The following is a 72,089-nucleotide window of genomic DNA, read 5'->3' on the forward strand; positions in this document are numbered from 1 at the left end:
TTGTTTCATTCATACGCATTACAGTATGTAACAGATATGTGTACTACCAAATACCTGTTTTTGGTAGGTACGCGCTTTTCTAAAAATAGATTTATAGATACAAAAGGATTTCATTACCAAGTTGGATGTGTTTTTTCATATGCGAAAATTTCCTAATGTATTTTGTTAACGTGAGTATGTCTTTATACGTTTTATTTAAGGATCCGGTTAATAAGAACTTCTTTTATTTCATCCATCCATTTCATGATATCTTATATACAGCTTTTTTATTATTTTATTTCTTCTATTTTATTATTTTATTTTTTTATCTGTGTACTACATATAATTCTGGATAGGAGGTTATCTCAAAATAAATATTTAAGTGCCAAAATAGATATTTTTTTGTTAAAATGGGTAGTAGTGTACAAAAAAGGGAAGAATGATTAATTTATCTAACATGAATTATACAACTTCACCAAGATTACATATTTCTGAATGTTTTATCTCCTATTTAGGGGTAATATGTAATCAATATAAGTGGAGTTAGTGTCAAATTTGCAATGATCTTTATAAGTAATAGCTTACTGACTGTACTTTACATGTTCAGTTCACATACATAAACCTTGTCCCTTCAGAAAAGAGCGATTTGAATATTAAAGTTTACTAAGAAAGTGTGATAAGTGTTGTACCACCCCACATGCACAAAAGTTAACCGGTGTTTGCAGGCCAGAGTCCTCCTGGAAGATTTAAGAAGATAACTACCATAAGAAAGTTCCTTTCCAGGGATCAGATGGCGAGGAGCGGCTTATTTTTGTTTGTATATCTTGCAGATGTGTTGATATAGCCATTTTTTCCTTGATTCTAGTCATAAAATGGGCTGATATTCGTGGAGTGGATGTTACGAATCTGGACTTTGTTTCTTTTGCTCTCTAGCTACTTATCTTCGGATATTAGGTGAATTGATAGCTACGATGTTGTAGAGCTTATATATGGATGTGAGTCTTAATATTTGCTGAATTTGGCTGACTAATTTATAACTAAATCTACGTGTTAAGTATGTGTTGGTGTCACTTATACTATCAAGGTATATTCGGCAGCAGAAGCATAGACTGCAAGCGTCTACGTTTTAAGGGTGAAAGGATGTGCTTCCCATTTTTAGCTGACAAGTTTGCAGAGAATATTATTTTTCTGGTTCTAGTTTGGCATTTGATTTTAAACAAAGTACTGTGAATGACAAAGTGTGATAGAAACTATCTTTAAGCTATTTATAGCAAGTCCAGAGTTTAAGGATTTTATGACACTATTGGTTCAGGTATATATTCAGATTTGTTAAAGTATCTCTGTTAGGGACTTTGAAGGAGCACACCTGACTTTTTTCGGGGTTTGGCTTAAAATTGATTCATAATCTATTTTTGTTGTATTTAAGGTATGATTTAGATTTTTTTCCACTTCACCAACAAAAATTTTTGGCTGAAATGTTATACAGAGTAGGTGCCATTACAGTACCCCAAAGGAGACCGTTATTCTACGTTTTTTATCTGCTATTCTTACCATTGAGTGATACGAAACATGTTCTGTTGTGTAGGCATACGCGGATAATACAAGTGAGTTTATTACCTAAGGGGATATTACATAGATTTTGGAGAAATACTCTATAATGTAAGGTGTCGTAAGCGGCATTAAGATTAACAAATACCACTCCTCATACCTGATATTTTTCGTACTTCTCTTTGCTGTGTTTAGCAAGATTTAGTATTTGTGACGTATATGATTTAACCTGTCAAATATAGCCACTTTTGTCTTTTAATTTGAGTTTTTCTTCTATTATCGGTTTATATTAAGGATCATGTGCAGAAGTATTTCGTATAGCGGACAAAATAAATAGATATATTGGCCGATAGCTTTTGTGGTCGTTGGAGTTTTTGCCAGGTTTAAGCAAGGCAACAACTTTGTCTTTGCTTTGCTTGTCTAAAGACTTTAGATATTAGCCATTGTTGTATTTTTGGTTCAAATTCTATAGTTAGTTTTGTGCTCAGATCCTCAGCCAAGAGCCGTAATATTGTTCATTATATACGACGATAGCAGATCCAAGCTCAACATCGTTGAAAGGTTCTCTCAGCTGACTGGTTTTGTTTTCTCTCATTACAAGGTTTTCGTTGATTCTTTCCCTGCATTTAATATGTAATTTTCAGCCATCAGCTTAATACCAAATACCATAGGATTGGCCATCTATGCGCTTGCTGCATTTTGTTAAGCGCATATGTAAAGTGGAGTGTCTTTATCTCTAGATATACTCTTAATATTTATACACGTAATTAGAATAGTTAGAGACGAAAAATATCCTGGCTTAAAAACTTAAGGGAATGGTTTGAATGCAGTAGTGCAGAACTTTTTAGAGCGGCAGTTAACAGAGTCCGTATAGCCATGGTGATTTCCAACCTTCGATAGAAGATGGAACTTAAAGAAGAAGGTGGAAAAAAGCATAAACTATCTTCGTAATAAATCCCATTAACCTGTTAGTAACGGATAACCAGATATATTTAAAAAGATTAAGTGCCTTTCTTTTTACTTTGGATTTTGAATTTTGCATAACTAGAGCAAGCGACGAATTTTTGTGTATTAGTTTTGCATCAGTAAACCAAGCGCCTCTTGCGAGCATTTTAATGATTCTACATCGAATATTTGGCAATATATGTACATAAACGTTATTAACAATGGTGACGTTGGCAACTTGTTGAGGCGTTTAGGTTAAGAAGTAGTGGCAGTTATTGCTTAAATTTTTCTATAATAGTCACATTACAGAAGAGCTAACACAGAAAGAGAATACCTAACAAAAGACACAACATTAAGTAAAATGTATGAATTGTATATTGAAGAAGCAGACAATGACCTTGTTAAATTTTCGTTTTACAAAAAAATGTTTTTAACACGATTTAATCTTCAAAGAAAAAAGTTACTTGTAGTAGATGTGATTGTTTCGAATTAGAAATTAAAAACTGCGCAGATAACGAACAATTAAGCAAGTTAAAAAAAGAAAAAATGTACACTTAGCTGAAAATGCACAATCTAGAAGAAAGCTAGACATGAAGATAAGCAACGATCAACCAGAAGTGGAAAGCTTTTGTTTTGATTTAAAGAATAACTCTTCACCTTCCGAGAATTCTAATAAATATTGTCTATTATAAGCGTCAATTATGTATTTACAACCTTGGTATCCATAGCGCCAAGGATAACAAAGGTCATTGTTATATTTGGATAGAAGGTGAAGCTGGTCGGGACGTAGGCATTTGTCTTAAGAAACATATTGAAGAAAATGTTACTTCTGCAAAACATGTAATTTTGTGGTCAGACTCTTGTAGCGGCCAAAACCGTAACATCAAAATAGTTTTGATTCTGAAAACGATTTTGGAAACTCATCCTACCATTGAAAAAATTACATTACGCTATTTCCTTCCTAATCATAGCTTTTACCAATGGTAGTGATTTTGGAGATTTTGAAAATGCCCTAAAATTTCAACAACGTTTATATATCGTTGATGATTAAATAAACGTGATGAAAAAATCCCGTAAAAAGAACCCACTAGTAGTTCACAGAATGAAAACAGAAGAATTCGTTGGAACAAAGAAGTTAGAAACTATGATTACAAACCGTAAGTAAGACATAGAAAACAGTAAGGCTGGTTTAAAACAACAGAAATTTAAATAAGAAAGGATATACCACTGATTATTTTTATGAAAACTTAACACTAGTGAAGTGGAAGTAAATCTTTACAAGGAATTTCAAAAAGAACGGCCTGTTGCAATGCAATCCGTAAGTAACCACTTGATTCCTCTTTGGCCCACAGGCAAGCCACTTTCTGTGCCTAAGCTTAACGACTTAAGATCTTTAACGCACCTAATATCAAATGATGCAAAACCTTTGTATTGCTCTCTTTTCAGAAACAATATAATAGAAGACGACATTAGAAGATTTTATATTTTTGATTAATTTCTTAAGTAGGTAATATAAAATATTCAAAAACAACGACTATTATTGTCATACTCAAAAAGAAATAATAGCTTGTGGCCTACCAATCATTCATTAAAAGTGATATTTTAGTTACTCATCACTAGACTAAACGACCTCCATGTCGCTTGGTCTATTAATGTATAACACAATTACACAATGTGGCGAAAATCGTAAGTCGACCAAAAGACTTTTTATTTTTTTTGTTTTATATTATATATTTACATTATATTTATCAACACATGCCTTTACAACCAACTGCTATCCAACCTACAATCAATACTTATCTGTTAGGAACTATCAAATCCATTACATGTAGTCAAACGAACTAGGCTTAAAAAAAGTTATCTTAGGAAAGGCACTTCAGAAATATTGACATATATTTTTAAAACGTTATTTACGTGGCTAAGTTTTTAATAGGAATGAGAAGACAAAAAGCAGAAAAGCTAATGGAACCTTGTTGCGTTCTGACTATACTATGACGATGCCTTTTAAAATATAAACAATACTTAAGACAACTGTTTGTCTCAATTTGGTCATTCAGAATTATGCTGTATTTTTTAATTTGCTAATTTCCATAGATTCTTATTTCCATAGAATCTAAAGATATCTTAAGGCCTTTATTTTAAATATACTTTTTTTAGTAATGAAAATACGTAAATAGAAACTGGAATATGCATGCAACCTTTAATCTCTGGGATAAATCGATCGGCGGGAACAATGGCGCCGATATATTTAGTTAAAATTCTGTGCACTTATTTTAACCGTTTATGTACTTATCATTCATATATGAGTTGTAACCGATATTACAAACTTATTTACTTTTCACAAAGAGACTCCATATTAACTATAGTTTTTACTATACAAATCTGATTCGAAATATCGTCGAAAAGTAACAGTATGTAAAATTATTTTTAATGAAAAGTTAATTAGCATTTCTTATGGGGTTCAAAAGAGAAGACTTTACGAAAATTTGAGTACAAATAAGACCACCGTAATCAGTTGTACCCTGGGTAATGAATAATTAATTAATCGGCTAATCAGAATCACCCGTTCAATATGATTTTTGTCAAATCGTTCCTTTTTAGGATCAATTATTCTAATTATGTCTATAAATATTAAGGGCATATCTAGAGATAAAGACACTTTACTTTACTTAACCTTATCAGATATATGCAATTAGCACAAATGTGACGTATTTCTAGTGCAGAAAATACATAGAGGGAAAAAATAGTGTATTTGGTATTAAGCTAATCGCTGAAAATCACATAATAAATGTAAAAGTGCTATCTCTGCCGGCAAAGAAGCAAAGAAAAACTTAAAATGGGAGAGGACAAAACCAGTTAGCTGAAGGAACCTTTTAACAATGTTGTGCTTGGATCCACTATCTACGTATATAATAAAGAATAGTACGGCACTGACTGAAGATCTGAGCACGAAGCTTATTACAAAATTTGGACCAAAAATACAACAGTTACTGATATCCAAAGTCTGCAGACAAACAAAGCAAAGACAAAGTTGTTGCCTTGCTTAAACCTGGCAAAAACTCCAACGACCACAAAAGCTATCGGTCAATATATTTATTTTGTCAGCTTTACAAAATACTTCTCAAGAGGTAAAACAGAAGAAAAACTCAAATTAAAAGATAAAAGTTGCTATAGACATGGAAGATCGTGTACGTCACAAATACTAAATCTTGACCAATACAGCAAAGATGGGTACGAAAGATATCAGGTATGAGGAGTGGCATTTGTCAATCTAAGCAGTAATTTGCAGCTTACGACACCTTAAATAAGAGGGCATTTTTTCAAAATCTATATGAAATCTCCTTAGGTAATAAACTTACTTGTTTTACTAGCGTATGCCTACACAACAGAAGATTTTTGGTATTTCTCAATGGTAAGAATAGCAGATGGAGAACGCAGAAGAACGGTCTCCTTTGGGGTAGCGTAATAGCACCTACACTGTATAACATGTACACAAACCATCAACCCATACCAGTAAATACTAGGACTTTTATTATGTATACGACACATCTATTATTGCACAACCAAAAACTTTTGTTGCTGAAGTGAAGAAAAATCTAAATCATGGCTTAAACACAATAAAAATAGACTATAAATCATTTTTAAGCCAAACCCCGGAAAAACTCAGGTGTGCTACTTTAATGTCCCCAATATCCTTATACTCTGGACTTGCTATAAATACCTTGAAGATAGTTTGTATTACACTTAGTCATTCACAGAACTTTGTTTAAAACTAAAAGGCACACTAAGGACCAGAAGTAATATTCTCCGCAAACTTGTCAGCTAAAAATGAGAAGCACATCCTTCCACCCTTAAAACGTAAACACTTGCATTCTATGCTTCTGTTGCCGAATATACCTTGCCAGTATGAATGACACCAACACATACTTAACACGTAGATTTAGCTATAAATTAGTCATCCAAATTCAGCGGATATTAAGACTCACATCCATACATAAGCTCTACAATATCGTAGCTACCAAGTCATCTAATATCCGAAGATAAGTAGCTAAAGAACGAAAGAAACAAAATCTAGATTGGCAACATGTACTCCACGAATACAAGCCCATTTTATGACTAAAATCGAGAAAAAACTGGCCAGATTAACACATGTGCAAGATCATCATCATCATTGGTGCTACAGCCCTATAAAAGAGCCTCGACCTTATTAAGTCTTTTACGCCAGTCAGTTCTATCCATTGCCAACTGTTGCCAGTTTGCTGCGCCTATTTGTCTACCATCCTCATCTACACCATCCCTCCATCTGAGTTTTGGTCTATCCCTTTTTCTACTTCCCACAGGTTGTGACATTAGGATTCTTCTAGGAGGGTTGTTCTGCTGTGATCTTGCCAGATGTCCTGCCCATCTTAGTCTTCCTATTTTTATAAAGGATACTACGTCTTTACCACCAAATATATGTTTATATCTGTGATATATCTCGTAGTTGTACCTCCTTCTCCAAACACCATTTTCACAGATGCCACCAAATATCCTTCTCAGGATCCTTCGTTCAAATATAAGCAGGAGATTTTCATCTGCCTTGGAAATGGTCCATGCCTCTGACCCATATGTCAACACTGGTTGTATAAGGGTTTTGTATATGGTTATTTTTGTTTTTTGGCTTAAGTTTCTACTTCAGATATGTCTACTCAGTCCAAAATAGCATTTGTTTGCTAGGATTATTCTTCGCTTGATTTCTTCCGTCATGACGTTCTCCTTGGTGATCAGGGAGCCTAAGTATGTGAATTTGTCCACCACTTCAAAGGTAGAAGTATCAACCGTGAGCTGGCTCTATTGTTGGGTGTTGATGCCATTATCTTAGTTTTATTTTCATTTACTTGCAGGCCCATATTTTTTGAGGCGTGTGACAAGGTGGTATATATTTCTTCTAGCTTGCGTGTTGTGCGGGCAACTAGATCAACATCATCTGCATATGCCAAAATTTTGGATGATTTATTAAAAATGTTTCCTCTGCTGTCTATTTGGGCATCCCTGACTGCCTTTTCCAAAGCTATGTTGAAAAGGAGACACGCCAGCGCATCTCCCTGTCGCAGCCCAACATGCGTTTCAAATGCCTGTGATTGTTCGCCCTGTATTTGGACTTTGCAAACAACTTTACGCATTGTAGCCTTAACCAATCTTATCAGTTTATCGGGGATGTGGAATTCATTCATGGCTTCATACAATTTATTTCTTAGGACACTATCATAGGCCGATTTAAAATCTACGAAAAGATGGTATGTATCGATATTAAATTCATTGGTTTTTTCCAGTATTTGCCTTAGCACAAAGATCTGGTCTGTTGTTGATCGACCAGGCCTAAAACCACTTTGATATTCGCCAAGAAGCTCCTCTGAATATTCACTCAGGCGACCATATAAAATACTCGAAAATATTTTGTATGCTGTATGTGTGTGTGTGTGTGTGTGTGTGTGTGTAGTTTCATTTTATGACTAGAGACATAATCTATTAGCCTATTATGTTTTGAGTTATTATTTAATTTTTTTTTTTAACAATAACTTGTTATAGAGAGACTTGTTCTCTCTATAACAATTGTTATAGAGAGAACCCGTAACAACAATAAAATCTTATCTTCTATTGACTTACATATAAGTACGTACCTACGTTAACTTTTTTTCTTTCTTTTTTTTTATTATTATATTTTTTTTATTTACGTTTTTTTTATTTTTTTTTTATTTTATTATTTTTTTATTTTTTTTTATTATTATTTTTTTTTCTTAATTTTTTTTTACTGGAAGAAAAAGGAAAATATATGGTTTTGCTTATTTATTACATACGTCTAGGGGTCTATCAAGGCGATTTGCACAACACAAAATTAGACCACGGATAGAAAGGTTAACAACTGGGTTAAAACAAAGGACTTATGACTGACTTTTTATGTTTGAAATATATACACTGTTACCATAATACATTTAGAAATTCAATTTCATTTCACGTATGTGGCGAAAAATTATTTCATATATATGCAAGTTATTGGTTTTTATTAAATCTGATAAATTAAAAGGTCTTTTAATACTAATTTTTTCCTTATTGATATATTCGTATATTTTTATTATAAATTGGTTTATACATCGTATATTTAATGAGCAATTTAATACTAAATGCTCAATTGAGCCTTCTTCGCCACATTCGCAAAATGGAGTTTCGGCTAAATTAATTCTAAATTTATGTAACGGAGACAGAGCATGGTTAAATCTTATTCTACATAGTATTCTAATCATATCTTTATTAAAATTTGAGTTTTTGAACCACGTTAAGGACTGTATTTTTGGTTTTATATCTTTATAATATAATCCTTTGTTGGACAAATTGTACATTGTTTGCCATGAATTTAACATTTTTTTCCTTAGATGAGAATTTAGATCTTCAATTACACATTTATATTCTGATTCTTTCGATGGTTCATTATATTTAGCAATTTTATCTACTATTTCATTATTTAATATTCCACAATGAGCTTTTATCCAACAAAACATTACATTAGATCCTCTTAATTTTATTGTACCCACCAGGTTTATAATTTCAGATAACACATAATTAAATCCAATATTGTTATATTTAGAAATATTTTCAATTTTTTATATTGAACTTTTACTATCAGAGAATATAACGTAATTAGATTTTGTTCTTGAGAAATTACTAATATATTTAAGTGCTTCTAATATCGCTATTAATTCAGCGGTATATATCGAGGTTTTAATATTTAGATCTACTACTGTACTAAATTTTCGATCTGGATCGTAAAAGGCAGATGTAACCTTTAAATCTGATTTAGATGCATCCGAAAAAATATATGAATAATTAGGGAACATAGACTTTATGTCAGCTTGGAACATGCTATTCCGGATATATTGTGGAAATTCTGAGTAGTCTCTAAGATATCCTACTTTTATGCTGTCCAAGTGTTCTAATTCTATTTTAAAACATGGTAATTCTCTTGAAGTCGAAATGTCCTTACTAAGTTGTATCCTTACGTATTTGTACGATTCAATAATAGGAATTGTAGGCTTTTTTTGCCAATATTCTTTGACTAGATCGTAAATGCTGAGCTCAAAGCATTTTTGGACTACTGGACTTTTCTTTGCATACATTTTTAATAAACACTTCTCCGTTAAGTAATCTCTTCTGAAATTTAGTGGAGGTTCATTGCATTCTACATTTAAATTTGAAATGGGTGTACTTTTAAGTGCACCTATACTTATTCTTAAGACTTTATTTACTAACCTATCTAATTTCTTCAGGTGAGTCTTCGCTGCTTGACTATAAAAAATTGACCCATAATCTAATATTGAACGAATATAAGCTTTGTAAAAGGTTAGCGTAACATTTGGATCAGCTCCCCAACTTGTATGACACACTGATCTTATTGTATTTAACCCTTTTTCTGTTTTTGTTATTAAGCGGTCTATGTGTTCGTTCCACAATAACTTCCTATCTATTACCATACCCAAATAGTTCATGGATGCTTGAACCTCAAAATTAACGTTATTGAATATTATAGATTGTGGTAATCTATGTTTTTTGGAGAATATACATGCTTGGGTTTTCTTTGTAGAGATGCTGAGTCCTATATTAAAATAATACTCTTTTATTGTCGAAAACATTTTACTCATTATATTGATACCTTGATCGATTTCAACTTTAGGTACATATATACACACATCATCAGCAAACTGTAGAACATTTCCTCTTGTATTAACTTTTTTGTGTAAGTCTGAGGTATAAATGAGATATAGTAAAGGACTAAGGATGCTTCCTTGCGGTAACCCAACATTAGAAATTCTTGGATCCAATAGTTCATTATTGATTTGAAGTTGTAATTTCCTATTTGAATACAGTTTTATTATTCTTTTACCAAAGTCACTGGGTATTTCTATCTTCTCCATTTGTTGATAGAGGATATTTAATTTGATATTATCATATGCACCTTCTACATCTATGAATAGAGATACCAGGGATTTACGTTCAGAAAAGGATATATTAATGTCTAGGATAAGGTTAGCTATATTTTCTGATGTCGATCTTAGTTTACGAAACCCATATTGTGTATCACTAATTTTGTTATTTTTCTCTAACCATAATTCAAGTCTTCTCTTTACCATCCGTTCGAATGTTTTTAAAATACACGATCCTAATGAAATTCCTCTATATGAATCCGCTGAGTCTATATCTTTATTTGGTTTTAAAATCGGTATAATTACATAATCCTTCCATGAATCCGGAAATTCAGCTTTCATCCATATTAAATTAATTATATTTAACAATTTTATTTTCTGACACATATAATGGCCATTGTCTAATCCAGGAGCAGTATTTTTATGACACTTTAAACTATATTCTAGTTCTTTTAGAGTAAATTCATATAACAAATAGTTTGAGTTATTACTATTCACTTTTTTAGGATGATTTACATTTAAATTTGGTGAAACCCAGGGTGGAGCTAACTTATTTAAAAATTCTTCAGTCCAATTATCTTTCTTTACTTGATTTTTTGGGACATTATAAGTATTTTTGATTTTTTAATTTCTTTCCAAATTTCTTGGACCGGAGTATTTTTATTTAATTTATTACAAAATTCTCGCCAAGAAGCTTTTTTACTTTTTAATATTGTTTTTTTCTTAATTACCTCTGCTTTCTGATATTTTATATAATTTTCATATGTACTATTTCGTTTAAATTCTAAAAAAGCTTCTTGCTGAAAGCTTGTGCACATTCTGGGTTTCACCATTTTTTATTAAATTTACTACTGATCGTCATTTTTTTCTTAGGTATTGATAATTCACAAGCATTATTAATTATATTGATAAATGTATTATATATGTTATTAATATTTTCATCAGTATTTATATCTTTGGTGTCAATAGTTTCAAGAATCGAAGAAAATAACGACCAATCTGCTCTGTTCACGTTCCATCGGGTTCTCTCATTAACTATTGTTATATTATCAACATCGCTTTCAATTATTATTGGAAAGTGATCAGAACCTGGAGCTACATTTTTAACGTTCCAATCAAAACAGGAAGATATGTCACTGGAATATATAGTTATGTCCACAGCTGATTTATTTCTAGTGTATAATCTAGGTATTATAGTTTCGGCCCCATTATTTAAAAAACATAACTCACAGTCTTCTATTGCTGTTAATAGACTAAGTCCAGCCCTATCATTCTGATCGCAACCCCATGCATTATGGTGACAATTAAAGTCCCCTGCCACCAAAAATGGTGTACTTAAACTATTAAAAAATTTTTTCATTCACTCTCTGATACATTTAAATTTGGTTTTGCATACACTGAATATATATAATAAGTACTTTATTTGATTTTAATTTGACTGTTATTGATATACTCATAACCTGATTGATTTTATGATGATTTGGATGACCTGTGAACTGAATGTATTTTTTAGTTAAAATAGCTAATCCTCCATAACCATCATCTCTATCTCTCCGAAATATATTATAACCACTGAAATTAATATTATTTTTTTCTTTTAACCACGTTTCACTAATTATAGCTATATCAATATTATTTTCAAAAATAAATTTCTCAAAATGACCTTTATTGTGTACAATGGACCTAGCGTTCCACTGTACAATTTTGAACTTATTCATTATCTGCGGGAATACGACTTAAATTATTTTTAAAATCGTCAAACATTTTTATATTGTCTAAAGTTATTGTGTTATGCTTTAATACATTTTTAAAAGTGCTTATAATCATATCACAGAGTTTATTTTACAGTTTTTATTTGAATTTGAGCTCATTGTTGATTGGGAATAGTTAGGGATATTTCTATAATTTTGATATACCGGTTGACTACTAGTAGATGGAGATGAAAGAATCTCCTTATGCTCGTCAGAATATCCTGAACGGGGATAATTAGGATAACTTTCTAAATTTCGTCTGCGTTTAACTGGTACTGAGTAATGAGTGCTTTTATTTACATTCTTTGTCACCGTTGCGTAACTATTATCATATTTTTTATTAGCCTCACTATAGGATAAATTTTCTGTGGCCATATATGTTTTAATTTGTTTCTGACGATGAAATTCTTCACAATTTTTCCTATCCGTTGCTTCATGATTTCCTTTGCATAAAATACATGATGTTAATTGCGAATTACAAGAATTTGTTTCATGTTCATTGCCGCATTTTCCACATCGAACTTTACCTCTACATTGTGCACTAACGTGACCGTACCTCATGCATTGTCTGCATTGGATTACTCGTGGAACATATATGTCTACATCGTAAATAATTTTTTCTATTACTACCTATTTAGGTATCATTTGCCCCTTAAAAGTAACAATAACTGCCATTGTAGGGAGTAACTCACCATTTACCTTTCGTTTTATTCTTCTTACTTCATAAACTTTGAAATTATTTCCATATTTAGGTTTAATTATGTTTAATAAATCATCGTCTTTGATATCCTTGTCAATACTTTTTATTACACCTTTTTTGTATGTAAAGAAAGTGGGTATATAAGCCTCGTAATTTTTTTCTTGAAATACTTTAGACTCGACTAATTTGTTGGCACTATTAAATGAATTTAATTCGACTTTAACTTTATTTCTACCAGCTACAGAAATATTTAAAATGTTATCCCTGATCTCCGGTTCTGCATTTAAAATTAATCTAGCAGTAGAAATTTTATGAAACTTACCTATGTTTCCTTCTTTACTTTGCACAAATACATAATATGAACCTTGGTCCGTTGAACTATATTTATTTTTTTGTTTTATTATTTTTTCAATACCACCTGTTTCGTCGCTTTTTCCATTTCCGCTAAATTCCATATTCACTTCATCTATAATTATACTTTTTCCCCTATCAGGAGGTTCATATCTTCCGTCCGAATCCCCGATCATTACAATCAAAAAACAAATAAACAAACACTTAATGAAGACTCGTTCACGCACTGATAAGAACTTTACCTGACCACTGCCAAAAACGAACTGAGTGTATGCTGTATTAAGGAGGGTTATTCCCCTATAGTTTTTACATTCTAATTCATCGCCCTTTTTGTGTAGCGGGCAAACGATCCCAATACACCACTCTTCTGGGATTTGTTCCTCATTCCAGACTCTCAGTATGATTTTATATATATGATTAGTCAGAGTAGCACCTCCACATTTAATAAGTTCCGCGGGTATACCATCACTTCCTGGAGATTTATTATTTTTTAGGTGTTTTATTGCATCCCGTACTTCCTGAATTGATGGAGGCTCCAATGGTGTATTGTTGTTTGCTCCTGGGGGTGGTTGATTTGGATCTTCTACTTCGATAGTAAGCAGTTCTTTATAGTGTTCCACCCACCTTTTCAATACTTCTTCTTTTGTATTGAGTATATGCCCCTCCTTATCCTTACATAGTCCGATCATTGGTTTAAATTCTTTTCTTGCTTTATTTAGATTTTTATAGAATTTTCTTGTTTGATTTTCCTTTTTTAATGCCTCAAGTTCTTCCAATATTCTATTTTCATAAGTTCGCTTTTTTCTCCGATGGATGTACTTCTCTTCTCTTCTGAGATCTTTATATTTTTGTTCTTTTTCTAGGGTTCTTCTTTGCTGCATCAGTTTATATGCATTGTTCTTTCTTCTTGTAATGTCCTCGCACTCAGCATCGAACCACTCATTGCGGGGCGGTGGTCTTTGCGGCCCTAGAATGTTATTTGCTGCGTCTTTAATGTAATTTTTACACATTTCCCATTGTTCACTAATTGTTAGATTCCCTTTAGTTATGTATTTATTTTCGATATAGTTTTAAAACCTTTCTACCGTTTGCGGGTTTTTGAGGAGTTCAATATTAAGGCGCCTTGTTTTGGTACTTCTCTCCTTCTTCGCATTTGAGATTCTAGCCCGAATTCTTGTGCCAACTAGAAAATTATCTGAATCAATATTGGCGCTTCGATAGGTGCGGACATCCATAAGGTTGGAGAAGTGTCTAGCATCTATGATCATATGATCAATTTGGTTGTTCGTTAATCCATCAGGTGAGGTCCAAGTCCCCATATGTATTTTTTTGTGTAGAAAACATGTGCTTCCTACGATCATGTTCTTTGAGGCTGCGAAGGTGACTGCTCGGTGTCCATTCGAATTAGTATTATTATGGAGACTATATTTACCAATGTGCGGTAGATATATTTCTTCCCTTCCGATTTTTGCGTTCAGATCACCGATTATTATTTTAATGTCATTTCTGGGACAATTGTCATATGTTCTTTCTAATTCATCATAGAAATTGTCTTTTTCTTCGTCTTGCTTGTCCTCTATTGGAGCATGTACATTAACAAGGCTAATATTAAAAAACTTGCCCCTGATCCTTAAGCAGTTTATTCGCGGATTTATCGGCTTAGAATCTATAACCAAGTGCTTGACTTTATTATTGACTATAAAGGCTGTCCCAAATTCATGTCTGGTTCTATGGCAACTATAGTATATATTGTAGTTTGCTTTTTGGATTATGCCATGACCTGTCCATCGTACTTCTTGTATTGCAGTAATATCAGCATTATATTGTGCTAATATGTCACACAGTTTGCGGATGTTTCCAGGTTCGTTAAGTGTGCGAACGTTCCAGGTAAATACTTTAAGATCATTATTTCCATTATTCAGGTCCTTATTTCGTTGCATAGGTCGTCGTCGAGATTTCCGTCCGGCATTTTTGACTTTTGATTTCGTAACTATAGGGTTTTACCGGGTTGGGTAGTTAACCCAACGCCAAACCCCCTTTTCGGAGGGCCATTTCACCCACTCTCGTCAGTTCCCGACCCAACTTTCCACCCGGGTTGGATACCAGATCTCCAGCTGGGTTGCTCGCTTAACAGGGGACACCAGCGTGAAGGTGAGAGTCGGATTTGAGTAGAAGAGGCTAGTTGGAGTAAACTGGAAGCAACTCCATGTATTCGCATTCTACCCCTTTATCCCCACACGTGCAAGATATACCAAAAAAATAAGCTAATCCTTGCCATCTGAACCCTCGGGAGGACTCTTGCCTGCAAACACCGGTTAACTTGTGTGAATGTGGGGTGGTAAAAGATTCTTCACACTTTCTTAGTTGACTTTGCCATTTAAATTGCTCTTTTCTGAAGGGACAAGGTTTAATTATTTAAACTGAACATGTAAAGTACAGTCAGTGAGCTATTGCTTATAAAGATCATTGCAAATTTGACACTAACTCCACTTATATTGATTACATATTACCCCTAAATTACCTTATCATTCAGAAGTATGTAATATTGGTAAAGTGATATATTATGGCTAGATAAATCAAGCATTCTTCCATTTTTTGAGGACTACTATTCATTTTTACACAAAATTATCTATTTTAGCACTTAAATATTTATTTTAAGATAACCCATCCAGAATTATTTGTAGTATACAAACAAAACCAGAAATAAAATAATAAAGATGCTACAAGATATCGTAAAATAAAACAAGTTCATATTAATCGGATTTTTAAATAAAACGTATAAAGACATACCAACGTTAACAAAATGCATTAGGAAATTTCCGCATATAAAAAAAACCTCCAAATTGGTAACGAAATCCTTTTGTATCTATAAAGCTATTTTTAGAAAAGCACGTACCTACCAAAAACAGGTATTTGGTAGTATACATATCTATTACATACTGTAAATGCGTATGAATGATAAAAAAAATAAGAAATAAGGAGTCCGTATGAAATGTTTAAAATATACGCTGAAAATATACGGCTTAATCGCATAGTTGCCAAACTATCAGAGCTTACTTAAACCGATATACTTATGGTTCCAATATACAGTGAAAAAGATCTGAACGACCCCTATAATATATACACGTGAACTAAGCTATATACATTTATGATACTTAAGGGGTACCTATGGACTCTACAAAATTTTAAAAAATTTTGAAACTATACATGTTAACGAATCGACACAGCCAATATTATGGAATGGTCAAGTGAGCTATATCGGTGTCCACTTCACCACGGAGCTCGCTTGAACCTTAATTTTAACATGGGCGGAGTTTACTTTATGCCGTATATATATATATATATATATATATATATATATATATATATATATATATATATATATATATATATATATATATATATAACAAAACATTACATTAGATCCTCTTAATTTTATTGTACCCACCAGGTTTATAATTTCAGATAACACATAATTAAATCCAATATTGTTATATTTAGAAATATTTTCAATTTTTTATATTGAACTTTTACTATCAGAGAATATAACGTAATTAGATTTTGTTCTTGAGAAATTACTAATATATTTAAGTGCTTCTAATATCGCTATTAATTCAGCGGTATATATCGAGGTTTTAATATTTAGATCTACTACTGTACTAAATTTTCGATCTGGATCGTAAAAGGCAGATGTAACCTTTAAATCTGATTTAGATGCATCCGAAAAAATATATGAATAATTAGGGAACATAGACTTTATGTCAGCTTGGAACATGCTATTCCGGATATATTGTGGAAATTCTGAGTAGTCTCTAAGATATCCTACTTTTATGCTGTCCAAGTGTTCTAATTCTATTTTAAAACATGGTAATTCTCTTGAAGTCGAAATGTCCTTACTAAGTTGTATCCTTACGTATTTGTACGATTCAATAATAGGAATTGTAGGTTTTTTTTGCCAATATTCTTTGACTAGATCGTAAATACTGAGCTCAAAGCATTTTTGGACTACTGGACTTTTCTTTGCATACATTTTTAATAAACACTTCTCCGTTAAGTAATCTCTTCTGAAATTTAGTGGAGGTTCATTGCATTCTACATTTAAATTTGAAATGGGTGTACTTTTAAGTGCACCTATACTTATTCTTAAGACTTTATTTACTAACCTATCTAATTTCTTCAGGTGAGTCTTCGCTGCTTGACTATAAAAAATTGACCCATAATCTAATATTGAACGAATATAAGCTTTGTAAAAGGTTAGCGTAACATTTGGATCAGCTCCCCAACTTGTATGACACACTGATCTTATTGTATTTAACCCTTTTTCTGTTTTTGTTATTAAGCGGTCTATGTGTTCGTTCCACAATAACTTCCTATCTATTACCATACCCAAATAGTTCATGGATGCTTGAACCTCAAAATTAACGTTATTGAATATTATAGATTGTGGTAATCTATGTTTTTTGGAGAATATACATGCTTGGGTTTTCTTTGTAGAGATGCTGAGTCCTATATTAAAATAATACTCTTTTATTGTCGAAAACATTTTACTCATTATATTGATACCTTGATCGATTTCAACTTTAGGTACATATATACACACATCATCAGCAAACTGTAGAACATTTCCTCTTGTATTAACTTTTTTGTGTAAGTCTGAGGTATAAATGAGATATAGTAAAGGACTAAGGATGCTTCCTTGCGGTAACCCAACATTAGAAATTCTTGGATCCAATAGTTCATTATTGATTTGAAGTTGTAATTTCCTATTTGAATACAGTTTTATTATTCTTTTACCAAAGTCACTGGGTATTTCTATCTTCTCCATTTGTTGATAGAGGATATTTAATTTGATATTATCATATGCACCTTCTACATCTATGAATAGAGATACCAGGGATTTACGTTCACAAAAGGATATATTAATGTCTAGGATAAGGTTAGCTATATTTTCTGATGTCGATCTTAGTTTACGAAACCCATATTGTGTATCACTAATTTTGTTATTTTTCTCTAACCATAATTCAAGTCTTCTCTTTACCATCCGTTCGAATGTTTTTAAAATACACGATTTAGAATACACGAGTAATAGAAGAAAACAAAAGCTTGAAAGTACTCAGACAGAGCATGTCCATTGGAAGAGAAAACGTCCACAAATTAAGAAATGAACAGGGGCAAATCATTGAGGATAGAATTCAAATTATGAATACGATAGAGAGTTTTTATAGACAACTATACAAAGAACAGCAATGTAACCGGAGTGGATCATTACCAAAGATAATCAATCAGGGATCTGAAATTTTACCGGACGTAACACCCAATGAAGTTCGAAGGTCAGTGCAAGAAATGAAAAACAATAAGTCCCCCGGAGGCGATGAAATAGTGGCAGATACCTTAAAGGTGGCTGGAAAAAGGTCCTTGCCAAACTATTCACTAGATGTTTGCAGGAAGCAATAACACCAACCCAGTGGTATAACGCAGAAATTATCACACTTCATAAAAAAGGGGATGCTACCGACCTCAGGAATTACACGCCCATAAGTCTACTTTCACATATTTATAAACTATTTACAAAAGTAATTACGAAACGACTAGAAAATAAATTGGAATTTTATCAGCCCATAGAACAGGCGGGTTTTAGAAAAGGCTATGGAACAAACGATCACCTACTGGTAATAAAAAATCTTATAGAAAAATGCACTGAATATAATAAACCACTAGCTTTAATATTTGTCGACTATGAAAAGGCATTCGACACCGTAAATCAACAAAAAATGTTGGAAGCCTTGACAGAATGCCGAATTGACTATCGGTATATAAATATAATTAAACATATATACCAAAACGCAACAGCCAGTGTTAGAGTGGGTGATCGTCAAACCCAGAAATTCCCGATACAACGTGGAGTACGCCAGGGGGACACCATATCGCCGAAACTGTTCACTACGCTTTTGGAATATATATGTAAAAGGGCAAAACTGACCGACAAGGGCATAAACATAAACGGAGAAAAGCTTAGCCATCTAAGGTTTGCAGATGATATTGTACTAATAGCTGATAGGATAGATGAGGCCAAAGAACTTTTAAATCAGCTCTACCTTTCCTCACTAGAAGGGGGATTGAAAATAAATATGTCTAAAACCCAGATGATGACAAATCTTGTAGTCAGCGAAGATATATGCGTAGGAACAAGATCCATAGACCAGGTAATGGCCTATAAATACCTAGGTCATGAGATTCGCATAGGAAAAGATAACCAAACCGTTGAGCTTCTCCGTCGTATAAGACTGACTTGGGCAGCCTTCGGCAAGCTGAACCATATTTTCAAATCGTCTGATATACCAATATGCCTTAAAAGAAAAACGTTTAATCAGTGTGTTTTGCCAGTGTTAACTTACGGTGCCGAAACGTTGACCATGACAAGGAGAACAGTTCAAAAGATCCGTATGTGTCAAAGGGCGATGGAGCGTGCTATGTTGGGCGTTTCACTACGAGACAAGATCCCAAATCGCCAGCTACGACAAAGAACAGGAGTGGCTGATGCAGTAGAGAGAGTAGCAACACTAAAATGGAACTGGGCAGGTCACGTGGCTCGAATGACAGACAATAGATGGACAAAGCGGATACTGGAATGGAGACCAAGAGATGATGCCTACCGAAGTAGAGGTCGTCCACCAACACGTTGGACTGACGATCTAAAACGTTGTCATAGGAGTTGGATGCACCGATGGATTGAAGTGGACACCGATATCTGGAGCTCACTTGACCATTCCATAATATTGGCTGTGTCGATTCGTTAACATGTATAGTTTCATAATTTTTAAAAATTTTGTAGAGTCCATAAGTACCCCTGTATCATAAATGTATATCGCTTAGTTCACGTGTATATATTATAGGGGTCGTTCAGGTCTTTTTCACTGTATATTGGAACCATCAGTATATCATTTTAAGTAAGCTCTGATAGTTTGGCAACTATGCGATTAAGCCATATATTTTCGGCGTATATTCTAAACGGTTCATACGGACTCCTTAGTCCTTATTTTTGTTATCATTCATACGCATTACAGTATGTAATAGATATGTCTACTACCAAATACCTGTTTTTGGTAGGTACGTGCTTTTCTAAAAATAGCTTTATAAATACAAAAGGATTTCGTTACCAAGTTGCATGTTTTTTTCATATGCGGAAATTTCCTAATGCATTTTGCTAACGTCAGTATGTCTTTATACGTTTTATTTAAGAATCCGATTAATAAAAACTTGATTTATTTCATCCATCTATTGTTTTACGATATCTTGTAACTTCTTATTTTATTTCTGGTTTTGTTTGTGTACTACATATAATTCTGGATAAATTATCTTAAAACACATATTTAAGTGCTAAAATAAATATTTTTGTGTCAAAATGGATAGTAGTCCGCAAAAAATGAAAGAATGCTTAATTTATCTAGCCAGAATATATCACTTTACCAATATTACATACTTCTGAATGGTAAGGTAATTTAGGGGTAATATGTAATCAATATAAGTGGAGTTAGTGTCCAATTTGCAATGATCTTTATAAGCAATAGCTTACTGAGTGTACTCTAGATTTTCAGTTTAAATAATTAAACCTTGTCCCTTCAGAAAAGAACAATTTAAATGGCAAAATCAACTAAGAAGGTGTGAAGAATCTTTTAATGCCCCACATTTACACAAGTTAACCGGTGTTTGCAGGCAAAAGTCCTCCCGAGGGTTCAGATGGCGAGGATTAGCTTTTTTTTTTTTTTGGTAAATCTTACACACGTGTTGATCTGGCCAGTTTTTTCTCGATTTTAGTCATAAAATGGGCTTGTATTCGTGGAGTACATGTTGCGAATCTAGATTTTGTTTCTTTCGTTCCTAAGCTAGATATCTTCAAATATTAGGTGTCTTGGTAGCTACGATATTGTGGAGCTTATGTATGGATGTGAGTCTTAATATCCGCTGAATTTGGATGACTAATTTATAGCTAAATCTACGTGTTAAGTATGTGTTGGTGTCATTCATACTGGCAAGGTATATTCGGCAGCAGAAGCATAGAATGCAAGCGTTTACGTTTTAATGGTGGAAGGATGTGCTTCTCATTTTTAGCTGACAAGTTTGCGGAGAATAATACTTCTAGTCCTCAGTGTGCCTTTTAGTTTTAAACAAAGTTCTGTGAATGACTAAGTGTAATACAAACTATCTTTAAGATATTTATAGCAAGTCCAGAGTATAAGGATTTCATGACACTATTGGATGTTCAGATTTGTGAAAACGTCTGTGTTGGGGACATTAAAGTAGCACACCTGAGTTTTTCCGGGGTTTGGCTTAAAAATGATTTATAGTCTATTTTTATTGTGTTTAAGGCATGGTTTAGATTTTTCTCCACTTCAGCAATAAAAGTTTTTGGTTGTGCAATAATAGATGTATCGTATACATAATAAGTCCTAGTATTTACTGGTATGGGCTGATGGTTTGTGTACATGTTATACAGTGTAGGTGCCATTACGCTACCCCAAAGAAGACCGTTCTTCTGCGTTCTCCATCTGCTATTCTTACCATTGAGAAATACCAAAAATCTTCTGTTGTGTAGGCATACGCTAGTAAAACAAGTAAGTTTATTACCTAAGGAGATATCATATAGATTTTAAAAAAATGCCCTCTTATTTAAGGTGTCGTAAGCTGCAAATTGCTACTTAGATTGACAAATACCACTCCTCATAACTGATATCTTTCGTACCCATCTTTGCTGTGTTGGGCAAGATTTAGTATTTGTGACGTACATGATCTTCCCTGTCTGTAGCAACTTTTGTCTTTTAATTTGAGTTTTTCTTCTGTTTTACTTCTTGAGGAGTATTTTGTTAAGCAAAATAAATATATTGACCGATAGCATTTGTGGTCGTTGGAATTTTTGCCAGGTTTAAGCAAGGCAACAACTTTGTCTTTGCTTTGTTTGTTTGCAGACTTTGGATATCAGTAACTGTTGTATTTTTGGTCCAAATTTTATAATAAGCTTTGTGCTCAGATCTTCAGTCAGTGCCGTATTATTCTATATTATATACGTAGATAGTGGATCCAAGCTCAACATCGTTAAAAGGTTCCTTCAGCTGACTGGTTTTGTCCTCTCTCATTTTAAGTTTTGTTTGGTTCTTTGCCAGCAGAGATAGCACTTTCACATTTATTATGTGATTTTCAGCGATCAGCTTAATAACAAATACACTATTTTTTGCCTTCTATGTATTTTCTGCACTAGAAATACGTCACATTTGTGCTAAGCGCATATGTCTGATAAGGTTAAGTAAAGTAAAGTGTCTTTATCTCTAAATATGCCATTAATATTTATAGACATAATTAGAATAATTGATCCTAAAAAGGACCGATTTGACAAAAATCATATTGAACGGATGATTCTGATTAGCAGATTAATTAATTATTTATTACCCAGGGTACAACTGATTACGGTGGTCTTATTTGTACTCAAATTTTTGTAAAGGCTTCTCTTTTAAACCCCATAAGAAATGGCTAATTAACTTTTCATTAAAAATAATTTTACATACTCGACGATATTTCGAATCAGATTTGTATAGTAATAACAACTATAGTTAATATGGAGTCTCTACGTGAAAAGTAAATGAGTTTGTAATATTGGTCACAACTCATATATGAATGATAAGGATATAAACGGTTAAAATAAGTGCACAGAATTTTAACTAAATATATCGGCGCCATTGTTCGGGAGATGGATTTATCCCAGAGATTAAAGGTTACATGTATATTCCAGGTTCTATTTACGTATTTGCATTACTAAAAAAGTATATTTAAAATAAAGGCCTTAAGATATCTTTAGATTCTATGGAAATTAGAATCTATGGAAATTAGCAAATTAAAAAATACAGACTTAATTCTGAATGACCAAATTGAGACAAACAGTTGTCTCAAGTATTGTTTATATTGTAAAGGTCATCGTCATAGTATAGTCAGAACGCACCAAGGTTCTATTGGCTTTTCTGCTTTTTGTCTCCTCATTCCTATTGAAAACTTAGCCACGTAAATAACGTTTTAAAAATATATGTCAATATTTCTGAAAGGCCTTTCCTAAGATAACTTTTATTAAGCCTAGTTCGTTTGACTATATGTAATGAATTTGATAGTTCCCAACAGATAAGTATTGATTGTAGGTTGGATAGCAGTTGGTAATACAGGTATGTGTTGATAAATATGATGGGTCGGTAGGTAGGCCCATTATTCCTAAATCTGACCATATGTTACCTCCCCTGTTGATTCGTGGACGTCCTAAGGGCATTTTTTCTCTCGGGGCATTCTCCCAGTTTAACTTGGCAATGCAGTTATTAGAAAGCCTTTGGATATAGCCAGCGTAACTTTGGCGTTGAGATTTAGTCTCTTGTATAACGTTGCTATCTTTATATATCTGTTAGACCTTGGCATTAGTTTCAGTTCGGTATTGGTTAGTATTCGGACCTTTGTAAGTTGGAAAATAATTCTGATAACTTTTCTAGTAATCCTGATCTAATTAATACCAAAGTTTTACTTACATTGTTTTGTCAGCGTTCTCGTCACATTTTCAGTCAATAACACTGGTTTAATCACTGTTTTATATATCCTGATTTTAGGGATTTGTATTAGACTTCTGGATTTAAAAGTGTTATGTGGATTATATTTACATCAGTTAGCTACCTGAATATTCCATTTTATTTCTTATGTGACAGCGTTATCTACGATACCTAAAACGCTGCAATCTTTCAAAATTATATGGGTTTATTGTTACGTTATGCCCTACTCTACGTCCTCTCTCTTGTATGTTAAAGAAAATTTATTTAGTTTTCTCATTACTTACTATCAGACCATTTTTTACTGCTAATAGCATTATTTTATAGCATTCTAATATTTAATCTATGGATTAAATCGGGATAGTAAATAGATATTTTTCACTTTCTCGGAGAAATAATATTCTAACATACAAAATCCTATTAAATTGCCAAAACCTTTCTTGCATATTATATTTACTTATGAGGAACAGCAGCAATATCAGTACCATAATAAGGCGTATAGTCCTGGACTGACTTGACAAGCAATTGTTCTGTGACAAAAATCTGAATACTGCGCTGAGACTGAGGTTTGTTGAATGTTACGTCTGGTCTCAACTATTGTACGGAGTAGAAATATGGACGGTAAAAGCGCAAATAGTTAAGAAGCTTCAAGCCTTTGAATTTTGGATATACCGGAGAATGTTGAGAATTCCATGGACTGCCAGGGTCACCAATGAGGAAGTGCTGAGAAGGATGGGTCGAGACAAAAAATTGTTGAGAACAATAAAAGTACGCAGAACTGCATACCAGGGACACATACTAAGGAATATAAAGTCTTCTGCAGGCCATCATGCAGGGTAGAGTCGATGGAAGAAGGGAATAGGTAGAAAGAGGAAGTCATGGCCGCGAAATATTCGTGACTGGACAAACATGACTGTAGACGAATTATTTCACGTTGCAAAAGACAGAGATACTTTTAGAAATGTGGTCGCCAACCTCCGTTAATGGGGACGGCATAGGAAGAAGAAGAATGATACGCTAAACAAAAAAAAAACAGAGATGAAGATAGGCGCCAAGAAACTCTGTGTTATAAAACAGTTGAATAAAATTCTCGATTCAAATATTCAAAAATTTAATAAACAGCATACTAGAATAGAACTAACGGTTATTTAAAATGCAATCCATTAATGACTCAAGGTACAAAGCAGTCCTAGCATCTGCTAATGATATTGATCTTATAAGAGACTCTCTCCCGTCCGCATACGACATCTCAAACAAAGTGAAGAGAGCACGAAAAATGTTTCACTTAAAATCAACAAAATAAAAACCATATACAACCAAATCAACAGAAGAAAGCAATTCAATACATCTAGATAAAACATTAAAGTCAAAAACTATAATTTCGAAAGTATGGAACACTTTAAATATCTTAGATTAATAATCACGGTTAATAATAATGTCACTAAAGAAATACAAAGCATAATTCACTTCAGACCTATTTTAATACATGAATGTTTTTTAAAACAATAAGACCGAACATATTATACTATGTAATAATTGTAATAGATATGTTGGCTAGAATCAAATTACCATAAAGTCGCCGAAATATTTTATCTGAGTAATGACTCACTACTGATTGCTACGTACGTTATACGATACATTTATAGTTAAAAGCGAAATTATTAGGTGTTATGCCTCCTTATTATTTTAGTATTTGTTACAAGTGTATCCATGTATAATATATGTGTATCTAAAGTATCATAGTAAGATATTGAATTTACTACATTTAAAAATCGAAATATTGAAATTAGACAGTAAAAAATTATAATTTTAAGATTGATTTATAAATTATTATAATTTAAATTTTACTACTTTATGAAACAAATATTGTACATCAAAAAACGTAGCAATCGAATCATCGAAACGTACATTTATATAATAAATTTTTCAGTGTCAATGCACTAAAAAAAATACTAATAAATAAAAATGGACACTTGCCTTTTCCAAGCTTATAACAGACATTAAATTAAGTTTAAAAATAATTAAAGCAAGCAATATAAACTATCAACATAAAATATTTAACTACATTAACCAAGTATTTGTGAAATTTCGGGATGACTAAATTGATTGATATTTAAATAAATTTCAAGTTCCAAAACGTACCTGCTGTAAAATTTAAAAATCTACGACTAATCAAATTATTGGCAACATCGGAGGAGTTTAGTTGTGTACGCAAAGAAATGTATACGGATCCCAAAAGTGTTTCAACCTATTTCGGAGTCCACTTAATCCGACGTGTTGGTCGGAGTCCACATAAAGCGCTACCCAGATAATAATATACACGGTGTATATTCGCCTGGAGTTAGTATAATACCGTTTTAGTACGGGGCCCACATTAACCGCTAGATCTATATATATATATATATATATATATATATATATATATATATATATATATATATATATATATATATATATATATATATATATCTACGGCATAAAGTGGAATCCGCCCATGTTAAAATTCAGGTTCAAGTGAGCTCCGTGGTCAAGTGGACACCAATATACGGAGCTCACTTGACCATTCCATAATATTGGCTCTGTCGATTCGTTAACATGTATAGTTTAATAATTTTTAAATATTTTGTGGAGCCCTTAAGTACCCCTGTATCATGAATGTATATTGCTTAGTTCACGTGTATATCTACCAAAATAGATTTTGGAGAAATGTCCTTTAATTTAAGGTGTCGTAAGCAGAATTTAGATTGACAAATACCACTCCTCTTGTCTGATATTTTTCATATCCGTCTTCGCTGTGTTGGGCAAGATTTAGTATGTGTGACGAACACCTACCCTGTCATATATAGCCACTTTTATCTTTAAATTTAAGTTTTTCTTCTATTATCGGTTTATATTAAGAATCATATGCAAGTATTTTGTATAGCTGAAAAAATAAGTAGATATATTGGCCGATAGCTTTTGTGGTCGTTGGGGTTTTTGTCAGGTTTAAGCAAGGCAACAACTTTGTCTTTGCTTTGCTTTTCTACAGACTTTGGATATTAGCCATTGTTGTATTTTTTTGTCCAAATTTTATAATTAGTTTTGTGTTTAGATCTTTAGTCAGGAGCGGTAATATTGTCCATAATATACGTGGATAGTGGATCCAAACTCAATTTCGTTGCAAGGTTTCCTCAGCTGACTGGTTTTGTCCTCTCTCATTTTAAGTTTTTCTTTGCTTTTTTGCCGGCATTTATTATGTTTATTTCGTTATTTCCAGCGATCAGCTTAATACCAAATACCCTACATATGGCCCTCTATTTGCTTCCTGCAGTAGAAATACGTCACATTTGTGTTAAGCGCATATGTCTGATAAGCTTAAGTAAAGTAGAGTGTCTTTATCTGTAGATATGTCCTTAATATTTATAGACATAATTAGAATAGTTGGTCCTAAAAAGGACCGATTTGACAAAAATAATATTGAACGGGTGATTGAAGAATTAACCGATTAAATAATTATTCATTACCCAGTGTACGTTTGATTACGGTGGTCTTATTGTTACTTCAAATTTCGTGAAGGTTTCTACTTTGAACTCCATAAAATGACTAATTTTTTACTTTTCAATAAAAATTTAAATTTTACATTCTGTTACTTTTAGACGATATTTCGAGTCAGATTTGTTTAGTAATAACTGTACTTAATATATAGTCTCTTTGTGAAAAGTAAATGAGCTTGTAATATCGGTTTACAACTCATATATGGATAATAAGGAAATAAATAGGTTAAAATGTGACAACAAATTGCTATGTAACAGTACGAGACAATATTCATATGCTGTGGCAAAATCATCATATTTGGGTAAGATTGATTTTTATGTGGCAATCAGCTGTAAAAGTCATTGACTTTTTGCCTGTCGTATCATATTTTAGCATATCATATTTTGAGTGAGCGTATTACTCAGGCATTATTCAGGCGTATTACCCAAAGAGTGGTTAACATCTATTTTTATTTGTCTCCCTAAAAAGAAAAACGCAAGAGAATGCAGCGATTACCGCACCATTAGCTTAATGTCTCATACGCTAAAAATACTACTTAAAGTCATCCATAACCGAATATATCACAAACTGGACATAGACGTTAATAATACACAATTTGGTTTTCGCAAAGGCCTAGGAACACGTGAAGCTCTTTTTTCACTTAATATACTAATACAAAGATGCCTGGACGTCAATCAAGATATATACGCATGTTTTATTGACTATAATAAAGCATTCGATCAAGTACGACATATACATTTAATGAATGTCCTGAAATCAAAGAAGATTGACTACAACGACCTCAGGATCATATCAAATTTATACTATAAACAGCGAGCAAAAGTACGTGTTGACGAACAGCTGTGAGAAGAAATTGAAATTAGATGTGGAGTAAGATAGGGATGCGTATTGTCGCCAATTCTTTTCAATGGCTACTCCGAAGAGGTCCTGAAAAAAGCTCTTGAGGGTGAAACAGCTGGAATAAAGGTAAATGGAGTTCCCATTAACAACATTAGATATGCGGACGACACTGTGATCTTAGCCGAAAACATTGAAGATCTTCAGAGACTGGTGACCAGAATAGCAGAGTATGGAAAAGAGTATGGTCTAAAAATGAATGTCAAGAAGACGAAATTTATGAGAATATCGAAAACTCAAAGAAATAACGAGAATCTTCTAATAAACGAAACCAACGTCGAACAAGTGGACAAATATGCTTACCTGGGAACAATGATTAACTCCACAAATGATTACAATCAGGAGATAAAAATAAGAATAGAAAAGGCTAGAGCAAATTTCAACAAAATGAGAAGAGTTCTATGTACCAGGGATTTAAAACTGGAACTAAGAGTTAGGTTGGCGAGGTGCTATGTTTTTTCGACTTTATTTTATGGAATGGAATCTTGGACCTTGAATGCGACAGCAATGAAAAAACTGGAATCATTTGAGCTGTGGGTGTACAGAAGAATTCTGAAAATATCATGGACAGAATACGTCACAAACAAAGAGGTTCTGGGAAGGATGAACAAAGAAATGGAAATTTTAAATTCAATAAAAATAAGAAAATTAGAATATCTCGGACATATTACACGTGGAGAGAAATACACCTTGCTCCAACTGATTATGCAGGGAAAGATCCAAGAAAAGAGAAGCATAGGGAGGCCTAGAATGTCATGGCTGCGCAACCTGAGAGAGTGGTACGGATGTACATCAAATGAACTTTTCAAAACAGCCGTCTCAAAAGTCCGAATAGCTATGATGATTGCCGACCTCCGCCGCGGAGATGGCACTTGAAGAAGAAGAAGATTTTGAGTGAAATTGATCCTAAATTCGTCTAATAACATTAAGTTTTTAAAACAGCTGTGTTTTTATGCTCATTCGTTCACCTTTTGTAAAGCAGTCTGTGTAAATATAAGGGATTTATATAATCTTTTCATTTCGTAACCTTTTCGTTTCATAATTATAGTTATATTGCTTTTATTTTCTATGGTAATACATATACATACTCTCCCTAAAAGGGAGAAAACTGCGAGTTATAAATTGAACATAAACATTATTCTCTCTTTCTCCCTATATGTTATATAAAGATCATCGTCATCGTATAGTCAAAGTCAGACAGCAACAAGATTCTATTGCCTTTTCTTCTTTTTGTCTCCTTATTCCTATTGAAAATACAGCCACGTAAATGACGTTTTTAAAATTTATGTCAATATTTCTGAAGTGCCTTTCCTATGATAATTTTTTTAAACCTAGTTCGTTTGATTACATGTAATTGATTTGATAGTCCACAACAGATAAGTATTGATTGTAGGTAGGATAGCAGGTGTTGATAAATATGATGGGTCGGCAGATAGTCTCATTATTCCTAAATCTGACCATATGTTACCTCCCCCTTCATTTCTGGAAGTGCATTTTTTCTCTTGGAGCATCCTCCAAATTTAACTTGGCAATGCAGTTATTATAGAGTCTTTGGATAAAACCAGCGCAACTTTAGCATTGCGATCTAGCAATCCTGGTCTAATTAATACTTTCCCGTCACGTATCCACACATTAGCACTGGTTTGATCACTATTTTATTTATCCTGATTTTAGAGATTCGAATTAGACTTCTGGATTTAAAAGAGGGTTATATATACATATACATCAGTTAGCTACCTGGATATTACCTTTTATTTTTTATGTAACAACATTACCTACGATATCTAAGACGCTGCAATCTTTCAAAATTATATGGCTTTATTGTTCCGTTATGCCCTACTCTAGATCCTTCCTTTTGTATGTTAAAGAACATTTTATTTGATTTTCTCATTAGTGACTATTAGACCGCTTTTTTTTGCTGCTACTAGCATTATTTTATAGCATATTATTATTTAATTTATGGATTAAATCCGTATAGCAAATAGATATTTTTCACTTTCTCGGAGAAATAATATTCTAACCCACAAAATGCTATTAAATTGTCAAAAACTTCCTTGCATATTCTATTCACTTATGAGGAGCAGCAGCAATATCAGTACCATAATAAGGCGTATAGTTCTGGACTGGCTATTTTTTGGATAATGAGAAGCATGAGTGTAGCAGTTTTAATGTTTTCGGGACTGCTACCTGGTATCGGGGAGCAGAATTATCATTACCGAGTTAATGCATATAGGAATTGTTGCTTGAACTTTATTATTATTAAACAACACTATATTTCCTAGTAAAATAATCATGAATTTGCAGTAAGAAAAATTTTTGAACGTTGGTTATCCACTGGGTTCACTATGTCGATATCCAGCAAAATCCTTGTAATAATGATACGGGAAACCAAAGATGAAAGTATGCTCCAAGAAACTCTGTGTTACAAAACAGTCGAATAAAATACAGATTCTCGATTCAAATAGTCAAAAAATAATGAACAGCTTACTAAAATAGAAATAACGCCTATTTAAAATGTAATCCATTAACGGCCCAAGGGACAAAACTCTAATAAGAAACTCTCCCGTCCGCAAACAACATCTTCAACAAAGTGAAGAGAGCACGAAAAATGTTTCACTTAAAATCATCGAAATGAAAACCAAATACAAGCGAATCAACAGAAGAGACCAATTCAATAAATCTAGATAAAATATTAAACAACTACAATTTAGAAACTATGGAACACTTAAAATATCTTAGATAAATAATCGTGGTAAATAATAATGCCACTAAAGAATCAGAGAGCATAATTCAAACTTTAGACCTATTTTAATATCTGGATGCGAATCATGGACAAAATTGGGAAGAATTACGAATATATAAAAGAAAATAATAAGAAAAATGTTTTAACCTCATTATGATATCGCTTACCAATCCGTATAAAATAAGAACATATACTGAATAAAGAAAGCTCTTATAACGATATTGTTCAGGAAAATAAATCGCTTAAGGTAGATCGGACACATGCATAGACGTCAAACGAGAGACATAGGGAGACCTTACTTAAATTTAACAAATGAGACTGGGATTAAATTCTCTGGTAATATAAAAAATCTGCATCATAGAGTATGCATAAATAGTTTAAAGCATAAATTAAGATTAGTGAATAATATTAATGATATTAAAGATTATATTAGAATGACATTAAATGACAATGCAGCAACTTGGTTTGCTAGTATTGAAAATGCTAGCCAAATTTAGAGAAATTCTATATTTTGGAAAGTATAATCACAATTTAAGATGAAATATGGTAGATTATGCATTAAAACTGATAACGGTTGCAAAATATTTAGAACCACCACTTAAAGAGGATGAAACAGTCTTAAATGTATCTAGACATTTTGATGCTGATGATGTGCAAACAGTAACTGTACAAAATATTCAAACAATAGAAAGTTTTATTAATTTTATTTAAAGAATACAAAGAGGTAATATGACAAGTAATAATGACAACAATGATATTAGAATGAATAATAGTAATAACAGAAAAAAACAAAAATTACTTTCAATATAATAAGAATAATTATCAACAATATAGACAATCATATAGTAATTATAGATATGGTAATAATTTACAAAATTTTAATAATAATAACAGTAACCAAAATAGACAGAATCTTAATAACAATACTAGTTATAATAGACAAAATTTTAATAACAATACTAATTATAATAGACAAGATTTTAACAATAGAAGAAATACAGAGCGACCTAACTATATCAGACAGGTAAATTGTGAACGAAGAAATAGAAGCTGCGAAGATAGTGAACGAAATAGTACAACGCAAGAAAATATGAGTAGAAGTCGTAGTAGGGAAAGACATAGGACATCAGATCCAAGTGGCCAGATACAATCTGACAATTCTAATAATCAAAATTTTGTTCAGTAAACTTTCTGAATTACAAGTTAGGCCATTGCTATTATGAAAAACCTTCTGAATTTATTTCTTTAGATGAAGATAAAATTATTGAATCTATTAATTTAATTTATATAAATGATTTGGCCAAAAATAAAATGATTAAAATTATAATAGATACTGGTTCAGAAAGTACGTTAGTCTCGGAGAATTTTATTTTTAATACATTAAAACTATCAGATATAATAAAGATTCAAAAAATTAAAATTGTTGGTGCAAATGATAAGAAGTTGGGTGAAATTGATAAACTAGCCAATTTTAAAATTAATATTCTTAATAAAGAAATTAATATGCAAGGATTTATTGTCAAGGATTTATGTGTTGATATATTAATGGGAAATAATGAATTGAAAAAGAAGAAAGTAAAGATAGATTTTAAAGAAAAAATGGTAACTTTGGAAGGGCAAATAATTAAATTTATGCAGAAAGATGAGGCGGAAGAAGGAATAAGAGTTGATAGGATATTATTAAAAGAAAATAATGATGTTTATGAAGAAGAAATGTATTTTGATGATAGGGAAATGTCCCAAAAGGATGTAAAGAATAATTGTAGTGAATATTTAAGGAATGGAAATTTTAAGCAGATGGGTGCCTACGAGGTGGAGTGCGTAAAATTGGAAGCAAGGAATAATGAGTACATAATGAAGAATAATTTTATTTGTAAAGAAGAAGATATGACAAAAGTTTTAAATTGCCCTGAAGATTATAAATCAATAGTCGTTTCCATATTGTAGCAACACAAGGGACTTGTCAATAAAGAAAATAGAATTGCACAAAATTATATCCATAGTATAAAAGTTAAAGAAGAAAAAGATTTTAAAACAAAATCATACCCAATACCATATAAATACAGAGAAGAAGTAAACAGAACGATTAATAATATGTTAGAAGATGGAATCATTGAGAAGGCAGATACACGTTTTATAAACCCTATAATAGTAGTACGTAAAAGATCAGGTGAAATCAGGTTATGTTTGAATGCAAGGAATATTAACAAGATCACTGAAAAGCAATTTGAAGCACCAATGAGTATAGATGGAATACTAGGAAGAATTACAGGAATGTAATTTTTCACTAAAATCGATTTACAATATAGCTTTTGGTTAATACCTCTAGAAAGAAAAAGTAGACAGTATACAGGATTTCAGATAGATGGAGTAGTATATCAATTCAAAGAAGTATCATTTGGACTTCAATCATCTTGTAGTGCTCTATGTAGATGTCTTCATGATATTCTGAATCAATATGAACATTTTGTAATTCACTACATTGATGATATATTAATTTTTTCTAAAACGGCTGAAGATCATGAGAAACACCTAAAAATTATAATCAACAGATTAGACAATGTTGGACTAAAAATAAATCAAGAAAAATGTACATTTTTTCAAAAAGAAGTAATATATCTATGTTATAAACTTAACACTAAGGGAATCGAAATGGCTCCAGAACGGACACAGGTCATTCAGGAATATAAAACACCACACAATTTAAAAACTTTAAGAGGATTTATTGAAATAATTAATTATTAGAAAAGGATGATACCAGATCTAAGTAGAAAAGAAATTCCATTACTTGAACTGCTGAGGAAAGGTGTAAAATGGAAATGGGATCGGAGAAGAGAACTAGCATTCCAAGAAATCAAAAAAATTTTTCTGTCAAATTTAAAAATATACCATATTGAATACACAAAACCATTTATATTAAGAACAGATGAATCAATAGAGAGATTTTCAGGAGTATTATTACAAATACATGATGGGGTCGAATACCCAATACAATTCATTTCAAGAATTACAAAGCCACATGAAAAGGGTTACTCAGTTTCAGAATTAGAACTAGCAAGTATACTGTGGACATACACTGTGTCACAAAATTAGGATTTTATTTGTTGGGCAATGAATTTACCATAGAAACAGATCACCAAGCTTTAACATCTATATTAAATAACAAATATGGAAACAGTAGAATACATCGGTGGAGTCTAATACTTAGTGAATACTGCTTTGAAATCAAATACATTTCTGGAAAATCCAACATAGTGGCAGATGCTTTATCAAGGTTAGAAAATACACCACAAAAAGGGCAGCGAACAATAAAAATTGGATTAAATCAGTTAGTAGAAAGCACTGGACTATATTCTAAAGAAGAAATTATAAGAGATCAGATCAATTTGAGTGAAAAACAAAAAGTCCTTAAGAAAGATTGAGTGTATTATAAAAATCATAATTTGGGGTTAGATACAGAATTGATTCTATAAATGTTTTTCTAAAAATAATATGAAAAGTGTAAAACTTACCATATTGATGAAAGCATTTTGAACGGAAAAATTAACCTAGATATAAATAAACAGACCACAATAATAGACGATTAGGTTATATTTTTATTTTCTGATATAGCCTCCATTGCTCTATTTGACATGACAGTTTGATATAGACAGCGAACAGGGATGTATTTAATAGAACACATTTTAAATAAAAAAATTGTATTATTTAATTTATTATATTTACTAAGGTATGTGGATAAGAAAATTAATATTTAAAAAAATAATAAATGAATTATTTATTTTAAAATTAATTTTGGGGTATTGAAATGATATTGACATAGGAGAAAGAAAGATGGTGTTTAAAGAAAATAATTTATAAGTTATATACTAGATAATATTAGATATAAAAAGTATTTGGTTATTTTAATAAGTTATATACTAGAGAATTTTATAAAAATTATTTATATGAGGGTATTCTTAAGAAATTAGCATATAATAAGTGTAAAAAGTTTTATTTTAATAATTATAATATTGTAAATATATTTAAGTGAGCCATGTAAATAGGCAACCAAATATACCTACTCGGAATAAGTGACAGTTACAGAAATTAATAATTGCGAATGTACAATAGGGTTATATGTTAGTTTAACATGTTTAGTTTATATATAGTTACTGATTTAAGTTTATATTCTGATCTGAAAAGCCTAAATGTAGATAAAATTCTCGATAGAAAAGTAAAGAATTCTCTAGATCACAGAAGATGGCCTGTTTGCGAAATGGACTATTCCAGAAAATTCAGATATGTAGGAAATAGAGCAAATCGAATATGATTTCTTGCCAGATGGTTCTGGAACATTGAAAAGGTATAAATACTCGGTGATTTGGATTCAAAGGCGAGTCCAGTTAGTAAGAAAGTTAGTTAGAGTTAGTAAGAAAGTTAGTTACAGTAAGTTTCAAGATAGTCAGTCAGAAGGTACAGATGTTCAATATAGTGAGTTAAATAAAGATTAAGAAACAGTATAAAGAAAATATTATTGAAGATTAAAAATTATGTTATGTATAAATGGTGATTGGATAATGGAAGAAGTATTAATTGAAAATTAAAATTATATAATATATTTGGTGATTGGATATTGGTATATTGAAAAGAAGAATAAATATAAATGCTATTAAGAAGAAAAATATTTTAAATTGGTGGAAGCTGATAATAGGAAAAAGGAATTTCACAAAAACAAGGATAACCGGATAACCGATAGAGGGCACTATAGTTGACGATATTGAGAGAAAACAGCTCATATGGTATGGGCATGTGAGCCGAATGGGGGACGAAAGATTGCCTAAAAAAACGATGATGTGGCAACCCCCAGAGAAGAGGAAACGAGGAAAACCACCACAGAGCTGGGACCTGGGAGTTAGGCAAGCGATTAGCGCTCGAAATCTGGACGAAGACCTAACTTAAGACAGAATACAGTGGCGTTTCGAAGTCGGACAACGTCGTAAGACATTATAAAAAACCGAATATATATACAAGGATAACCGAGGCTGAGAACGAAGACATTGAGTGGTGATTAAAATCTATATAGTGGAAAACAATTCATTTAGGCATTCAGTGAGAGAAAGGTACAAAATTTTGTTAATATAATTTAGTGAGTGTCATAATTATTTCAATTTTAAAAAAAGTTTGTTTAAATTTTACATTGTCTATATAATTTAATTAGTTTCATAAGAATTTCAATTTAAAGATAGTTTATTTGAAATTTTGCTTTGGTTATGTTAGATATATATGTGTGTTTCATAATAGATACAATAAAGGTAATTCCAAAAAGTGCTTACAAACTACTTCTTTGAGAACCGCGATAAAAACCCTATATATATATCTATATTATTAAAAAACACTCATTACTCATCATTCACAAATAATACATCATCACAGTATATATATACATATTATATATATATATATATATATATATATATATATATATATATATATATATATATATATATATATACATATATATATATATATACGGCATAAAGTAGACTCCGCTCATGTTAAAATTAAGGTTCTACTGAGCTCCTTGGTGAAGTGGACACCGATTTACGGAGCTCACTTGACCATTCCATAATATTGGCTCTGTCGATTCGTTAAGATGTATAGATTCATAATTTTTAAAAAATTTGTAGAGTCCATAAGTACCCCTGTATCATATCGCTTAGTTCACGTGTATATATTATAGGGGTCGTTCAGATCTTTTTCACTGTATATTGGAACCTAAGTATATTGATTTAAGTAAGCTCTGGTAGTTTGGCAACTATGCGATTAAGCCGTATATTTTCAGCGTATATTCTAAACGGTTCATACGGACTCCTTAGTCCTTATTTTTATTATCATTCATACGTATTACAGTATGTAATAGATATGTATACTACCAAATACCTGTTTTTGGTAGGTACGTGCTTTTCTAAAAATAGCTTTATAGATACAAAAGTATTTCGTTACCAAGTTGGATGTTTTTTTCATATGCAGAAGTTTCCTAATGCATTTTGTTAACGGTAGTATGTCTTTATACGTTATATTTAAGAATCCGATTAATATGAACTTGTTTTATTTCATCCACTTAATTTAATATTTAATCCTTATAAGCAATAGTTTACTGACTGTATTTTACATGTTCAGTTTAAATAATTAAACCTTGTCCCTTCAGAAAAGAGAAATTTAAATGGCATATCAACTAAGAAGGTGAAAAGAATGTTCTACCACCCCACATTCACACAAGTTAACCGGTGTTTGCAGGCAAGAGTCCTCTCGAGGGTTCAGATGGGAAAGAAGAGCTTATTTTTTTGGTAAATCTTGCACATGTGTTGATCTGGCCAGTTTTTACTCGATTTTAGTCATAAAATGGGCTTGTATTCGTGGAGTACATGTTGCAAATCTAGATTTTGTTTCTTTATTTCTTTAGCTACTTATCTTCGGATATTAGGTGTCTTGGTAGCTACGATATTGTAGAGCTTATGTATGGATGTGAGTCTTAATATCCGCTGAATTTGGATGACTAATTTATAGCTAAATCTACGTGTTAAGTATGTGTTGGTGTCATTCATACTGGCAAGGTATATTCGGCAGCAGAAGCATAGAATGCAAGCGTTAACGTTTTAAGGGTGGAAGAATGTGCTTCTCATTTTTAGCTGACAAGTTTGCGGAGAATATTATTTCTAGTCCTCAGTGTTCCTTTTAGTTTTAAACAAAGTTCTGTGAATGACTAAGTGTAATACAAACTATCTTCAAGGTATTTATAGCAAGTCCAGAGTATAAGGATTTCTTGACACTATTGGATGTTCAGATTGGTGAAAACGTCTCTGTTGGGGATATTAAAGTAGCACACCTGAGTTTTTTCGGGGTTTGGCTTAAAATTGATTTATAGTCTATTTTTATTGTGTTTAACGCATGATTTAGATTTTTCTCCACTTCAGCAATAAAAGTTTTTGGTTGTGCAATAATAGATGTATCGTATACATAATAAGTCCGTATTTACTGGTATGGGTTGATGGTTTGTGTACATGTTATACAGTGTAGGTGCCATTACGCTACCCCAAACTCCAACGTTCTCCATCTGCTATTCTTACCATTGAGAAATACCAAAAATATTCTGTTGTGTAGGCATACGTTAGTAAAACAAGTAAGTTTATTACCTAAGGAGATATCATATAGATTTTGAAAAAGTGCCCTCTTATTTAAGGTGTCGTAAGCTGCAAATTACTGCTTAGATTGACAAATACCACTCCTTATACCTGATATCTTTCGTACCCATCTTTGCTGTGTTGGGCAAGATTTAGTATTTGTGACGTACATGATCTTCCCTATCTATAGCAACTTCTGTCTTTTAATTTGAGTTTTTCTTCTGTTTTACCTCTTGAGAAGTATTTTGTAAAGCTGACAAAATAAATATATTGACCGATAGCTTTTGCAGTCGTTGGAGTTTTTGCCAGGTTTAAGCAAGGCAACAACTTTGTCTTTGCTTTGTTTGTCTGCAGACTTTGGATATCAGTAGTTGTTGTATTTTTGGTCCAAATTTTATAATAAACTTTATGATTAGAGCTTCAGTCAGTACCGTACTATTCTTTATTATATACGTAGATAGTGGATCCAAGCTCAACATCGTTAAAAGGTTCCTTCAGCTGACTGGTTTTGTCCTCTCTCATTTTAAGTTTTTCTTTGCTTCTTTGCCGGCAGAGATAACACTTTCACATTTATTATGTGATTTTCAGCGATCAGCTTAATACCATATACCCTAGGTTTTGCCCTCTATGTATTTTCTGTACTAGAAATACGTCACGTTTGTGCTAAGCGAATATTTCTGATAAGGTTAAGTAAAGTAAAGTGTCTTTATCTCTAGATATGCCCTTAATATTTATAGACATAATTAGAATAATTGATCCTATAAAGGACCGATTTGACAAAAATCATATTGAACGGGTGATTCTGATTAGCCTATTAATTAATTATTCATTACCCACGGTACGACTGATTACGGTGGTCTTATTTGTACTCAAATTTTCGTAAAGGCTTCTCTTTTGAATCCCATAAGAAATGGCTAATAACTTTTCATTAAAAATAATTTTACATACTGTTACTTTTCGACGATATTTCGAATCAGATTTGTATAGTTATAACTATAGTTAATATGGAGCCTCTTTGTGAAAAGTAAATGAATTTGTAATATCGGTTACAACTCATATATAAATGATAAGGATATAAACGGTTAAAATAAGTGCACAGAATTTTAACTAAATATATCGGCGCCATTGTTCCCGCCGATCGATTTATCCCAGAGATTAAAGGTTACATGTATATTCCAGGTTCTTTTTACGTATTTTCGTTACTAAAAAAGTATATTTAAAATAAAGGCCTTAAGATATCTTTAGATTCTATGGAAATTAGAATCTATGAAAATTAGCCAATTTAAAAAATACAGACATAATTCCGAATGACCAACTTGAGACAAACAGTTGTCTCAAGTATTCTATATATTTTAAAGGTCATCGTCATAGTATAGTCAGAACGCAACAAAGTTCTATTGGCTTTTCTGCTTTTTGTCTCCTTATTTCTATTGAAAACTTAGCCACGTAAATAAAGTTTTAAAAATATATGTTAATATTTCTGAAGTGCCTTTCCTAAGATAACTTTTTTTAAGACTAGTTCGTTTGACTACATGTAATGGATTTGATAGTTCCCAACAGATAAGTATTGATTGTAGGTTGGATAGCAGTTGGTTGTACAGGCATGTATTGATAAATATGATGGGTCGGTAGGTAGTCCCATTATTCCTAAATCTGACCATATGTTACCTCCCCCGTTGATTCGTGGACGTCCTAAGGGCATTTTTTCTCTCGGAGCATTCTCCCAGTTAAACTTGGTAATGCAGTTATTAGAAAGCCTTTGGATATAGCCAGCGTAACTTTGGCGTTGAGATTTAATTTCTTGTATGACGTTGCTATCTTTATATATCTGTTTGACCCTGGCATTAGTTTCGGTTCGGTATTGGTTAGTATTCGGACCTTTGTAAGTTGGAAAATAATTCTGATGACTTTTCTAGTAATCCTGATCTAATTAATACCAAAGTTTTACTTATATTGTTTTGTCACCGTTCTCGTCACATTTTCAGTCAATAGCACTGGTTTAATCACTGTTTTATATATCCTGATTTTAGCGATTTGTATTAGACTTCTGGATTTAAAAGTGTTATGTGGGTTATATTTACATCAGTTAGCTACCTGAATATTCCATTTTATTTCTTATGTGACATCGTTATCTACGATACCTAAAACGCTGCAATCTTTCAAAATTATAAGGGTTTATTGGTACGTTATGCCCTACTCTACGTCCTCTCTCTTGTATGTTAAAAAAAATTTATTTATTTTTCCCATTACTTACTTACCGTTTTTTGCTGCTAATAGCATTATTTTTATAGCATTCTAATATTTAATCTATGGATTAAATCCGGGTAGTAAATAGATATTTTTTACTTTCTCGGAGAAATTATATTCTAACATACAAAATCCTATTAAATTGCCAAAACCTTTCTTGAATATTATATTTACTTATGAGGGACAGCAACAATATCAGTACCATAATAAGGCGTATAGTCCTGGACTGGATAATCGTTGGATAATTGGAAGCATGAGTGTAGCAGTTTTAATGTTTTCGGGACTGCTACCTGGTATCGGGGAGCAGAGATATCAGTACCAAGTTAGTGCCTATAGGAATTGTTGCTTAAACTTTATTATTATTAAACAGCACTATATTTTCTAGTAAAATCGTCATGACTTTACAGTAAGACAAATTTTCGAACGTTGGTTATGGAAACATCATATTATACTTAACACCGGATTCCCTAGGTCGACATTCAGCAAAATCCTTTTAATAATGATACGGGAGTAAAAATATAAATATCTGGGAGCTTACATCAACAAAGAATTAGATACAGACTAATAAATCATGGTTCGAATAGAAATGGCAAGAGCAGGGTTCTTAAAATTCAAGCAAGTGTTCTGTGACAAAAATCTGAATACTTCGCTGAGACTGAGGTTTGTTGAATGTTACGTCTGGTCTCAACTATTGTACAGAGTAGAAATATGGACGGTAAAAGCGCAAATAGTTAAGAAGTTTCAAGCCTTTGAATTTTGGATATACCGGAGAATGTTGAGAATTCCATGGACTGCCAAAGTCACCAATGAGGAAGTGCTGAGAAGGATGGGTCGAGACAAAAAATTGTTGAGAATAATAAAAGTACGCAGGACTGCATACCTGGGACACATACTAAGGAATATAAAGTCTTCTGCAGGCCATCATGCAGGGTAGAGTCGATGGCAAAAAGGGAATAGGTAGAAAGAGGAAGTCATGGCTGCAAAATATTGGACTGGACAAACATGACTGTAGACGAATTATTCCACGTTGCAAAAGACAGAGATACTTTTAGAAATGTGGTCGCCAACCTCCGTTAATGGGGACGGCATTTGAAAAAGAAGAATGATACGTTAAACAAAAAAAAACAGAGATAAAGATAGGCACCAAGAAACTCTGTGTTATAAAACAGTTGAATAAAATACAGATTCTCGATTCAAATATTCAAAAATTTAATGAACAGCTTACTAAAATAGAAATAACGTCTATTTAAAATGCAATCCATTAATGGTTCAAGGTACAAAGCAGTCCTAGCATCTGCTAATGATATTGATCTTATAAGAAACTCTCTCCCGTCCGCAAACAACATCTTCAACAAAGTGAAGAGAGCACGAAAAATGTTTTACTTAAAATCAACAAAATAAATACCAAATACAAGCGAATCAACAGAAGAAAGCAATTCAATACATCTAGATAAAATATTAAAGTCAACTATAATTTCGAAAGTATGGAACACTTTAAATATCTTAGATTAATAATCACGGTTAATAATAATGTCACTAAAAAAATACAGAGCATAACTCACTTCAGACCTATTTTAATACATGGATGCGAATCATGGACAATGACTAAAACAAATAAGGAAGAACTCCGAATATTTGAAAGAAAAATAATAAGAAAACTTTTTTAACCTCATTATCATATTGCTACAAATCCGTATAGAATAAGAACACATATTAAATAAAGAAAGCTCTTATAACTATATTGTTTAGGAAAATAAATCGCGTAAGGTAGATCAGACACATGCATAGACGCCAAGATGTCAAACTTGGTTAACAAACGTAAACTAATTTTTGAAACCAAATTGAGTATTTTCCTTTAATCTGTGCCTTCTAAGAATTGCAAGGAAAAACAGACGTTGATAAAGATGTTATTAGAGACATGGGGAATCTAAAAATTGCATTCCACAACATATCTCCTCAACTAAGCAAAAATCCTTAACGAATAGGTTTCTAGTACTTATACAGAGTATATCGGAATAAAAGGAAAAAGACAGTTAAGTAAGAAGAAGAGTGCAAGCATTTACGTTTTAAGGGTGAAAGAATGTGCCCCCCATTTTTACCTGACTATTTCTGGTCCTTAGTTTGCCTTTTAGTTTTAAAAAAGATTCTGTGATTGACAACGTGCGACATAAACTATCTACAAGGTATTTATAGGAAATTCAGAGTTCAAGGATTTCATCACACTATTGGATGTTGAGTTTTGTGAAAGTGCCTGTGTTGGGAAAATTAAAGGAGCGCTCCTAAGATTTTTGGGGTTTGGCTTAAAATTAAATCGTAGTTTATTTTTATTATATTTAAGGCATCTATTAGATTTTTTTCCACTGCAGCAACAAAAGTTTTTGGTTGTGCAATGTATCGTCTACATGAAAATCCTAGTATCTACTGGTATCTGTTGATCATTTGTGTAAATGTAAATAAAGTGTATTTGCCATCACGCTACCCCAAGCGAGACCGTTTGTCTGCGTTCTCCATCTTACCATTGAATGATACGAAAAATCTTCTGTTCTGTAGATATACGCGGATAAAACGATGTTTACAGTTTGTCATACAGTTTTTGAAGAAATGTCCTCTAATTTAATGTGTCGTAGGCGGCATTTAGATTGACAAATACCACCCCCGATACCTGATATCTTTCGTACCCGTTGTTGCTTTTTGCAACAACGGGTACGTTATAAGTATTACGAATAAAAATAAATAAGCAAGAAGAATATAAGTGAACCATATTTAAAATAAGTGACAGAAAAAAGAATATTATATATACATTTACTTCTAAATTAAAAATAAAATACTCGTATGCCTGACAACGAAAGATACAAAAACAAAATAAATATTTAAAGTTGAAAATAATAATAGCTTGTACAAGCGACAAAATATTTTTTAAAACAATAAGACCGAACATATTATATGTAATAATTGTAATAGATATGTTGGCTAAAATCAAATTACCATAAAGTCACCGAAATATTTTATCTGAGTAATGTTCACTACTGATTGGATATGATTACATAATATGGAATGTTTTACTTCTCGTAGTTTGGATGTTGATTGATTCCACTTGGTCTGCCAATTATTGATTATTAAGTTCTTGATTACAGGTTTTATATCTAGATGTGGAATGCTTCTGATTTCTACAGCTTCCGGACTCGAGATTACTAGTTTTGCCAAGGAATTGCTAGTTTTCTTCGTTACCAGCAATTCCAATATGGAAAGGAATCCATACAAAGTTGACATTTATGTTCATAGTTTGCAGTTGGCTTAATGCTGATTTAGTAAGTAGTAGACTTGGATGACTAGGATATAAGTTATTTAGGGCAATTACAGAACTTAGGGAATCCGTAATAATGACAGGGTTTTTGATACTATTTTCTACCACTAAATTTATTGCATTGAGAATAGCGGTTAATTCGGCTGTGTAAATGGATGTTAATTTAGGGAGTTTATCTGCTTTTTTATATATGGAGAGTTTGGTATTGATAGATGGGATGGGAACAGTCCAAGGGGGAACAGTGTTAGTATCGGGTATACAATAGGTATCTTGAAATGTGAATTCAAGTTCATTGAGGTATCTATTTACCCTTTCATAAAAAGGAAGGTCAAGCCTAGCATGAGTTTTAAAGATAATCCTAAAACGGTTTGAATTTACATAGTGGTTAACAGGATTTATAGGATTGCCTGTATTGATGCCGCATATGTTAGTGAAAGTTGTTTTCTTCGGAATTCCAGGAGGACTTCTCCAGCTTCACGGTGTAAACTTTCAGTAGGGCTAGTATAAAAAGCACCTAGTATAGTTAGCAAAGCACTATTTTGTATTCGATCGAGTTTTTTTATGGTATATGGTTTTGCTGAATCATAAATAATACAAGCGTAGTCGAGTTTGGACCTGATCAATGACTTGTACATAAGGGTCAGTGTTTTACTATCTGCTCCCCACGTGTTGTGTGCAACAGTTTTTATAATGTTAAGTGCAGATTGACAAGTACTTTTTAGATCATGAATGTGGTGGTTCCAGGATAATCTGTTGTCAAATGTCATGCCTAGACATTTAATTTTCTCAACATATTTTATTTCTTTATTAAATAGTGTTAATTCTGGAGTGATATAACTTCTTTTTTTTTTAAATAGCCTTTGATTTCGTTGTTGATAATTGAAGACCTGTGGAATTTGTCCATAATTCGAGATTCCATAGCACTTTTTGTAGATGGGTCTGAAGGGTTTTATCATTTATTCCCTTAACAAAAATGATTAAGTCATATGCAAAGAGTCTAGCTTTTATTGGTAAGTCACAAGTGGAGATAATATTATTTATTGCAATTAGAAATAGGGAGACACTTAAATTAGATCCTTGGGGAATTCCGTTTTTTTGAATTTTTGTATTAGATAAAGTACCGTTAACTCGTACATTAAAAGTTCGATGAGATAGGAAATTTTTTATGAATTGTGCTATATTACCTTTTATTCCCCGTCGACTAAGTGTTTGAATAATACCATGTCGCCAAACTGTATCGTATGCTCTTGTTATGTCAAAAAATACAGCGATACATTTTTGTCCACATGCCATTGCTTCATGGATCTCAGACTCTAAACTAATAAGATTATCCAGTGTTGAACGACTTTTTCGGAATCCGCTTTGTTCCGGGGCAAGTAATTTATTATTTTCCAAAAACCACATTAATCTGTTTGATATGATTTTCTCGAGAACTTTACACATTACACAAGTTAGAGAAATAGGTCTATATGAATGTGACAGAGATTTTGGTTGATTTTGTTTATAAATAGGGATGACAATAGATGAACTCCAGATTTTTGGAAACTTGCTATGTCTCCATATATTATAGATATTCAGCAAGTGTTTCTTTGCAGATGAAGAAAGTTTTTGAAGAAATATTGCAGGGATGTTATCAGGACCGGGAGAAGAGTTTTTCGTATTATTGAGTGAGTATTCTAATTCATCCATGGTTATGAGATAATTTAAAGGAGAAAGGTCATCAGGCGGTATATCAATACCTTTGGATTTTTCTTTCTCTTTTTTGGTCAAAAAATCTGGAGGAAGAACATCATCACTTGAGAATCTTTCAAAACTATTAGCTAGAATATTGGCTAGGTATGTCTAGAGGAGAAGTGTATATTTTTTGTTTTTCTTCTAAAAAGTTGATGTGGTTTGGAGTATTTTTCCCGGATGTCTTTCGTACCATTTTCCATACTTTATTAATTGGTGTAGATGAATTTAATTCTGAAACAAACTTTTTCCATGATTCACGTTTACTTCTTTTAATTATAAATCCAGCTCGTGCTTTTAGTCGTTTGAATTCTAATTTATTTTCAAGTGTATTATATTTCCTGAATCGATTTAATACTGTTTTTGAAAGTTTAATAGCTTCTTGACATTCAGAGTTCCACCAAGGGACTGACGAATTTAATTGTTTAGAATTCATTTTACCAACGGCTTTTTCGTCGGCATTCAATAATACATTGGAAAACTCTTGAATTTGACTATCAATATTATTATTTGATTGTAAAATTTCATGTAATGCATTCATTTCATTTAAAACTAAATTATAATACTCTTGCCAATTTGCATTTTTGATATTCCATCTTTCAACATTACAAGAGTATTGTATACTGTCAGGATTTGTTATTACAATCGGAAAATGGTCACTATTATTTAAATCAGAAAGTACATCCCAAGATAAGGTAGCTGATAATGCTGGATCACATATTGAAAGGTCTATGGCAGAGGATTTACCAGTAGAAATGTCAAAATGAGTATTTCTTCCATCATTTAGTAGGTTTAACTGAAAATTGTCCAACATTATTTCGATTCTACGACCTAATGGAGTAATTGTTTTTGATCCCGATATGTAATTATGTGCATTAAAATTTCTAACTATTAGACGAGATGAAGGTATTTGTTTAATCAAGTCTGAGATTTCATTATTGCTTGGGTTTTGTGTAGGTGGAATGTATATATTACATATGTTCATTTTTACAGGCCCTTTGATAGTAATTGCGACCGCTTCAAGTTGTGTATTGATTTGAAGAATGTCTACATCGATGGATGAATGAGTGTAAATTGCTACGCCACCACTAGCATGGTCTACATTTTCTCTATTTTTATATGTGCATGTGTAGTGTTTTAAATTATGAACTTTAGTATTTTTAAAATGAGTTTCCTGTAAACAAAGTATGGATGGAGTAAGTTTTTTAATCATTTGTTGTAAAATCTCAAGGCGAGTGTAATATCCTCGTAGGTTCCACTGGATAATTGAGAAAGCCATTATAATATATCTTTTAAAATTTCGATATCGGATTCGGTGTTAGTTTCTGATTGTATGGATTTAGTCTAGTGCATCTATTTTTTGATTTCCTATTTGATAAATTCTCATGTAGTTGATTTAAAAGTTTCAATAGGTTTTCTAGATCATTTGTATACGTTTTTATTAAGATTACTGGGTCAGGGGTACCATGAGCATTTTCCAGTATATCTACTAAAGATTCATAAGATATTGAATGGTTTACTGAAGTATCTTCATATATTCGTCTAGCTGAATTTTTTATATCGTCAGTTACTTTAATGGTTCCTATATCTGTGATTGAAGACTTTGGCTTTTTTAATTTAGGGTCTGGAAAGGGGTTATTTACTGGAGTATCATTTGGTGGAGGGGTTATAATTTCAGAGCGATTTCGTTTGTTTGAGGGAGAATCGTGGGACATTTGTTGAAAATCAGTGCTTTCTTTAACATGAGTAGATGGTAAAATATGGATATCCGGTTTAGTCGATAGTATAGGAGCCGAGGAAGATATGTTTCGCGTTAGGGGAATGTATTCATTGTCTATTGGATCAGTTGAAGTAGTTGGAGCAGCATTTTGTGTTTGAGATGTTTGAGTTTCCTTAGTAGTTGGGCAATTTCCAGCCGAATGTCCCGCTTGCCTGCAATTAGTACATAGATCATTCTCCATTACAAGAAATATACGATATGATGTCATTTCGTAATTCACAATTATTCAGTCGGGTATTGATGAGGCTGGGGGAGAAATAAAAGTATGCCTTCTGAAACTGAAAATATGTTTTGTAATTAGGATTTGATGAACCAATCTTTAAAAAATTTATTGGAGTTACCAAAGTTAATCCCAAATTAGAAAGTGCATTTTCAATAATTGAATGTGGGATTGAATTACAAACATTTGATATCAATAATCTTTCATTTGGTGACATTAATTTACGAGCCTGAATTTTTTGATGGTTTACAGTTATTATCCCTGTTAATTTGTAGAAAATTGTTAACTAAAGTTTTGCTTGTTAGATAAATGCAAATTCGACCATTTGACATTCTAGAGAAGAGAATATTTTTTGGATGCATTAAATCACCAACTGCAAATAGATAGTCTTCCAACTTTGTATTTTCCAGCGCAGAAAAAACTATTGCTTGTGTTTTGGATGGAAATTAAGGTACATTTTGATTTGTGACAGTTGCAAAAGATTGTTTTATATTTGTGTTTGATGATCTTTGCTCCAGTTCTTGTTCAGGGGCCCCAAGAGGCGGAAAATTATCCATTTTTAATTATTATCATCGATAATTCTTAAAAACCTAGTCCGGTCCTGTCCCCTCGATATCAGAACTGATAAACGGTAGCAGTAAAAAGTTGTTGCTTTATAACCAAAATTGATTCTTGTTTACGTGGATTTAACTTAAATTTTAATTATTTAGATTAAATAAATATTTTTACTCACAGATTTTATACTTTTGGTGAGAAAAATCACTTTTTAAGTAAAACTGTAATTAGTTTGATGCTTTTTAACACCTAAAAACTGGATTTATGTGGAGCTTGTTTTAAACCTCGTTTGACTTCAGAGGTCGATATCAGAATCAATTTTAAGATTAATTTATAAATTATTATAATTTAAATTTTACTACTTTATGAAACAAATAGTGTACATCATAAACTGTAACAATCGAAACATCGGAACGTACATTTATATAATAAATTTTTCAGTGTCAATGCATTAAAAAAATACTAATAAATAAAAATGGACACTTGCCTTTTCCAAGCTTATAACAGACAGTAACTTAAGTTTAAAAATAATTAAAGCAGGTAATATAAATAACCACCATAAAATATTTAACTACATTAACCAAGTATTTGTGAAATTTCGGCATGACGAAATTGATTGATATTTAAATAAATTTTAAGTTCCAAAACGTACCTGCTAAAATTTAAAAATCTACGACTAATCAAATTATTGGCAACATCGGAAGAGTTTAGTTGTGTACGCGAAAAAATATATACAGATCCCAAAAGTGTTTTAACCTATTACGGAGTCCATTTAATCCTACGTATTGGTCGGAGTCTACATAAAGCGCTACCCAGATAATAATATACACGGTGTATATTCTCCTGGAGTTAGTATAATACCGTTTTAGTACGGGGCCCACATTAGCCGCTAGATCTATATATATATATATATATATATATATATATATATATATATATATATATATATATATATATATATATATATATATATAAGAAATATATATATATATATATATATATATATATATATATATATATATATATATATATATAGATCTAGCGGTTAATGTCGGCTCCGTACTAAAACGGTGTTATACGAACTCTAGGAGAATATACACCGAGTATATTATTATCTAAGTAGCGCTTTATGTAGACTCCGACCAACGCATAGGATCAAGTAGGCTCCGTAATACGTTAAAACATTTTTGGGATCCGTATACACCTTGTCTGGTACAAAACTAAGCTCCTGCAATGTTGCCAATAATTTTATTAGTCGTAGATTTTGAAATTTTACAGCAGGTATATTGTGGGACTTGAAATTTATATTAATATTCATCAATTTAGGCATCGAGGAATTTCATAGATACTTGGCTAACGTAGTTAAAATTTTTATAATATAATTTTTAACCGACATATAAATTTATATTACTTTTATGTTTAATAGGCAAGGTAGTAATTTATATTACTTGCTTTAATTATTTTTAAACTTAAGTAAGCGTCTATTATAAACTTGGAAAGTTTCCATTTTTATGCATTAGTATTTTTTTTTAATGCATCGGACTGAAACATTTATCATATAAATGTACGTATATCCAGTGGAGTTTCCGTGTAACAGTTTAAGAAAGTAGTAGTACTCTAATATTTGTTACCACATAAAATTATAGAAAACTCTGTACAGCAGGGAGATCTTAGTAACTTTCTGATTGCTACAGTTTATGACGTGCAATATTTGTTTCATAAATTAATAAAATTTAAATTACAATAATTTATAAATCACTTTTTAAATTGGTCACTTATGTTAATAGAGGTCATCGTGAGTGCAAAAAGTAACAATGAGTACGAAAGATATCAGGCATCAGGGGTGGTATTTGTAAATCTAAATACCGCTTACGACACCTTAAATTAAAGGGAATTTCTCTAAAAACTATATGACATCCCCTTAGATAATAAACTCACTCATTTTAATATATTAAAACTGCTGTATATAGAGATTCGCGGATAGCGGGTAGGAACTACTTTTTGGACAGTCCTATCAGGGAAAGTGAATCAATCCCTGCCTTCCGCAGATTTCAGGTGTTTCCTGGCCCGGGAAACTAATACCTGTTAAGGGTCCCTTCTCCAGGGTTATGGATGAAGACCACAACGGCATCCAGGGCGGAGAAGAAGGTCTTTACAACGGTCTGGAGGGCGGAGGTGGCAGCCCAATGGTTTTAGGGTTTATATAAAATCAAACCTGGAAAGCGGTAGCTGGTCTTTCAGTATTTGTATTAAGCGAAAGTCATGTAGGCCAGAACGGTCAAAACATAACAGTACCCGGTGCGGTGCTAACCACTTAAAAAGCATGTACAGCGGTTTAGAAATCCAAGGGAACTACACTATTTTTCCCAGGTTTATCAATATAGCTGAGGAATTAAACGATCGCCCCGAGTACGGACCTCTTAAATAAGGTAGGGGTGCGAAGAATGGGTCCGGCTTGGCCAAATTTGATATCGAAAAAAGATGTAGAATAGGCACATGGAATGTGCGGAGTTTATATGAACCCTGAAAAACACAGAATGCCATAAATGAGATGAGAAGACTGCAAATAACAATTCTGGGTATTAGTGAAATGCGATGGCCCCGATCTGGCCAATGCCATGTGGATGATCATGAAGTGTATTATGCAGGAGAAGACAGTAATTATCATCGTAATGGTGTAGGATTTATAGTCACAAAGGATGTTAGCAAATGTGACAGGGCGATATGCCAGGTATCTGAACGGGTCATAATGATTCAGTTGAACGCGAAACCCAGAAATATAAATTTAATACAAGTGTATGCACCGACAGCGGAAAGTGAACTGGAAGAACTTGAAAAGTTCTACGCCGATGTAAAGACCGTCACTGACCAACTCAAGACTAGAGATCTTACTATTCTGATGGGTGACGTTAATGCTAAGATAGGAAAAGGCAGACAAAGTAACATTATTGGATGTTATGGACTGGGCGATAGAAATGAAAGAGGAGATTATTTCTCATATTTTGCAAAGAACATCATCATTATCATCAATCAGCCCTGAGTTGTCCATTGTTGAACATAGGCCTCCTCTAGACTTTTCCATCTGCTTCTGTTCTGCACCTCTGCTATCCAATTGGTCACGATTCTTTTGAGGTCGTCTGTCCATCGCGTTGGGGGTCTTCCTCGGCTTCGCTTGTCAGTCCGTGGTCTTCACTCAAGCAATTTTTTTGTCCAACTGTCGTCTTTCATTCTTGCAACATGTCCTGCAAATCTCCATTTTTGCCTTGTAATATGTTCGATAATGTCTTCCACTCCGGTTCGTCTACGAACTTCCTCGTTTCTTATTCTATTTCTTAAGCTTATTCCAAGCATTAATCTCTCCATCTTTCGTTGTGTCCTTCTCAATTTTTCGGCTGATATTTTTGTGAGAGTTAAGGTTTCTGCTCCGTATGTGAGGACTGGTAGAACGCACTGGTTAAAAGCTTTTCTTTTTAAATGGATCGGTATATTTGTTTTAAATACATCTCTCATTTTTCCGAGTGCAGCCCAACCCAGACTTATTCTTCTAAGTAGCTCGCATGTTTGGTTATCTCGCGTTAACCTTATTTCGTGACCCAAATACACATATTTTTCCACAAGTTCTATGGGCGACTTTTCGATTTCTATTAACTTATTGGGGACGAGATTGGTCATCATTTTTGTTTTTCCATAGTTTATTTTTAAATCGACTTTCTGGGTTAGTTGCTGTAGTTATTGTAGCATAACTCTGGCTTCTCCTAAGTTGTCTGTTCTGAGAACAATATCATCGGCATATCTGAGATGATTGAATATCTTTCCATCGATGCTAATACCCTTTGATTCCCACTCTAGCCGTTTAAATGCGTACTCCACAACTGCTATAAATAGTTTTGGCGACAAGGTATCTCCCTACCGTACCCCTCTGCCAATTTTTATCTTCTCAGTTATGCAGTGGAGGTTAACGGTTGTTGTCGCCTTTTCGTATATATTTCGAATAATATTTGCATACCTGTGATCTATTCTGAATTCTGATAGTGCTTTTAAGATAGCAACTATTTCGACTGTGTCAAATCCTTTGTGGAAGTCGACAAAGATAAGAGCAAGGGGTCTGTTATATTCGATAGACTTTTCAACTAGAGTTTTAAGGCATTGGAAATGGTCGTTTGTTCCGTGTCCCGCTCGAAATCCTGCCTGTTTTATAGAAATCGAGTTTTGCTTCTAATCTGTTTGTCAGTGTTCGAGTGAAGAGCTTGTATAGGTGGTTAAGCAAATTAATTGGTCTATAGTTTTTGAGATCTGATTTATCCCCTTTTTGTGGAGGAGGATTGTAACCAAATTCTTCCATGTACTTGGAATGTTTTCACTATGCAGACATAGATTAAAAAGTGTTTGGATTCGGGACATCAAAAGTGGACCTCCTAGTTTAATTGTCTCAATGACTACACCATCTTCCCCCGGAGCTCTATTATTTTTCATATTTTTGAGGGCATGTTGAATTTCTTCTCGTGATATATCTGGTATATCCTCCGATCCTACATTATGTACCTTTTGTATTGGTTGTTCGATGAGCTCTGGAATAACTTGACTTTTATATAATGTTTCATAGAAACTTTCTACTATATGTAATATGCTTGGTCTATCTGAGATAATATTTCAATTTTTGTCTTTAAGTTGGAAGATTTCTTTTTACTACCATTTTCCATTTTTCTCCTCAATGCTTTCATGCTTTTGTTGTCTACTATAGTTTTTATAATTTTCTTGTTGTTGTATTTTCTAATATTCCGTCTGATGGCTTTAGAGATTTCTTTATGGATGCTGTTTATATCTTGTGAGTCAACATTTCCTTGACTTCTGAGCATTCTACGGTCTTCCATTTTTTGTTTCGTTTCTTTACTAATTTTTTGTTCTTTTCCATGTTTAGGGCCAGGTTTTTTGCCTAAGCTTGTGTTAATGTATCTACTATTTCTTCGTTTAGGTTATTTACGTCTTCTCTTGTTGTATTGAGAAATCTCTAAATTGATTTAAGATTGTAACATCTTTGACTATATGTTTTTTGTCAGTGATGATGAAGTCGATCTCATTTTTTGTCTTACCATCGGGGCTCTTCCAAGTTCATCTTCTATGGATTTCCTTATAGAAGAAGCTATTCATTAAATATAGATTGTTTTCTAATAGGAAATTTAAGAGTATTTTGCCCCTTTCGTTTCTATCTGGTGTGCCAAAATTTTCGAGGGCATTTTCAGCTGGATCTGTGCTTATTCCTATTTTGGCATTAAAGTCGCCACATATTACCGTAAAATGTTCTTGGTCTTCTGAAACAGCTGTGTACAAGTTATCATAGAACTGTTCTATTTCTTCGTCAGCGTGACTCGATGTTGGTGCATAGACTTGAATGATCTTTATGGAGTAACGGGTGTTTAGTTGTAATTTTGCAAGTATAACTCTTGTGGAAACTGCTTTTACTGATATGATATTCTCAGCTAGTTTTTTATTAATAAACAGCCCAATACCTCCATTCCCATCGTTTTCTCCGACATGATAGAAAATGTGACACGATTTTAAAGTGGTTAGGCTTTCTCCTTTCCTTCTGACCTCAGCGACTCCAACAATGTACCAATTGATTTTATTAAGTTCAGATTCCATTTCTATGAATTTTTCTTCTGATAGCAGGGTTCTTGCATTGAAAGTTGCAATTTTTAGAAATATATATCTGTTAGATGGTTTTCTAAAATATGTCAGAATTTTGTCCCCCCCAGAATCCGTGGGACTGACTGATAGTGTGAGATTCTGAATTTTTATTTCTACTCACCTGGGGTAAATCCGTTTTTGTATTTGTATCTGACATAATAAAGGGGTAATAGCAATTAAAACGTCACGCTTGCTTTGCGTGTTGACGAGTTTTTAGTTCAGCCGCACATTATGGGTACAGACGCTATTGACAACCGCCCAATATGGGTCAGACGCTATCGGTTTGATTTTATACCATCCCTAAAATACAGTGATGCCACTTCCGCCATCCACGTCGCACCGAAGATCTTCTTCTCCGCCATGCCTACCGTTGTGGTCTTCACCTGTATCCCTAGGTAGGGGTCAGTGTTATACCCCACAGAACTGATTCCCGATCTGGACTTGGCCATGTATTCACTCCGGCCTACTGAAATGATAGATGCCAATCCCCGCGACATGGACGCGCCAGATTGGAGTTACCCACGTGAGCGACAGAGAAGGTGGCTTTGTGCTCCGCAAAGAACATAACCTATGTATAAAGAACACCTTTTTCAAATTACTCATACGGAGATTATTTACATGGAAATCTCCAGCAAACACTCCCCGTAATATCGTCAGAAATCAAATTGACTACATAACTATCAGTGAGCGTTACAGAAATGCAGTAAAGTCTGTAAAAACTCTTCCTGGTTCCGATGTTCCATCTGATCACAATCTGTTCAACAATCTGCAACAACGATCCTATAACAAACTGTATATGGATTTTATTAGAAACAATAGCCAGATGATTGCAAACAATTTAGAGAGCAATTTTGATAATTATGAACAACAAGAATCCATCGAGGATCATTGGAACCAAATCAAAACGATTATAAGCAACTCAACTCCAAACTTAAAAGAGAGCAGTCAAAAAAAGCAACGGTGGATAAACGATGAGATTTTGAATTTGATCAAAAAAAGACGCAATTTTAAGAACCAAAACGTAGAAATGTATAAAGTAATTAATAAAGAGATAAGGACTAAAATAAAATCTGCAAAACAAACATACTTCGAAAACAAATGTTTAGAAATTGAAGAATTACAGGGAAAACATGATTAATTTAATATGTATAAAAAAATAAAACAACTGACAGGTCAGAACAAAAAGCAGGCAAATAACAACGTTGATAGAGACGGAAAACTGACTATCACTAATTCGCATAAAATAGACAGATGGAAAGAGTATATTGAGAAACTGTTTAGTGATGAAAGGCCCGAGCTTAAAATTAACGAAGTAGTTACAGGACCTGACATAACTATGGACGAAATTAAACAAGCAATACGATTAGCAAAGACCCGAAAAGCGACGGGACCAGATGAAATACCGAGTGAAATAATAAAGTGCTTCCAAAGTTCAGGTAAAATATCTCTCCTTCATCTGTTTAATAAAATTTATGAAACTGGCTATATACCAACGGATTGGCGGCTGTCGATTTTTGTGACGATACCTAAAAAAGCAAATGAAAAAAGATGTAGCGACTACCGAACCATCAGTTTGATGAGTCTCAAATCTCAAAAATCCCTCTTTTATACCACTTAAAAGAACATAGTGAAGAATGACGGTACGCTGATCTATATCAGGTGTTGAATCAATAATTAGAGAGTAAAATTTCGCTTTCTGTAATTTGTTCACTCTTATGAGTTGCAGATATTTCAATACAATAGAATTAAATTCACATATTGTATGGATATATTGGATAAATAATTTATTATACCAATCTTGCAGTTAGATTGAACTCAATAAATATTCCATAGCACCTATTTAATTACCATTATTTTCACACAAAATCATTTTTACCACGAAACGTTAAAGTGTAAGAAATAAATTTGATTGTCGCTACCATAGGTAAAAGTACTTCCCTTCAATATATTTTTTTCAAATATTATTTTTAAACACGTGCATAGTAAATAGGAATGGGAACAATATATCCTCCATACATTAAATATATCAATATCGCTCAAAAGTATTAGTACAGCATATTGGCACGTATGTAATATGATCCAGAATATATTACATACTAAAAAATACTATGTCTAAGTAGCCATTGTCAAGATCAATAGCGCCGATATAGGTAGTTAAAATTTTGAACACTTATTTTAATTGTTTATTATCCATATAAACGACTTGTGACTGAAATTACTAACTTATTTACTCTGCATAAAGAGATTCTTTATTACCTACAGTTATTAGTACACAAATATGATTCGAAATATCGTCGAATAGTAATAGTCTGTATATAAAAATTAAATTTTTCATGAAAAGTAAATGATAAGCCATTACTTAAGGGGTCAAAAGAAGGAGGCTTCACGAAGATTAAAGTACTAAAGAGACCATTGCAATCGGACGTACCCTAGAGAATGATTAACTAATTAATTGGCTAATTATTCAATCACTTGTGCAATATGATTTTGTCAAATCGAACCTTTTAGGACAACCTATTCTAATTATATTTATAAAAATTGAGGGCATATCTAGAGATCAAGAAACTTTACTTCACTAAAACTCATAGGTAAGACATGTGTCTAACATAAATGTGACGTATTTCTAGTGCAGATAAAACCATGTGATAAATAGAAAAGTGTTATCTTTGCCGGCAAAGAAGCAAAGAAAAACTCAAAGTGAGAGAGGAAAAAACCAGTCAGCTGAGAGAAATTTTCAACGATGTTGAGCTTGGATCCACCATCTACATCTCTCTCTCTCCAATAGCGCTACAGCCCAAATCGGGCCTTGGTCTCCTCCAAACTATGCCTCCAACCTTGTCGGTCTCGCGCCGATCTTCTCCAGGTTCTCACGTCTAGCAAATTTTGCGCGTCCGCTGCCACTTCATCCTCCCATCTTCTCCGTGGCCTTCCTTTTGGTCTTGCGCCCTGCATTTTACTATCAAGGGCTCTTTTCGGCAATCTTTCTGTCTCCATTCTTACTATATGACCAGCCCAGGGAAGTCTCTGAAGTTTAACGAATTCTGAGATCGGTGTCTCTTTGAATCGTTGGTAGAGTTCATGGTTATACCTGGATCTTCATATTCCGTTTTCGTTAATAGGTCCAAATATCTTTCTTAGGACTTTTCTTTCGAAGACTTCCAGTTTTCTTTTTGTCTCTTCTGTCATCACCCATGTCTCGCATCCATAACATACTATTGGTCTGATAATAGTTTTGTAGACCCTGATTTTCGATTTCCAGTGTGTGTTGTTGGAGCGAAACACATGATCGAGTGAAAAATAAGCTTTGTTTCCCTTTACTATTCTTCTTTGGATTTCTGGCTCTTCTGTTCCATCCGTGTTTAATGTAACTCCTAAATATATGAAACTTTCTACCGTTTCAATATCGTCCTCTAATTCAACTGTGCGTCTGTTTCCCCTAGCTCTTGCCTGTGTTAATTTTTTTGTCTTTTGAATATTTATTTCTAGTCCGGTCTCTTTTGCCTTTGATTTTAATTGTGAATTTATTTCTGCCGCCTCTTCTGTTTTGCAAGACATGATACTGATATCATCGGCATAGGGCAATCTGTATTGATTTATTTGTTAGGAGATTACCTCTTCCAATAATTAGCTGTCTTATCACATATTCCAAGGTCAGGTTGAATAGTGTCGGTGCAAGCCCGTCTCCTTGCTTTAATCCTTGGGCTATCGTAAAATTTTCAGTGAGCTAATTTTGGACTCTGACAGTTGCTATTGGCGAATCCATTGTTGCTTTTACCAGTCGGATGTATTTTTGGGGGATATTAAAGCTCTGCAATATTTGATATAACTTGTTCCTATTAATTAAGTAGTAGGCTTGTTTGAAATCTATGAATATGTTGTGGACGTCAATGTCGTATTCCAACGATTTGTTTAAGATTTGTTTCACTGTGAATAGTTGGTCAGTTGTAGATCTTCCTTCTCGGAAACCGGTCGTTTGTTTAGTATGTAAGTAAAAATTTTGTACGCCGTGCACAAGAGGGTTATGCCGCGATAATTTTCGCATTTTAGTTTATCCCCTTTTTTATAAATTGGGCATATAATCCCGGTTTTCCAATCATTAGGGATCTTTTCATCATTCCAAATCTTGTTCATGAGCACATGCATTTGTCCTACTAGGTGATCGCCACCTAATTTATATAGCTCAGGTGGGACGTTGTCAATACCTGGAGCCTTATTGATCTTTCGTGCTCGTATTGCCTGTTTTATCTCTTCCATCGTTGGGGGTTCTATATTTTCGGTGTCTCCCTCATTGTGATCCATGTCAATATGATCTTCATTTTCTTGTGTCCCTAAAAGAGTTTGGAAATAGGTTTTCCAGACTGATTTTATTTCTTTTGGACCACTGGTTATTTGCCCTTCTTGATTTCTGCATAGATTTGTTCGGGGTTTATATCCTTCTCTTAAATTGCGTAGATATCTGTACGCCTGTCTTATATTGTTGCTCTGAACATTTTCTTCCATTTTCTGTATATTCCGTTTTCGTATTTTCTTTTCTTTGTTCGGCATATTTTATCTGCCCTCCGTCTTGAATCTTGGTAACTTGCCCTTCTTTCTCTGGTTCTTCTTTCCATATATTTCTTGTGTTCTTCATTTTTTTCTGTATGGCCTTATTACACTAGTCATTAAACCATTCCCTTTTTTTATTTTTCTTATTCTTGCCTATGATTTTTCTTGCTGCGTCAATAACTTTTGTTTTGATTTCTTCCCAATGTTCTTCGGTACCTAGTGCTGTCAGTGTTTGTGTTATTTCTCTTTCATAGTTCTGTGTGATATCTTGTTGTTTAAATTTTTGTATATCTAGCTGTTCTGTTCTTTGTTCCTGTCTTTCTTTCCTGTTTCTCTGAATTCTGCATTTGTATTTTATCTGTACTAGGAGATGGTCAGATCCGCAGCATGCTCCTCTTCGGCTTTTCACATCTTGTATGCTTGTTGCGGCCCGTTTGTCTATCAAGACATGATCAATTTGGTTAGCGGTTGTTCCTCCAGGCATAATCCATGTCGCTATGTGTAAATAGGTGACGATAAAAGAAAAGCTTTCTATGATCAGTTAGGTGGTAGACTTAGAAATATTCCAACTAAGAAATGACTCATAATAGAAGGTAAATTCAACGCTAATATAGGCTAATTAGACAGAGGAAATGAACATATAGATGGAGGATACGGCATTGGAACTAGAAATAACGCAGCAGATAATATACTGGAATTAGCAGTAGCACTAGGTATGGCCACTGTTAGTAAATGCTTTTAGAAGAGAGAAAGCTAACTTACCAACCAATAGAAATATTAGAAAATCAGTTTAAATTCACGCAAGGCAAATCAACAACGGATGCAATTTTTATCATAAGGCAAGTAATGGAAAACTAATGTTAGAACAGGTGAGGGTAAGACTGATAAATTTCATTTAAGAATAGTGTTGCATCAGGGGTCAGTGCTAATCCCTTATCTCTTCTAATTAATGTTGGAAAAATTAACGAAAACATGTCAAGGAGATATTCTATGGTGCCTGATGCTAACGATGTGGTGTTAGTAAGAGATAAGGAGAGAGAATTCAATTAATGATTGAGACAATGAAGATGGGCGCTTGAGCAAAAAGGTACTAAGGAAGACAAAAACAGAGTATCTAAAGTGTGCATTTAAAAATTAACTTCAACTAGATGGAGATATAGTAGACTCAAATAAGGATGGATAAAATGGAAAGAAGCAAGTGATGTCTTGTGTGATAGAAAGGTTCTTACGAAACTGAAAGGTAAATTCCATAAAACGGATATAAAACCGTAATTGGACAGTTAAAAAAATAAGAACAATGAATGCATTTGAACGAAATGACAATGCTTAGATGGATGGGTGGCTTAAAAAGAAAATATTAAATTAAAAATTAAAATATTAGCAGAAGTCTAGGCGCAGCACCTCATCTATGCAAAAATGAAGAAGCATAGGTTACGATAATTAGGGCATGTTGATCGTCGACACGAGAGTCATGCAATACGTAGGATTCTGTTTTTCCAGGTCCCAGAAAGTAGTAGGAGAGAAAGACCGAAAAAGAGATGACGGGAAACGAATAGGAGAAATATGTGTATGAAAGAAATTCATCTTGATATGGCGAAAGATAGAAAGATATCTCTGTATTTAAGGATAAGGCGTAAAGGGATAAATGAGTCCAAATTAATGAACGTCAAGTTTATACATCTGAAAATCTAAAACATTAATTTTACAAAAAACGATGTCTAAATACCTTATGCATCTTTCACAAAATACATGGGAACTGTACTTGAGACTTCTATAGTATATGTTAAAAAAAGGGAGGAACTCAGAAAAGTTATCAGAAAATGTATCCGCAACTCCTATAGACATTAACTTGGTACTGATATCTCTGCTCCCCGATTTTAGCAAGCAGTCACCAAACCATTAAAACTGCTACATTCATACTTCCTATTATCCAACGGTTAGCCAGTCCAGGAATATATGCATTATTATGGTACTGATATTGCTGCTGCCCCTCATAAGTAAGTAGAATATGCAAGGAAGTTTTTGGCAATTTAATAGGGTTTTGTGTGTTACAATATAATTTCTCCGAGAAAGTAAAGAATATCTATCCGCTATCCTGATTTATTCCATAGATTAAATATTAGAATACTATAGAATAATGCTATTACCAGCAAAAAACGGTATAATAGTAACGAGAAAACCAAATAAATGTTCATTAACAGACAAAAGAGACGATGTGAAAGAGGGCATATAACGTAACAATAGACCCATATAATTTTAAAAAATTTGAGCGTTTTAGATATCGCAGATAACGTTGTCACATAAGAGACAAAAGGGAAAATTCAGGTAGCAAACTGATATATGTATAACCTCATAACATTTTTAAATCCAGAAGTGTAATACATACTACTAAAATCAGGATATATACATATATAAGATAATGTAAGTAAAACTCAGGTATTAATTATTACATCAGGATTGCTAGAAAGATTGCCCTCAGTCAGAAGTGGTTTACGACCGGGAACTAATGCTAAGGTCAAACAGGTATATAAAAATTGCACCGTCGTACAAGAAACTAAATCTCAACGATAAAGTTATTGTTTTGCACTTCGTATTGATTTGTGATCTGATTCATAATAGAATTATATATTTCTCTAAGAATTCTTCTTTCTGCGATGCTCAATCGGCTCTTATTTTATTTTTTCATTGTTCGTGTTTTACTTACATACGTAGAATATTATTTTTCTTACTGCGGGATGTATTTTTGGATTTAATTTTTTGCTTAAAACGTAGCAATTGCCAGCTTGTATTCTGTTGTTATCCTCTTTTGTAGTGTTTTTGTTAAAAGTGCTCTTAAATTCCAAATATTTAGACCGATGAAACATTTCAAAGTTATACTGGTCTATTGAAATATTATGTCCTATTCTGTTTCTTATGATAGTCTTCTTATTATAGCCATATATTTTTTTATTATCGTTGATTTAGAGGACCCTTTTTTGCGATTTTTTCTATTGAATGTATTAATGTTTTTTTCTCACTAATAATTATACTCACTACTATGTTAAACTCATCGTCAAAAGTCCCTATAATATGAGGACCTTAATTATTAAACTGTGAGATTTTCTGTATTTGCTTTCCGGGCAATGCTCTCAAGCATTGCAAACTAGCTTAATGTTTTTCTTATTCCCAACATTTTTAATTAAGTATATAATAGTGAATATTTGATCAACGTTCATTGAATTTTTCTAATTTCACATTAATCTTTCCTAATTTCACATTTGTGGTTGCTGAATGTCAAAGAAGACACCATTTTCCATAGCAGGTGCTATGATTCCAATGGTGTAAAGTACAACCTACATATTTGTTGCCAAAATTACTTTGCTGCTGTCTCGAGTACAGTTTACTGGTATATGAATTTTGTTACGAATTTATGTTGTGTGCTGAACTCTATTAAATCTTTTACCGCGAATTGAAAAGCATGTTTTAACCTTTATTTGTAACATTTATCGTTATTTGTCTTATATGTATACAATCGTCCTAATATTTGCGTTATACATTGATATTTATGTGGCAATTAGCTGTAAAGTTATTAGTCTTTTCTGTCGTATCATATTTTCTTGATTTTATTTTTGTAGACAAGCGGTTTAGTTTTTGTAATATAATATCCCCAATTCGTTTCAAAATATTTAGTTTTCAAAACAGCTGTTCGCTAATTCGTTCACCTTTTTTAAAGCACTTTGAGTTATGACTATTGGATTTTACTTTTTAAATAGAGTTTGGAATGGAATCTTCCTGTTTGAAATCAATGTACATTTGAAAATAAGTCTACAGTTTTCCTTGAAGTCTGACTTTACTTGTAGATTATTCCTTGTTAAATTAATTAGTTTATTAGGTAAGCCTAGTTCTTCCATGGTATTTCATAGTTTTATTCTTATGATCATATCAGTGTTTGTTTAAAATTTATAAATAACTAGTTTAATTTTTTTTTTGTATTCCCAACATTTCTCATTAACTGCCTAATAGTGAATAATTGATCAACGATTTATTCAGTTTTTCTAATTCCACATTAATATCCACCTATTTTATAGTTCACCTATTTACTCAATCGTTCTAGGTGTATTAGAAAAAATACTGTATATCCTAATAATTAATAGATATATAGCTTATATCGCTATAGTTTATGCAGTACATTTTATTACATATTCCTTTTGTGTATGAGTATGCTTTTCAGCAAGTTGGTACTAACTTGCTCTTACTTCTAAATTGACGGATCAGCCGTTTAACTGCCTGTACTGAACTTTCTTCTTCATTTTGCAAATATATATAAAAATTAATAAAAACCACTCTGACGTACCGCTGATTAAAATGTTGGATACCCTGGCCTTTACTATTCAATCAACGAAAATACTAAGATCACACGGGGAGAATATTATGGGTTATTTCTGGTTTCGTCATAATTTACACTGAAATTACTAACAAGAGAGTGCTCTCACTTCCACATGTTGAAATTTATATATAGTACCAACAGATGCTAGTCATATTATACCATCAGTAATAATAAAATAGAAACTATCAAATTAATGTCAATTTCATTTAATCAAACGTATTAACCTTAGACATGGTCATTTAAGGAAACACACCTCAAAAATGTTGACAATAAATTAAAAATATCTTAAGCGTTATAAAAGTACCAGAGCAGCAAAGCTCACAGCATGAGAATATTGCCTCGTACTTTTATATAGCAATTTGTTCTCACAATTTTATAGTTTTTCGAAAAATGAACTCCGAGTCGAAGATTAAAACGTCAAACAAAATGTAAAAACCTATTCATATTTTGAGATATAAAATCTTTAATTTAGATATTGAACATTCTTAATAAATGTATAATCTAATATTTAAGCCTGTTTAAGATTTACAGACTTGGAAAACACTGAACAGACAAATATTTATTCTTTAATGTACTAGGTTCTAAAAAAAGTGTACTCAAAACGAATAAACATTATCTACCAAGTGTTTTATTCCAGTTTTATGAAAGCACCAGATATTAGATATTATAAATTTCATAGGTAAAAATTTGAGATAAAAACCAAATGATAGAGCATATAGTGAAATATAAATATCTTAAAATAGCTGTATCGAGCGAGGATAAGGTTATTGATTAATAAAAAAAAAGACCTATCGCTGAGGAAGTGAGAAAGTAATTGGCAAACGCAAAGAGCACTTTAATTATATTAAATGAAATATGCATTACAATCTATTATGATACACATATATTCGTAACGCAGAAACAAGACAATAAACACGTTAAGAGAATCTTAATAATAACCAAAATTTAACTTTTAATACACAGAAGAAATAATGATATGCAGAAGATATATAAATTAAAAAACTTTATCCACTTATTGTACGCAAGAGAGATACCTCTAGAAAAACTCAAAACGATCGAAAATATATACCAAAACAACACAATAAAAGTAAAAGTAGACGAAGAACTAACCGACCCTATTGAAACTGACAGTGGGATAAGGCAGGGATATTCCCTGAGTCCTTTATTGTTCAACCTGATTATGGATGAAATAATAAAAAAGTAAGAACTTAAAAAGGATACCAAATGGAAGAAAAACAAATTAAAATAATCTGCAATACTACTCTTTCAAAGTGAAGATGATTTACAACGTATCCTGCACCAATTTCATATAAAATTTAACATGTTAATTTCCCCAAAAGAGACAAAATGCATGGTTACAACAGCAAATTTACTAAGATGTTAATTGGAGCTGGAAGGTCAGATAATAGAACAAGTGATGGAATTTAAATATCTAGGCATCACATTATCTAGCTACGGAAAGCTCGAAACTGAAGTGGAAGATCCAGTGAATAGAGCAAACAGAGCCCCAGGCTGCCTAAATGAAACAATACGAAGAAATAAAAATATCGGGAAAGAAATGAAAGGCAGAATTTACAAAACAGTCATCAGACCAATAATGACATACGCGGCAGAAACAAGACCTGACACAGAGAGGACAAAAAGGGTGTTAGAAACAGCAGAGATGAAAACACTTAGAAAAATTGATGGTAAGACACTATGGGAGAGTGCTAGAGAGCTAGAAGTACAGATATACGACGTAGATGCAAGGTAAAGAACATCAAGAACTGGTTAAGAAATAGAAGAGTAGAATGGAATAATCATATAAGCCGAATGACAACAAATAGAGTAGTAAAGACGGCAAGAGACGGTTAACCCATAGAAAAATGATCAGTAGGAAGACCACGAAAACGATGCAACGACAACTTACTGGAGGCACATTGAAAGACAGACAGAGTCATGTCTATATAAAAAGACGAAGAAGAAGATACACAGGGTAATCAATAAAATAGCTGCAAGAAAGATAAAATAAATTAATCATATTAATGTAGAATAGCAGAGGACAGAGAGTTTAGAGAAAATAATGAATCAGTCATATTAATATAGAATAGCAGAGGACAGAGGATTTGTCATAGCTTTGGACAAGTGCCCAATTAAAAAAATAACACAAGTCGTTAAAAAAGATGGAACTCTAGAAAGAAAATAGAATAGATTTAAAAAAAATAAAAGCATAAACATGTCTTTTCCTACTTTTTTAATATTGAAAATACGTAAATAGAACATTGAATTAAAATGTTACCTTTGATATCTATGATAAACCTATGACCTAAACAGTGGCGCCGATGTATGTAGTTGCAATTGTTTACACTTATTTTAACTGTTTATTTTTTTATTATCTATAGATGAGTTGCGACCGATATCACAAACTTATTTATTTTCTACAAAGAGGCCCTTTAATACCTAAAATTATTACTATACAAATCTGATTCGAAATATCGTCAAAAAGTAATACACGGCATGTAAAATTTAAATTTTTAATAAAAAGTAAAAGATTAGGCATTACTTCTGTGGTTCAAAGAACGACAGAGACCTCTACGAAGATTGAAGTACTAATAAGGCCACCGCAATCGGGCATACCCCGGGTAATGATTAATTAATTAATCTGCTAATTCTTTAGTCACCTCTTTAATATGATTTAATCAAATTGGTCCTTTTTAGGACCAACTATTCTAATAAAATATGTCTATAACTGTTAAGGGTATTTCTAAAGATCAAGAAACTTTACTTTACTTAAACTTATCAGACATATGAGCTAAACACGAATCTGACTTATTTCTAGTGCAGGAAACACATATAGGGCCTAACTTAGGGTATTTGGTATACAGCTGATCGTTAAAACCACATTATAGATATAGACATGCTATTTCTGTCGAAAAAGAAGCAAAGAATAACTCTAAGAAGAGAGTTATTCTTATATTGTAGAGTAAGAAAGGGCAAAACCAGTCAGCTGAGAGAACCTTTTAACAATGTTGAGCTTGAATCCACCATCTACATATTTAATGAAAAATAATACAACTACCGACATTGAGGATCTGAGCACAAAGCTTATTACGAAATCTGGATTAAAAACACTACAATGGCTGATCCGGATGATGAACAACTGTATTCAAATTATGGAGATAGCCAAAGTCTAGAGACAAGCCAAAGTTATTAACTTGCTTAAACCCGGCAAAAACTCCAACGACTACAAAAACTATCGGCCAATGTCTTTATTTTGTCAGCTATTCAAAATAATTTTGCACAAGATCGTTAATATGATATCACCGATATTAGAAGAAAAACTTAAATTAAAAGGCAAAAGTGGCTATAGATAGGGAAGATTATGTACATCAAAAATACTAAATCAAAGACCAGTACGAAAAATATCGGGTATCAGGGGTGGTATTTTTCACTCTAAATGCCGCTTACAACACCTTAAATTACAGAATATTTCTCCAAAAACTATATGATATCCCCTTACATAACAAACTCACTTATATTGTCTCCGTATACCTACACAAAAGAAAATTTTTTTTATCACATAATGGTAAGAATAGCAGTTGAAGAACAGTCTCGCTTGGGGTAGCATAAAGGCACCTACACTATATAACATATCTATTTTGAGATAATCTTCTTTCGAGATATCATATTTAGTACACAAATAAGAGCAGAACTAAAATAATAAAAAAACTTTATACAAGATATTGCAGAAGATTGGATAAAATAAAAGTAGTTTTTATTAATCGGATGCTTACATAAAACGTACAAAGATATACTCACGTAAACAAAATATATTACGAAATTTCTGTAATTAAAAAAAACATGGAGTTCAGCATTGAACTAATAAAATTATAATAAATAAAAAAACAACATTATTTTTAAAAATGCAGAAAAAATAAAATTTTCTATGCAAGCGAACATTCCATTAAATAATAAGCCCAAATCCTTTTGTATCTATATACCTGTTTTTTAAAGAACCAGTTACCTTTTAGTACGTAGTTATACCAGGTAATACGATATCCTCTGTTACACCGTGTAATGCGTATGACATTACACTGTCTGCAAACAGTAGATAAAAATAAGGAGCCCATATAAATCGTTCACGGTATATGTTGAAAATATACGGTATAATCGCACAGTTGCCAAACTCTCAGAGCTTACTTAAACCGATAAACGTATGGTTGAAATATACAATAAAGAAGATCTGAACGACCCCTATAATATATACACGTGAACTAAACGATATACATTTACGATACAGGGGTATTTACGGGCTCCAAAAAATTTTTACAAATTATTAAACTCTACATGTTGATGAATGGACAGAACCAATATTATGGAATGGTCAAGTGAGCTCCGTATATCGGTATCCACTTGACCACGGAGCTCAATTGAACCTGCATTTTAACATGGGCGGAGTCCACTTTATGCCGTACATATATATATATATATATATATATATATATATATATATATATATATATATATATATATATAAGAAATATATATATACAGTTTTCTCCTGAAGAAGTCACAAAATCGTGAAATTTAATATATATATATATATATATATATATATATATATATATATATATATATATATATATATATATATATATATATATATATATATATATATATATATATATAGATCTAGCGGTTGATGGGGGCTCCGTACTAAAACGGTATTATACTAACTCCAGGCGAATATACATCGTGTATATCATTATCTGGGTAGCGCTTTATGTGGACTCCGACCAACACGTCGGATTAAGTGGACTCCGTAATAGGTTAAAACACTTTTGGGATCCGTATACATTTCTTTGCGTATACAACTAAACTCCTCCGATGTTGCCAATAATCTAATTAGTCGTAGATTTTTAAATTTTACAGCAGGTACGTTTTGGAACTTCAAATTTATTTAAATATCAATCAATTTAGTCATCCAGAAATTTCACAAATAGGTACTCGGTTAATGTAGTTAAATATTTTATGGTGGTTATTTATATTACTTGCTTTAATTATTTTCAAACTTAAAAAAGTATTTATTATAAGCTTGGAAATGGCTAGTTTTCGTTTTATTTATTATTATTTTTTGTTAAAATGAATAATGCACTTAAACATTTAGTCTCTAAATGTACTAACATCGAGTAGAGTAGTCGTGTAACAGTTTAAGAAAGTAGAAGCCCTTCGGTAGGATTATAATAAACTACATAAAATTAAAAGAAACTCTGTAAACAGGAGATCTTTGTAATTTTTCAATTCCTGCAATTTATGACGTGCAATATTTGTTTCATAAAGTAGTTAAATTTAAACTATAATAATTTATGGGAAGCGTTTAAAGAAGTAATCGCTAACCTTAATTAGAATACGGCACAATAAGAAGATGAAACTCACTGTATTTTTACTTATTATATTCACAAAAAGAATATCCAAAGTAAAATTTAACACGTTTTTATGGAGTTGTAGTAAAAATTTGACTTCTTATTACGATACCGGATCCTGTAAAATTTTAAATACATTAAATCTCCCGTAAATTATTAAACTTATTCTTAGAATAAAATAACAAACTTCTTAGTAATTAGGTACAATATACCGTTCACAATTATGTGATAATGTGTAGGTGTCAAGATTGCACGGTCATGTGCCATAAGGTTTCATCTTTCATATAAACATCGATAGTTTTTAACTTTGGGTGTATTTGATTCCACCGTGCTGTAACCGATCCGACTTGAAAAGTGTTATTTTACATAAAATTAGCACGTTGGCCCTAATAATGACCTATAAATATACATTGTTAAAAATTGTATACATTTATCAATTTAAAACATTCTTTGTCGTCTTCTGATCTTCATCTCCATTCGTTCCTAATTAAACACATGTTATCCACAGGATACCTCTCTCATTTTTAAATCATTACTCTTTTTGCCTTTTGCCATGGATTTCTTTATTTTGTTTATTCATATCGTTTTTACTCATAACAAATATTGGGTAGATTATTGTATCATTAAACTTTCTCCTTATATGTCCGTATCATATAAGTTGTCTAGTTATTTTAGCGTATATAATGTCGTATGTTAATTCCATTTTGTTTAACAATAAAACAGCAAAACTTCTACAAAATTATTTCTATCTTATCACTACAGCTGTTTCGGAGAGTGCCTTTCTCAAGTCTCAAGTTTCTTGAATCCATCAATCATCCATTGTATTTCTTATACTTTCATTTAAATCCTCTCCAATCAAAGATTTTGAAGTAGCTTTGCTCCATAGTCCATTTTTGTTGCTTTTTGTCACTGTTTCTCCTTTCTCTTTATCATTATCAATACGTAGCGCTACAACACTGGGTAGGTCTTCGCTGACTACAACTTATCTCCAAGTTGATCGATTTTCCACGAATCTGCAATCAAATGAAATGTTCATTTTTTGAGATATGATTGGATGTTTTCTCTCCATTGTATACTGACATGCCCAAGTGGCATTCTTCTGTGCTAACTTCCTTCCACACTAGTTCTACAAGTTTGACATTTTGGCGTCTATGCACGTGTCCGATATACCTTAAGGGATTTATTTTCCTGAACAATATCGTTATGCGAGATTTCTTAATTCAGTATGTTTTCTTATTGTATGCGGATTTGTAGCGATATGATAATGAGTTCTGAAGCTATTTTCTCGTGGCATTTTAAAGTAATTACTATTTAAATGGGAATAAGCCACAATTAAAGCTTAAAGTTAGTTTATTGACGTTTCAATTTCCACTTCGGAAATCGTTCTCAAAATACAAACATTAGTGAGAATGATTTCCGAAGTGGAAATTGAAACATCAATAAACTAACTTTAACCTCTAATTGTGGCTTATTCCCATTTAAATAGTAGTTATGATAATGGGGTTAAATAAAAATTTCTGATTATTTTCCTTTCAAATATTCGGAGTGCTTCCTTATTTGTTTTAGTCATTCTCCATGACTCACATCCATGTATTAAAATAGGTCTGAAGTTTGAATTATGCTCTGTATTTCTTTAGTGGCATTATTACTAACCGTGATTAGTGATCTAAGATATTTAAAGTGTTCCATACTTTCGAAATTGTAGTTGTTGACTTTAATGTTTTTTCTAAATTGATTGAATTGGTTGATTGGTTTTCTGTTGATTCGCTTGTATTTGGTTTTCATTTCGTTGATTTTAAGTCAAACATTTTTTGTGCTCTCTTCACTTTATTGAAGTTTGTGGACGGAAGAGTTTCTCATTAGAGTTATGAGTTCTATATCATTAGCATATGCTAGGAGTGCTTTGTCCCTTGGGCCGTTAATGGATTACATCTTAAATAGGCGTTATTTCTATTTTAGTAAGCTGTTCATTAATTTTTTGATTATTGGAATCGAGAATCTGTATTTTATTCGACTGTTTTATAACACAAAGTTTCTTGGAGCATGTTTTCATCTTTGGTTTCCAGTATCATTATTACAAGGATTTTGCTGGATATGGACATAGTGAACCCGGTGGTATGTACATGATGTTTTCATAACCAACGTTCAAAAATTTTTCTTACTGTAAATTTTTGATTATTTTACTAGGAAATATAGTGTTGTTTAATAATAATAAAGTTCAAGCAACAATTCCTATATGCATTAACTCGGTAATGATAATTCTGCTCCCCGATACCAGGTAGCAGTCCCGAAAACATTAAAACTGCTACACTCATGCTTCTCATTATCCAACAATTAGCCAGTCCAGAACTATACGCCTTATGATGGTACTGATATTGCTGCTGCTCCTCATAAGTGCATAGAATATGCAAGGAAGGTTTTGACAATTTAATAGGATTTTGTGTGTTAGAATATTATTTCTCCGAGAAAGTGAAGAATATCTATTTGCTATCCGGATTTAATCCATAAATTAAATAATAGAATGCTCTAAAATAATGCTGGTAGCAGCAACAAAAAGCGGTCTAATAGTCATCATCATCATCATCAATCAGCCCTGAGTTGTGCATTGTTGAACATAGGCCTCCTCTAGACTTTTCCATCTGCTTCTGTTCTGCGCTTCTGGTATCCAATTGGTCACGATTCTTTTGAGGTCGTTGGTCCATCGCTTTGGGGGTGTTCCTCGGCTTCGCTTTTCAGCCCGTGGTCTCCACTTAAGCAATTTTTTTGTCCAACTGTTGTCTTTCATTCTTGCAACATGTCCTGTCCATCTCCTTTTTTGTTTTTTGTAATATGTTCGATAATGTCTTCCACTCCGGTTCTTCTACGAACTTCCTCGTTTCTTATTCTATTGCTTAAGTTTATTCCAAGCATTTATCTCTCCATCTTTCGTTGTGTCCTTCTCAATTTTTCGGCTGATGTTTTTGTGAGAGTTAAGGTTTCTGCTCCGTATGTGAGGACTGGTAGAACGCACTGGTTAAAAGCTTTTCTTTTTAAATGGATCGGTATATTTGTTTTAAATACGTCTCTCATTTTTCCGAATGCAGCCCAACCCAGACTTATTCTTTTGAGTAGCTCGCATGTTTGGTTTCGCGTTAACCTTATTTTGTGACCCAAATACACATATTTTTCTACAAGTTCTATGGGCGACTTTTTGATTTCTATTAGCTCATTGGGGACGATATTGGTCATCACATTTGTTTTTCCATAGTTTATTTTTAAACCGACTTTCTGGGTTACTTGCTGTAGTTGTTGTAGCATAACTCTGGCTTCTCCTAAGTTGTCTGTTATGAGAACAATATCATCGGCATATCTGAGATGATTGAATATCTTTCCATCGATTCTAATACCCTTTGATTCCCACTCTAGCCTTTTAAATGCGTACTCCATAACCGTTATAAATAGTTTTGGCGACAAGGTATCTCCCTGCCGCACCCTTCTGCCAATTTTTATCTTCTCAGTGCAATGGAGGTTAACGGTTGTTGTCGCATTTGTCGCATGTCGTATATATTTCGAATAATATTTGCATACCTTTGATATATTCTGCATTCTGATAGTGCTTTTAAGATAGCAACTGTTTCGACTGTGTCAAATGCTTTGTGGAAGTCGACAAAGATAAGAGCAAGGGGTCTGTTATATTCGATAGACTTTTCAACTAGAGTTTTAAGGCATTGCAAATGGTCGTTTGTTCCGTGTCCCGCTCGAAATCCTGCCTGTTCTTCTGATTGATAGAAATCGAGTTTTGCTTCTAATCTGTTTGTCAGTATTCGAGTAAAGAGCTTGTATAGGTAGTTAAGCAAACTAATTGGCCTATAGTTTTCGAGATCTGCTTTATCCCCTTTTTTGTGGAGGATGATTGTAACCGAATTTTTCCATTTACTTGGAATGTTTTCACTATGCAGAAATAGATTAAAAAGTGTTTGGATTCGGGACATCAAAAGTGGACCTCCCAGTTTAATTGTTTCAATGACTACACCATCTTCCCCCGGACCTCTATTATTTTTCATATTTTTGAGGGCATGTTGAATTTCCTCTCGTGATATATCTGGTATATCCTCCGATCCTACATTATGTACCTTTTGTATTG

This window comes from Diabrotica undecimpunctata, chromosome 6 (assembly GCF_040954645.1).
Source record: "Diabrotica undecimpunctata isolate CICGRU chromosome 6, icDiaUnde3, whole genome shotgun sequence".
Classification (NCBI taxonomy): Eukaryota; Metazoa; Arthropoda; class Insecta; order Coleoptera; family Chrysomelidae; genus Diabrotica; species Diabrotica undecimpunctata.